The sequence below is a fragment of the Dermacentor andersoni genome, chromosome 1 (genome assembly GCF_023375885.2).
Source record: "Dermacentor andersoni chromosome 1, qqDerAnde1_hic_scaffold, whole genome shotgun sequence".
Lineage (NCBI taxonomy): Eukaryota > Metazoa > Arthropoda > Arachnida > Ixodida > Ixodidae > Dermacentor > Dermacentor andersoni.
In genome coordinates this window covers 70,357,859-70,429,947 of record NC_092814.1, presented here as the reverse complement: position 1 = coordinate 70,429,947, position 72,089 = coordinate 70,357,859, and the positions used below count along the sequence as shown (strand labels likewise).

Genomic DNA, 72,089 nt, shown 5'->3' with positions numbered 1-72,089 from the left:
TCTTACATCGTCTATAACGTGGCTTTCATCGTGTTACTGTCGTCACACAAACGGTTGCTCGCGACCTGCACAAGCTACTCAATGTACAGGAACAAGGTGGCCCACCTGGTATCGTTTTGCGAAACTCCAAACAATGCTGTATACCTAGGTACCAACAAAATGCTTTCGTACAACTAGGATCTGCAAAATTTTTCATTTTATGTGACAGAGTTCACAATTAAATGTTACACTAAAAAGCTTTGGGGACAAAATATCAACATATGAACTCTATCGTTACTTGGTCTGATTATCCCACATTATTTATTTATATATTTATTTCAAACGGCGCGACCAGAAGGATTCGTGCAGAACGCCGCATTGAGGGCATCGTTTTCATCCATGCAATCTGAAGAGGTAGGAGTCAATGCTCCATGGACTGTTCACTCCATTCTATCCAAGTGGTGGTACATGCATCTCCACCTGCTTACTAAACTAAAACGCATTGAAGAAATAACCTGTGGCACATTTTTATATATCGACGAATCACAATGTACAAGTGGCTAAAAAAATTATATTCAGAGTCTGTGTATTTATTCCAGACATGCATACATAGGTATACATGGCTGAGGAGAAAGGGAGAAAAAAGCCGCTAGGTCGCAGCTTGACGGTGCTCCCTCCCCCATGTATACGTCGGTACAGCGGTACGCGGAGAAACAGACAGCACAGGGCAAAGGTATTTACAAGACTCAAAAGCGAAGAACACATGGTGCAGCATAAAATTCACCATACATCAAATAATATAACATCTTATTGTAGACATTTAATAAAATAAGAGAGAAATAGTGGCAGGGCAGTGCACACAGAAACATAACGGAAGTTGTTTCGAAGAAATTTTAAGAAATTGCACAGATCGGGGTGTAAGTCAAACTTGTTTAGTAAAGGCGGAAAAGTATATTTTAGAGTTCGAGAACCGTAGTTCGTACGTGGCTGAGACACAGACCAGTATTCATGGTTCCGTGTGTGGTATACTGGTGAATGTTGGTGTAAAGGTTAGCAACTTCGGATAAATATAATATGCCGTGTTCAATCTGTGATTTGTATAGCTGTAAAAGATGGTAATGGGACACGTTGGGTAAGCGCATGATGCGATAGGCGGTAAACAGTGGTTGCGAATGTATTCTGTAAGGCACGGCAACAATTGCTCTAAGCGCATTCTTCTGCTTAACTGAGAGCTTCATGATGTTTGTCTGTGTTTGCACTGCCCCGCACCAAAATGCAGTGTTTGAATTGCGATACAAATAACGTGTGCTACGACGTAAACTTTGCTTTTACAGGCAATAAATGCTACAATTTTCTAATGATTCCAACTATACGAGCAAGTTTACCTTGTAGGTGCTCGGTGTGAGCATCCCATAACATGAATTGATTGAAATGTAATCCCAGCGTTTTGACTACGTAATTTATGCGGCAACTCCTCCTTAGGTAAAAGTAGTGCTGACAGAAGGAGCTTGATTTCTAGCTCTGCAAAATGTGGCTTTAGTCCTCTTGGAGCTTATGAGGAGATAATGTTTCATAGACCTAGAGCGAAACTTATCTGAGGTGTTAGTCGCTTGTTTGACCAAATCATTCGCATTGGTGCCTGATAAAAATAAGCTCGTGTCGTCTGCATATATACTCTGTTGAATATCAGTATCTATTTACGTTAAATCAATAATATAAATAACGAATGGTCGACAATAAGCACATATTGAATACGATTGCGCAAGACTTTAGATATTCGCTCTAAACATTTGCAAAGAATGGGTAACATGGAGATGGGCCTATATTTACTGAGAACTTTCTTAGCCCCACCTCCTTAATGAAGAATGAACACTTTCGCCTTTCTTCATCTCTGACAAAAAAAGAAATGTCATTAAAGAGAGAGAAATTATAAAATATACAACTACCTCGCACATCATAACTTGGAAGTTCTTTTATGGTTGATTCTGTGAAACGCTTTCGAGAAATGTGTAAATATTCCTAAAGTAACTATATTCTTTTCTATATGAGTATGAATAAGTTGTCTTTGTTTGAGCAATGCAAATTCAGTAGAAGATTTTTCTCTAAAACTAAACTGTTTACCGATTATTAAACCATATTTCTTAAAATAGATTAGAAAGATCGATGCACATAGATAATTCGCTCTAATCCTTTGCAAAGAATGGGTAACATGGAGATGGGCCTATATTTACTGAGAACTTTCTTAGCCAAACCTCCTTTATGAAGAATGAACACTTTCGCCTTTCTTCATCTCTGGCAAAAAAAAATGTCCGTAAAGAGAGAGAAATTACAAATATGTGTTATGATTGGGAAAATAACATCTATGACAAGCACTGGAGGCGGCATTCTCAATCCAAAAGCGTTTGCACATTTGCTGACTTTCATACGCCTAAAAGCGGCTACTACCTCATCGCAATTACACTCAATAAGACCCATGTTATCAAGTGGCTGATCTTTAAATCGAAGCTTTCTATGTCTCACTGATTTGTCCGTGAGCGCTGAAAACGCACTGCAGGAATGCCAACTTAACACTATTGCGTAGAACGCTACAGTTTACATTCGTAGTAGCGCGCCAGCGTCGACTAGTCGGCTGAAGCGACGAGCTCAGCCAAAGTAGCACATGCACACAAAGTTCACTGGAAGCGCAAGTTGGGTCTGCTAAGCATGACACCACCACTGTCGCGATTAACTGAGCTTCCCTGCTTATCGGAGACAGCAAATGCGCGTGAACACGGGCTCGTCTTAGGATGTGGAGAAAAAAAACATCAAAGCCCCTTTCTTAAACAAAGATGGCTGAACGCGTGCACGCTACCCAGGCGAACTGTATATGTCTGCATTGCATCACGCCCGTCACGCCTCTAACCGTCTACCACAGTGATCACAAGGCAATACTGTACAAGTGTAGTGTCGTCCGTGAAAGTGTGTGTGTGCGTGTAATCAACGGCTACATTATCTAAAATAAAGGATATGCAACTTAACGAAATGTGCCTTCATTCAGCTTCAACGTTCAAAAAGTATCATCCTAAGCAAGCAATGAAATCACATATGCTTAGCATCGGGTCGCTCAGCATTTCTTGGGTTCATTGCGTGGTCGATGGCTTTGGAGTTTGGATTCAGTTTGCATTGAGGGAAAGCCTCGCGTTCAACAATCTTTATTTAAGAAAGGGGCTTCATTTCATTTTTTTTACGTAGTCAAGAACGCTAGGGTCATGCTCACTTTTAGCAGGGGAGATGAAATGGTCGTTAAAACTGTCAGTTAAGTCCCTTCCAGTATCCGCGACACCGTCAGTTGTAAGAGAAACAGGTAAACAAGATCGTTCAGAACTTAAGAGCATGTTTAATCTACTCCAGGGCATCTTTTGATCACTAATGCTTTCAAGTAAGCATAAGCGATATTCGTCCTTAGATTTCCTCTAATGTGACATTTTAGTTTTTTTGTGGAATTTTTGGAGAACTACGAAATCAAGTGAGTCACGACTCATCAAAAAAGTCACAGCCACTTAACGAAAGATGGTTGAACGCGAAGCTTTCCCACAATGCAAACTGAATCAAAGTCCAAAGCCAACGACCACGCAACGGACCCAAGAAATGCTGAGCGACCCGATGCTAAGCGATGCTAAGCAAACTTTGTAGTAATGCATTCATCCCTAGCACAAGCAAAGATTGGAACCACCTTCCCGCCACCGTTGCAGCCATCCTGGATACAGACACCTTCAAAACCAGCATTCATGAAACGCCACGTTGAATCTGTCTTTGTATATTGCACAAATGTTTTGTTATGTTCACCCACTCCTTTCTGTGATGCCTTCGGGCTCTGAAAGTATCTTAAATAAATAAATAAATAAATAAATAAATAAATAAATAAATAAATATGTGATTTGATTGCTTGTTTAGGATGATACTTTTTAAAAGTTGAAGTTGAATGAAGGCACATTTCGTTAAGTTGCATATCCTTCATTTTAGATAATGTAGCCGTTGATTACACGCACACACACACACACACACTTTCACGGACAATTCTACACTTGCACAGTATTACCTTGTGATCGCTGTGGCAGACGGTTAGAGGCGTGACACGCGTAATGCAATGAAGATATATACAGTTCGTCTAGGTAGCGCGGTGTTCAACCATCTTTCCTTAAGAAAGGGGCTTTGATATTTTTTGTCCAGATCCTAAGACGAGCCCGTTTTCACGCGCACTTGCTGTCTCCGATAAGCAGGGAAGCTCAATTAATCGCGACGGTGGTTGTGTCATGCCTAGCAGACGCAGCTTGAGCTTCCAGTGAACTTTGTGCGCGTGCGCTACTCTTGCTGAGCTCATCGCTTCGCGTCGTTATCAGGCACTGACCAGCCGACTAGTCGACGTTGGCGCGGTACTGCGAATGTAACTACGCAGATGTGTAAGTTCGCTTTCCTGCAGTGCGCTTTCGGCGCTGGCGGATGAATCAGTGAGACATAGAAAGCTTCCCTTTAAAACTTCTGGTATAGCTTATTCTTTCAAAGCGTAGCTTTCTATGTCTCACTGATTCATCCGTGAGCGCCGAAAACCGCCAGGAAGGCCAACTTACACATCTGCGTAGAACACTGCAGTTTACATTCACAGTTGTCCGATAAGAATGGGAACAATGTCATGCTCTCGACCAATAGGAAAGCGCCACGCTACCCAGACGAACTGTATATCTGAATCGCACTACGCGCGACACGCAATGCATTCCCGGCCGTCCCCATGGATAGTTCGCGGTGCAGCGCACGGCAGAGGAGGCTGCCATATGTCGCGCGCGGCAAGATTCACGAAAAGCGGCAGCAAAGCACGGCCGATCCCGTGTATCGGCAACGGCATGCAGAGTCCATGCGTATCCGTCGACAATCCGATCCGAGCGTGCTCAATGGCTATGGCGTTAGACTGATGAGCACGAGGTCGCGGGATCCCGGCCACGGCGGCCGCATTTCGATGGGGGCGAAACGCGAAAACACTCCTGTACTTATATTTAGGTGCACGTTAAAGAACCCCAGGTGGTCGAAATTTCCAGAGTCCTCCACTACGGCGTGCCTCATAATCAGAAAGTGATTTTGGCACGTAAAACCCCATAATTTAATTTAATCCGAGCGTGCGCATCAACGAGAGGGAAGCCAGACGTCGTCGCCGCACTGATCCCGATGTTCGCAACCGGGAGAACGCGGCCAAACGCCAGCGACTCGACGCGGAACCTCCTGATGAGACGGTGCCAAGCGCGGCACCAGAACCACCAGCAGCACGAAGGAGGGACCCGAAGGAGGTCTTTGCGGGAGCCACGAGTTGCTTCAAGCGCGAGTTCCTGGGCCACGAATTCGGGACGCCGTGCGACGTTTGCGATCGAGTCTGGTTCGACAGACAATCGGGTGTCCTCGCTGTCGCGCGTTCGCTCGGACGATCAGCGCGGCAAGGCGTTCGACGTGATTCGCTAGTACCATGCGGGCCTCGGTGATCCAGCTGGGGTTGTAGTGTGCGGCACGTGCAAGGGTGTCCTTGCACGTCTTTTTAAAGACTTTTTTAAGAAACCGCTGTTCTATGCATTGAAGCACAAAAATAACTGGAACGCCAATGCATTTCGTCGGACACTGAAAATTAATACCTCGGAACTGGTGCTGTCCAGAGAATTTGTTTCAAGTGGATACGCCGTGCGAACTCAGCGGCTATAATTCGTAGGTTGAAGTATTGTCACGTATACTTGTTTATCTTTTTCGGGTGACCACTTTTCACTGTCTAACAAATGTTATCGCTCAGCGCGGGACGCGCCCGCGTGTATAGGTTCTCGGATCTTATCGATGTTTCTACCCGTTGTCTGTTGTCACCCAAGCTTATGTAATCTGATTGCATGCGCGACTCGAATTGTGTAGAATTTTCTGGAAGACACGCGGGCACCAGCGATTACTCTGGAACCTTCGATGACGTACGTAAAGAAGCCGACGAGCTTGACCGGTAGATCAGATTTCCGACGATCGCGGACTGCGTTCGCCACTATCGTTGTCCTCTCGCACGCGCCCGCTTATGAGACAGCTTTGATAGGTTCAGCATTTACCGCCCCCAATATCTTGTTTGTTGGACCGGCCTTAGTCGAAATGAGGAATGTAAAATTCTGCCTGTATGTTTAATAAGCGCTGTGTTGTAGTAAATTCAACCAAACGGTCCTGCTGACTCATGTTGCGATGGAAGGTCACGTATAGACATAAAGACGCCCCCCCCTGTCATCTGCACTACTTCGTTCTATATTTACGAGACTCGCGGGCTTCTTCTAGCTATGATCCATCTTGATCCGATAATTGCAATAAAAATCCCCGGCTGGTTACTCTTAATAGCTTGTTGCCACTCCGGCTGCTTTGAATTCTGCCCCCAAGGCTCTAAGAACCAGCACTCTTGCCCTGCTGCCAGAAGCCAGTGGTCATCCATTCTCTTATACGAAATAATTTTGCCCTAGAAGCTCCTGCATCTTGAATCGCTTTCTACTTGCAGATTTGCTGCTACGAAGCACTTCTTTAGTCTATGGTATGAATGAATCGTAAAAATAAGCTTTGCATAAAATGTGCGTATGTGAACATTTGAAATGCATTTAAATCTACGTGTTTGCACCGCCTATATCGAAAACGTGCAACTGCTGTGAACGACGGTTAGCACTGACATAACTGCAGGCACGATAGTTATCTTGGCGACGATAGTTCTCTTGGCTGTCTATAGGCCACCAAACGCTAACCCAGAGTACCTGGTTCCCTTACTCGATTACGTGCACCGGCACATATCAGGTGACAAAATTATTTTGGCTGGGGACGTTAATATTTCGGAATCGGACTGGAGCTCTCGAACCCCGAGATCACTTCATAATAATGTTCTCTCGGACATTATATTTGCATTTAACTTGAATTTACTTGTCCACACACCTACTCGCATTCAAGGGTCGTCCAGCTCGATACTCGATTTGGTTTTCGTTAGTGATTATTTTTCATCAACCGCAATACACATTGAAATACTAGAAGGTTTGTCAGACCATAAGCTTGTGCTGTGCACTCGGCCTTTCCCAGTTCCTATGGCTGTCAAAAAAGATAGTTCGCCGATATTAGCATTTGGAAAGGCAAATGACGCAGCCATTATAACATATCTTGTTCATGAATACGCCAATTTTCTTGAACTGTGTATGGATGATTCGTCAACCATTGATCAGGTATGGGCATGTTTTAAGGTTAATGTCAGGCATTGCATTGACAATTTCATTCCCACTGTAACAAAATGCACAAAGAAAAAGAATCCGTGGATAACGCGCACTACTATTCACCTCAAGCGTAAAATCAAAAGACTGAGAAAATCAAACAAAATACGCCCGGTTCCAAACTACCTTACTCGCCTTCACTATCTAACTAGCCTATTAAAAAGTAAAATTAAGACTGCTAAACTGACCTATTGTAATAACAGACTTAATGGTTTCATTAAATCAGCACCCAGCAAATTCTGGAGATACCCAAGTTCCCAACGCACAAACAGCAAGACAAAATCCACCGAAGGAATTGACGCTGACACCTTTAACACTCACTTTCAGTCAGTGTTCACACATGACAACGACTGCTCTGACCTTGCCCTCGAATTCGAATGTAAGACCATGCTGACAGGTAGTCCATTATTGTACGAAGCGGGAGTGCTTATGATGTTGTTAAACATGGATGATAAGAAATATGATGGACCAGATGGAATCCCAAACAAATTTCTCAAGCGGTATGCCGAGCCTATAAGTAAATACCTCTGCCTGATATACCAAAAATCAATCGATGAGTGTAGCCTTCCTGCTGAGTGGAAACTAGCGAAAATAATTCCGGTGCATAAATCTGGCAATGTTTTATCGGCAGCTAATTATAGACCAATATCACTGACATGTACATGCTGCAAATTACTGGAGCATATCATTTTGAAATTTCTGACAAATTTTGTCGAAGTCAATAACATTCTCCGCAGAAGCCAACATGGATTTCGTATTGGTTTGTCTACCGCTACGCAACTAGTAGAAATTATGCTTGATTTCGCGCAAAGCCTCGACAATCAGTCGCAAATCGATGCCCTTTTCCTGGATCTATCGAAGGCTTTTGACCGAGTTTCTCATACTAAACTCCCCTTTAAAATTAAAACAATATTTGGCGATGGATCACTGGTACGATGGATTTATAATTACCTCTCTGATCGTTATCAATTTGTGCAATACGACCATCATGTCTCCAAGTTAGTACCTGATCTTTCAGGAGTACCTCAAGGTACAGTTTTAGCCCCGCTGTTGTTTCCACTTTTTATTAACGACATATCAAATGAAACTGATGTAAAAACGCCACTATTCACGGATGATTGCATTCTATACCAAGAAATAAAAGACTCTAATGACCAGGAAAAACTTAACAATGCTCTAGGAAAAATTGCGGAGTGGTGTAATAAATGGCAGATGGTAATTAATTTCGAAAAAACGGTCTCGATGTCCATTACAAGGAAAAAGTGTAAATTAGGTTATGTATAGTCTTGCAATAACATGAATATCAGTAGTGTAACTGAATATCGATACTTGGGTGTAGTCATCACTTCTGACTTAAACTGGACTACGCATGTTCAAAGCATAGCTAGCAAAGCAATGAACAAGTTATTTTTTCTTAAAAGGGCCCTTCGTCATTCTACATCTGATACAAAACTTCTAGCTTACGTCACCTTTATCCGTCCGGTCTTAGAATACGCTAACATAGCTTGGTTCCTCCACACTAAAAACAACGTTAGAACACTCGAAATGGTTCAAAGGAAAGCCGTGCGCTTTATCTTCAACTGCTATGGACGCATGCATTCAGCCACGGATCTTTTACGCATGGCTCGGCTTCACACGTTGTCCAGCCGTGCTAAATTACACCGTCTAACGTTTTTGTATTTACTGCTTAATAATGCATTAAAGATGTCTCCCACAGATTTTGTTCTTATAAACACTACAAGACTAACATGTCAAGAGCATGCACCCAGCCTTTAAGAACATTTCTGTCACAGTGGGGGAAAGGGGAATATAAAGAGGAAGAAAGGGAGAGAGTAAGCACTGATTTTCTCCTTTCCCCCACCCCCAGTGTAGGGTAGCAAACCGGATGCTGTTCTGGTTGACCTCCCTGCCTTTCCTACCCTTGTTTTCTCTCTCTCTCTCTCTCTCTGTCACAGTAATACTTCCCGATATTCTTTTTTTCCACAAGTTGTCCGAGATTGGAATCGCTTGCATCCAGTAGTCACGGCCCAGCGCCCCATAGACAAATTTATTACCCTCGCTAAGAGCTCTGTGCTTACGTTCCTCTCAGCATAACCTTGTTCATAATATTATATTACAGTGTTCCTCTCAGTGTATTTATTGTATCCAAGTGCCATCATCAGTTTTCTTTATTATTGTCATGTGTATTGCATGTTTTGCCTTATTTTTCACTCTTAAAAAATATATATTAGCACTGAGCCTGTATTTGTATGTTTTGCCCTCTCCTCTAAAAATCCCAAGAAGGGATTGACAGTATTCCGAAATAAATAAATAAATATCACTCATCGGCTTGTTTCGGCAGCCAAGATGCGCTCGCATAAGTGTCCACCTTACGTGTGTAAAGTTTTATTTAATCACTCTTTAAAACATTTGTTGTCTTCCGGTCTCGGCGAGAAAACTTCATTGTATGCTGAAAAATATTGCACAGCTTTTTATTGCACCGTATTGCGCGTTTGCACGCAAACTTTTGAGCTGTATATAAGCCACGGGCGCAGCCAGTATTTTATTTCGCGAGAGGAGGGTCCTAATCCCCTATATCTACGTTCGTGCGTGTGTTTGTATATTTGCGTGCATACATGTACAAACTAAAAATTTCGGGTGTTGGAACCCTACCCCCCTACGGCTACGCCAATAGTTCGAGCGTAGCCTGCATTAAAAAAAATACCATCTTGCTCAGCGCTTGCGAACAATTGCCGCATGTAGCTCGCGACCATCAAAGAAAAAAGAAAATGGAACACCGCTCGGCATTAGCCTCCTGCGCGGGCGAGGAGTGGCTTCACTGCATAGCTGGAACACAATGGCGGACTTATGGGTAACTCTGCTCCCTGCGGGAGGATATACAGGGACACTAGGAGATTCTCTCTTACCTGCCTTCTACGTACTTGCTTTTGAACCACTTCTACAGGGGTTGTCCTGTGAAAGTAGAATTGGCAGGTTCCTACTCCCACCAGGTTTCCCTCCTGGCACTGTTCGCCTATGCAGACGACTTCTCTATTGTCGTCCCGGACGAGGCATGAGCGTGCACCGTCTTGGTTGTCATGGACGGTTACTGCAGTGCGATGAATAGGTCAAAAAGTGCAGCCATGTACTTGGATTCCACTCTGTCCAGGCCGCGGCCCCTTCATGGTGTACCCGTGAAAACGCGTCTGCGAATTCCAGGTTTCAATTTCGATCCAGACGGTTTGTCTTCTGAAAACTGGCAGCAAGATAAGGAGAAGCTTGAAACCAGAATTCAGGAATTCAACGCGTTGTCGTGTCCATTGACAGCTCGAGTGACAAAGCTACGGTCACTTCTGTTTTCCATTCTCACTTATGTAGGTTGTTTGTCTCCTGTTCCAACACGAACCAAGCTAATCTTGGAGACGGTTCTGTTTCGCTTTCGTTGGAAAGGGGCAACCGGCTGTGTAGCTAGGCGGGTGATCAAGTTGCCCAGGGATAAGGGAGGACTCGGAATTCCCGACCTGGGCGTCATGGCTACTGCTTTACATGTCAGGTGAACCCAAGTCGCGCTTAACTCGAATATTCTCCTGACTCGAAGCTTAACTTCCTTTTTTTCTTAGCACTCGACTTCATTTGTTTTCGCAAAGCACATTTTCTCCCTGTGCACCTCGCTCAGGTTCCCCTTCCACCATTTACGCGGCGGCTTCCAATTCTCTGGTACGCCTCCGCAAGGTTCACCCCGGCATCGGTGTAGTTTAAACTCCAAGAATTAGTCGATATCCTCACCACAGGTCTCCCCCCGCTTGGCCAAAGGTACAATTTGTCCTTCCATAGGCCAAGCTGGAAGCTCATTACGGCCAGCTTTCTTGACGCCAGGCGAGCTACGTTCATGTAGCGCCTGGCGCGGGGCTGTATGCCTGTGAGTTGCAGACGATTCACAGCCATCCCAACAGGTGGGGTGTGCCCTTTTTGTGGTAGACGTGAGGATACGGTTCATATTTTTTCAGTTTTTGCTTTCCACTGCTCTCCTTCAACGGATAGCAAGTCTTTTTAGCCTCCCAGGTGTTCCTTTTCAGGCTGTTCGTTTTTTGCACCCTCATGCCTAAGCAGGCGGTCAACCAGTTCGTGCTACTTCTTGTCAAGTGCTCATACCAAGTTTGACTAGCACGCTGTGATGCAGTTCCCGGGGGGCGGGCGCTGGGCCTTCACGAAGTGCTTGCAAAAGCACGGAAAGAGGTCTGGTTCCATCTCACCCGGGAGCGTAGTAGTAGGTACAGCGGTGCGTGGAGTTTCTCGCGGCGCTAGACGTTTCTGCACAGGCGCGAGTAATTGCGGGTGCGAGAGAGCAAATCTGGGGGCCTTTGCTCCTTGAATATGTGAGCCTGCCTAGGCACAACGGAGGAGGTTTCTTAACGCGAGCGTGTTGTATGCGTTTGTCCACTAGGCATGCCGGCGTGGCGGAGTGCGGTCCAGTTTGTTTACGCTCCGCCGCTGGCTGCCCGCGCGGTGAGGCAGTGGGCACGGACTCCCCATTTGGTGATCGCTGTGTCTGAAGAGGCAAGGTTCTGACTGGTGTTGTATAACTCGCGGGTAGCTTTCTTCGTCGCGACGATACATTGCATTTTTTACAAACACTGCTCCAGGAGGGCACATGTAACCGGCAAACGGAGGCATTAGGAGAGCACCTGAGGCAGGCGCGCAGGATCTTCGCGGTATTAAGGCAGGCGGCACAGGATCTTCAGGGCACCGAAGCGGTAGAAGGGGGATCAAAGCTGGAAGCAGGGCGGCCCGTGGGTTGGGGCGGCGGAGGCCGAAGCGTGCACTGGAGCCCCCCACCCTGTCCCCCAAAGCCCCCCGCCCAGTCAACCCGGGTAGAGGGGGAGTGTCGTGATTAATGTACCGAATGACGCTCGCTTGTTGAGTGCATGAAAGCTCTGGGACGCGGCACCTACGGGTGCCATGTCCTCTTCCCATCTGACAACGGCGACGACGCCGTATTTTCTGCGACACGGGGCCCTTAACGCTGTCGCGTTAAAAGCGAACCGTGTTTACCGTCGTTAGTAGGCACTTCCGAAAAAAGAATTTTTATTTGAAGAATAACTTGTATTGTTAGTATTGATCACATATGCCAGCTGCTGCTATTAAACGGCGCCTCAGCAGTTTCGGGTATTCCGAACATCGCTGACTTCCTAGCGTATGGGCATGAAGCGTCCTCGGTAAGCAAGGGGCCCATTCGCCCATTTCTTTCTTCTCATTAGCTCTGGTATAAGCGCTCTCCCAACTTGTAGAAAGGTCGAAGACACGTAGGCGCTGCCAAGGTCGTCTGCTTTACGCGCGGCTCAGAACCATATTGTTCTGGCGGCCCGTCTTACCACTCTTAGTATTTACTCTGGAGCGAAAGTTTCGGTATATATGCAAACGAGGGCCAGAGGCAGGCAGACACAACAATAAGCGGACGAGGCATCTCCGCTTATATGCGACTCGGGGCTTCTCGGTAAGCGCTGAAACCTTTTTCTTCCTTTTTTCACAAACGTTTTTTAAGTGCTGTTCAAATGCGCCGTAAATATATCGTGTACCTAGGCGCGTTCATGGCCGCATGCGTACGTGAGATTCCGGAACCACGATGTCAGGACCCAGGCACGTACCCAGGATTTTTTTTTCGGGGGGGGCCCGCCACCTCCATCATCATCATCATCATCATCATCATCATCATCATCATCATCATCATCATCATCATCAGCCTGTTTTATGTGCACTGCAGGACAAAGGCCTCTCCCTGCGATCTCCAATTACCCCTGTCCTGCGGCCGACTGATTCCACCTAGCGCCCGCGAATTTCCTCATTTCATCGCTCGACCTAGTGTTTTGTCGTCCTCGATTGCGTTTCCCTTTTCTTGGAACCCATTCTGTAACCCTAATTGTCCAAAGGTTATCTAACCGGCGCATTACATGACCTGCCCAGCTACATTTTTTCCTCTTGATTTCAATTTGAATATCGTCTATACCCGTTCGCTCTCTGATCCAAAGCGCTATCTTTCTCTCTGTTAACGTTGTGTCTAGCAATCTTCGTTCGATCGCTCCTTGCGCTGTCCTTAACTTGCTCTCAAGTCTCTGCCCCATATGTCAGCACTGGCAAAATGCACTGATTGCACACCTTACTTTTCAATAATAATGGTAAGTTTCCAGTCAGGAGCTGGCAATGTCTGCCGTATGCGATCCAACCTATTTTTATTCTTCTGTGAATTTCCTTCTCATGATCAGGGTTCCCTGTGATTGATTGACCTAGGTAAACGTACTCCTTCACAGTCTCTAGTGACCGACTGGCGATCCTGATCTCTTGTTCCTTTGCCCGGCTATTTATCATTATCTTCATCTTCTGCATATTAATATTCAACCCCACTCTTACACTCTCTCTGTTAAGGTCTCCAATCATTTGTTGTAACTCGTCTGCATTGTTGTTGAATAGAACAATGTCATCGGCAAACCGAAGGTTGCTGAGATATTTGCCGTCGATCTTTATTCCTAAGCCTTCCCAGTTTAATAGCTTGAATTCTTCTAAGCACGCAGTGAATAGCTTTGGAGAAATTGTCTCCCTGTCTGACCTCTTCCTCTATAGGTGTCTCCCCTGCTTTTCTTGTATAGAATTAAGGTAGCTGTAGACCCTCTGTAGGTATTCTTCCGCGAAGGACGAGTCAGTAAGACGAGAAACTGTTTACAGATTATGTTTACAACAACGGTTGCAGCGCTGACCGGTTAGATTCACAGCGCGAGCCCAGTTCGTTCTTCCTCCTCTTTTCTGGCGTGATGGCGCCTACGCGCATCGTTCAAACAAACAAATACCACACGCATGTAGCAATACTTTCCAAGCTTTTTACGTAAGCGTTCTGTACTCCTTGATTACGTAGTGCCTCTATGACTGCTGGTATCTCTACTGAATCAAATGCATTTTCGTAATCTATATAAGCCACATAGAGAGGCTTATTGTACTCTGCAGATTTCGTGATAACCTGATTGATGACATGGATGTGATCCATTGTAAAGTATCTCTTCCTGAAGCCACCCTGTTCCCTTGGTTGATAAAATCCAGCGTTGCCCTTATTCTATTGGATATTATTTCGGTAAATATTTTATATAATACTGGGAGCAAGCTAATGGTCCTATAATTTTTCAATTCTTTAACGTCTCCATTTTTGTGGATTAATATGTCTGCATTCTTCCAGTTTTCTGGGACCCTTGCAGTCAATAGACACTTCGTATAAAGAGCCGCCAGTTTTCCAAGCATTATGTCTCCTCCATCTTTGATTAAATCGACTGTTATTTCACCTTTTCCTCCTGCTCTTCATCGTTTCATGTCTTGCAGAGCCCTTCTGACCTCATGGCTAGTTATAGGAGAGTTTCTGGATCCTGTTCATTACTGTTTCTAAGTGAGGTATCGTGACTCCTCTGGGTACTGTATACAGGTCAGCTTAGAATTTTTCCGCTGCTTTTACTATATCTTCGAGATTGCTGATGATATTATCCTTCTTATCTTTTAGTGCATACATCATGGTTTATCCTATGCCAGGTTTCTATTTTACTGATTTCAGGCTGCGTTCATTTTTTACCGCTTCTTCAGTCTTTCTCATGTTATAGTCTCGAATATCAGTTATTTTCGCCTTGTTGATCAGTTTTGACAGTTCCGCGAATTGCGTAATGCTGTGCGGCCGCCAGTCCCATACAACCGCGCAGAGCGCAGGACTCTGCGATTCTAGACGTACTGCGCTCACCGCGATAGGTTAGAAAAACACCCACATAAGCACAGCAGAGAAGTGGCTACGTGAGGCGGTTCGACCGATAACTGTGGAAGCGTCATTCAAAACAAGTAATTGTTTTGCACTTCTGGCGGCATTTTCCCTACTTACTTTTTAAATAAAAAGATGTTGATGCATAAATATTCTCATAAACAACGGTTAACTTTTTTTATTATTCGCTTTTGCTTGCAGTTTAGTTGTTGCCTTGGCTCTCTCCCTTAGTAGATCGCTTAATTTCTCAACTCCTTGCGATTTTTTGTTTCCAGTTGCCAATTTTGCACGAAAAGTGCTATACAATTAGGGAAAAACTGACGAGGTAACGGGCGACAGTCATCTTGCTTATGGGTTTAAGGGTTATTGCAGGGTTTCATGATGGACGCTCTTACACATTATTTCATTTCCCACCTTATCTAACCCATATCACGTGTATATGTTTCCGGGCATCTGCCAGCGTCGCGGCGAGCCGTAACTCGAGGAAATAATGAAGCAAAGGAAAAGTTAAACGCAATTGGCGTTTTCTCCGGCCGCAACTCGTTCCATGAGAGTACAGACCAGCTGAGTAACAGCCGCATCCCTCTCCTGGTCCCAGGATCAGCCTAAACAAAGAAGGTTGAACTAACAAAAGCAACAGCTATGCGCGTGACGGTTGAATAGATAGATAGTGACAACTGAACGCATCTCGAGTTAATCGCACGGGTGCGGAATCTATGAGAAAAATGTCCTTCACATTACAAGAGATGCCGATAACTACCGCCATCTAAAAGGAGTGAAAAAGGCAGCATAATGCTGACCGATGAACAGCTGCCAAATATCAACATTCACCTGGCGGCGCTTTAGGAATGTGTGAGGAGTGGTGGCGTGGGTGGGGAGGGGGGGGGGGGGGGGTATGCCTCTTGATTTCGGGGGGGGCCCGGGCCCCCCGGGCCACCCCCTGGGTACGTGCCTGTCAGGACCGCTGAGAATTGACACAATATTGTACAACCTATTACGATTCTGCAAATCCCCGATGGCGGATAAATCAACGGATCTATTAGGCATGTAAGGCCCCTTGGGCTGGACTTTTCCGCGACAAGGTAACCTCGACGCCTATGGGATTATCTGACTGAGCTATGTCGGATGCTCGGTTGCCATAGTCAGAAGTTCGAATCCTCGTATGAAATGTTTTTCCCTTTTTTGTTTAATCTGAGGGTGGTGAGCTCGAATTTCACTTCCTCCAGTGCACTACATCTCCAGGCTTGGAGTGGCGCCTGACACCCGCAAAAGATGCCGAGAGCGAGTGGGGCTATACTAATCCAAGTACAACCAAATTAGGACGGTCCACTAAGCTTCAACTAAGACACTGCCACACCAGAAAAAGAATTGGCCTCCCTGGTGCAGTATTCGGCCACTACCTCCCTCATGATTCCTACAACTCACCCATGGCCCTCAGTCCCCAGCAGCTGCGGAGTACCTGACCAAGGCGGCGGTCGGACCTATGACGCAGCAGAGGGTGATAAGAATCTATGGACCGGACAGACCGCCGATGGAAACTGACCCTGGCAACCTTTAACACCCGAACTCTGTTGAGTGAGGCTAGCTTAGCGACTCTTCAAGGAACTATCAGGCATTGTTTGGGATATCGTCGGCCTTAGTGAGATTAGAAGAACTGGTGAGACTTACACAGTGCTAACGGTCCTGTCCTCTGCTATAGAGGCCTCTCGGATAAGAACCAATACGGGGTAGGATTCCTAATCCATAAGGACATAGCGGGCAACACTGCATGACGAATTCTACAGCATTAATGAGAGGGTAGCAATAATCGTAATCAAACTTAATGAGGGGGGACAGATTGATAATAAGAGGGATATAAATAGTGGGGAAGAAGCAGGCTTGTGAACAAGCAATTCGCAACTACGGCGTCGATTCTAGGAACGCTAGAGGAGAGATGCTGCTAGAATTCACACAAAGGAATAAGCTGCGAATAATGAACACGTTTTTCGGGAAGCGTAGCAACAGAAAGTGGACATGGAAAAGCCCTAATGGTGAAACAAGAAATCGAATTGATTTCATACCTTCTGCCGATCCCAGCATAGTGCAGGATGTAGAAGTGTTAGGTAGGTTAAAGTGCAGTGATCAGATGTTAGTGAGGGCCAGGATTCACCTGAATTTGAACAGAAAAAGAGTAAAATTTGTTAAGAAGAAACAGGCCATCCTAGAGGCCGTAAGGATAAAAGCAGACAAATTCAGGCTGGTACTTGCAAACAAATATGCAGCCTTAGAACAGAGAGATGAAAATGACATAGAGGTAATGAATGAAACCGTAACTACACTGGCTTCAGATGCAGCAACTGAAGTGAGAGGCAAGGTACCAAGGCAACCAGTAGGCAAGCTCTCCTAAGTAGCAAAGGACCTAATAAAGAAACGACAAAGAATGAAAGTGTCCAACTCAAGAGATAAGATAGAACTTGCGGAACTGTCAAAACTAATCAACAAAGCGAAGACAAGGGATATTCGAAATTATAACGTGAGAAAGACTGAAGAAGCCGTAAAAAATGGACGCAGCCTGAAATCAGTGAGAAGGAAACTTGGCATAGGACAAACCAAGATGTATGCACTGAAAGATAAGTAGGGTAACATCATCAGCAATCTCGAAGGTATAGTACCAGCAGCGTAAGAATTCTATACTTACCTGTACAGTACCCAGAGGAGTCAGAATGCCTCCATTCGAAGCAGTAATGAACAGGATACAGAAACTCCTCCTATAACTAGCGATGAGGTCAGAAGGGCCTTTCAAGACATGAAATGGGGAAGAGCAGCAGGAGAAGATGGAATAACAGGCGATTTAATCAAAGATGGAGGAGACATAATGCTTGGAAAACTGGCGGCTCTCTATATGAATTGTCTATTGACTGCAAGGGTCTCAGAAAGCTGGAAGAATGCAAACATTATACTAATCCACAAAAAGGGAGACATTAAAGAATTGAAAAATTACAGGGCCATTAGCTCACTACCCGTATTATATAACATATTTACCAAAATAATCTCCAATAGAATAAGGGCAACACCGGACTTTAGTGAACAAAGGGAACAGGCTGGCTTCAGGAAGGGTTACTCTACAGTGGATCCCATCCATGTTATTAATCAGCCTATCGAGAAATCCGCAGAATACAATAAGCCTCTCTATATGGCTTTCATAGATTATGAAAAGGCATTTGATTCAGTAGAGATACCAGCAGTCACAGAGGCATTACGTAATCAAGGAGTACATAACGCCTATGTAAATACCTTGGAAAATATCTACAGAGATTACGCAGCTACCTTAATTCTGCACAAGAAAAGTTGGAAGATACCTATAAGGAAAGGTGTCAGACAAGGAGACACAAGCTCTCCAATGCTATTCACTGCGTGCTTGGAAGAAGTAGTCAAGCTATTATCAACTGAGAAGGCTTATGAATACGGATCGACGGCGAATATCTCGGGAACCATCGATTTGCAGATGACATTGTTCTGTTCAGCAATACTGGAGACGAGTTACAACAAATGATTGAGGACCTTAACAGAGAGAGTGTAAGAGTGGGGTTGAAGATTAATATGCAGAAGACATCTAAAGATAATGTTGAATAGCCGGGCAAGGGAACACGAGTTCAGGATTGCCAGTCAGCCTCTGGAGTCTGTGAAGGAGTATGCTTACCTAGGTCAATTAATCACAGGGAACCCTGATCATGAGAAAGAAATTCATAGAAAAATAAAAATGGGTTGGATCGCATATGGCAGACATTGTCAGCTCCTGACTGGAAGCTTACCATTATCATTGGAAAGGAAGATGTACATGCAATCAGTGCATTTAACCGGTGCTGACATATGGGACAGAAACTTGGCGACTGACAAAGAAGCTTGAGAACAAGTTAAAGACCGCGCAAAGAGCGATGCAACGAAGAATGCTAGGGATAACGTTAAGAGACAGAAAGAGAGCGGTTTGGATCAAAGAGCAAACGGGTATAGCCGCTATTCTAACTGACATTAATAGAAAAAAATTGAGCTGGGCAGGTCATGTAATTCCCAGGTTAGGTAACCGGTGGGCCACTAGGGTTACAGAATGGGTGCCAAGAGAAGAGAAACGCAGTCGAGGACGGCAGAAGGGGCGATGAAATTAGGAAATGCGCGGGCGCTATAGTTCGAATCGGTGGGCGCAGGACAGGGGTAATTGGAGATCGCAGGGAGGCCTTTGTCCTGCAGTGGACATAAATTAGACTGCTGCTGATGATGATGATGAACATAGCTTTAGATTAGGGGGACGCAAGCGTTGAGGCCCACTAGCACATGCGCAGTACCATGGCCCCAAGCTCTAGTAGACTCTGACGCTTGCGTCCCCCTAATCTAAAGCTCTCTCATTTGCGGGGTGATCACGCGGTGATGATGACGTCTGCCATGTGCCCTGATACATGCCACCAAAAATAGCTGGACATTCAAGCAAAACTCCAACGCTCCTCTCGGAGGAGCGATCAGCTCGCCAGCGAGATGCATCGCGCCCACGGTGCTTTTACGTTACACCACATGCACGGCACTTGTAGCGCATAGATGGCCAGCAGTAGCGTGAACGCGGAGATCCTTGCGAAGCGCAGAGCGCGCAGAATCGCCTATCAAAATGCGCCGCAGCGCAAGGAGGGGAAGAAATGAAAAAAAAAAGAAACATAGAGGCATGCTGGGGTTGGGGTTGTGACAAAAAAAGAAGGATGTGGACGGCCCTTGGGAGAACGAACGAGAGGAATGGTCGCTTGTGGGCGCTGGCTGATGCAACGGAAGAGAGCCTCGGCTGCGGGGAAGGCAGCTCGCCTTCTCGCGCACCGGTGCTTTGGACATTTTAATTCGCTCTAAGTGTGCTGCGGTGGCGTAGAGGTAGAGCATCCGCCTCGCGTGCAAGAGGACCGTGGTTCAAATCCCGGTGCCGCGCAATTTTCCACCGGATTAAAAAAAAAATGCGCGTGTTGATAAAATTGCATAAACAGGCCTGGAGTGCGGCCTGATCCCGGTGACCAGAACCGGTAACGCACTCTCTCACCACAGCAGGATTGGCCACCCTGGTGCAGTACTTGGCCACAACCTCCTATATAAATAAAACAATCAAACCCCGGACCTCAGTCCCCAGCAGCTGCGAAGCAACTGACCACGGCGGCGGTCAGACCTGTAACGCAGCAGAGGGTGCTAAGAATTCCTTCGTCCGGACAGGCCGCCATTGGAACCTGAACCTGGCAAAGTTTAACGCTAGAACGTTATCTAGTGAGGCGAGTCTATCAGTGCTATTGGAGGAATTAGAGGACAGTAAATGAGATATAATAGGGCTCAGTGAAGTTAGGAGGGCAAAAGAAGCATATACAGTGCTAAAAAGCGGGCACGTCCTGTGCTACCGGGGCTTAGCGGAGAGACGAGAACTAATTAGTCGGATTGTTGATTAATAAGGATATAGCTGGTAACATACAGGAACTCTATAGCATTAACGTGAGGGTGGCAGGTCTTGTTGTGAAACTTAATAAGAGGTACAAATTGAAGGTCGTACAGGTATACGCCCCTACATCCAGTCATGATGAACAGGAAGTAGAAAGCTTCTATGAAGACGTGAAATCGGCGATGGGTAAAGTCAAAACAAAATACACTATACTGATGGGCGACTTCAATGCCAGGGTAGGCGAGAAGCAGGCTGGAGACAAGTCAATGTGGCATAGGCTCTAGAAGTAGCAGGGGAGAGTTATTAGTAGAGTTTCCATAAAAGAATGATATGCGGATAATGAATACCTTCTTCCGCAAGCGGGATAGCCGAAAATGGACGTGGAGGAGCCCCAATGGCAAAACTAGATGTGAAATAGACTTTTACTCTGCGCTAACCCTGGCATGATACAAGATGTGGACGTGCTCGGCAACGTGCGCTGCAGTGAGCATAGGATGGTAGGAACTCGAATTAGCCTAGACTTGAGGAGGGAACGGAAGAAACTGGTACATAAGAAGCCGATCAATGAGTTAGCGGTAAGAAGGAAAATAGAGGAATTCTGGATCAAGCTACAGAACAGGTATTCGGCTTTAACTGAGGAAGAGCACTTTAGTGTTGAAGCAATGAACGACAATCTTATGGGCATCATTAAGGAGTAAGTGTGCTAAAGAAGTCGGTGGTAGCTCAGTTAGACAGGATACCAGTAAGCTATTGAAGGAGACGAAAGATCTGATCAAGAAACGCCAGTGTATGAAAGCCTCTAACCCTTGTAAAGGTTGGGGTCGGGCATGAAATAGATGGTAGCTGCCCCACGCCGTCGTCCAACTTATCCACGCTGAGGACGTTGTTGAAAGGAGGGACTTGTTCTCACCGAGAACGAGGAATATGGGTTTATTTAGAGTATTTACATGAGAACGTTATAGTTCATCAGTCTAACATGACTGAAAGAGGAATGCACCCTTAGGAGCCGCCAACGGCTCCTTAAATACACTCTGTCCTCCCTTGATCCCTGGGTGAGGAAAAACGGCAGTTCACCGCCGACCAATTCGGAGCGTCCAAAGTCATCGTAGCCGATCCGCCTTTGAGGGGAAGGGTTTTCGCACTCACTTCTTCACAGGTTGCACTGACCACACCAAGGTGAGAGCGTTCTCGCAGACACGGTGCTTGGCCCAAGCAAGCGCCTCTTCATCCCAGTGTTCACTCCGCAGACAATGGCCGGCACGTCTGTCCATGACTTCTAAGCCCCGTGAGACGGCCGCAAGACATATTCTCCCAGCATTTCCACCGCTTCTAACAAGCCGTGGCGGCCACGGCGAATTCACGAACAATAGGTCCGCCGACCGCGTTTAGTCATTGCGGCGCCGAGGGGGTGTTGATGCAGCACATCGTCGCCCCTACAAAACGAGTCACCGCAGCAGGTGGGGAAGGGTTCCACAGTCGCTTCTGGGAAGCTCGCCACCCGCGCAGCAGCAGCTGGCTGGGAAAATTTTGTAGGTCGGTACCCTTGCAAGCCGTTCGTAACACCCTACAGCTAGAATAGAACTGGCAGAACTTTCTAAGTTAATCAACAAGCGAAAGACAGCTGACATAAGGAAGTATATGGATAGAATTGAACATGCTCTCAGGAACGGAGGAAGCCTAAAAGCAGTGAAGAAGAAACTAGGAATAGGCAAGAATAAAATGTATGCGTTAAGAGACAAAGCCGGCAATATCATTACTAATATGGCTGAGATAGTTCAAGTGGCTGAGGAGTTCTATAGAGATTTATACAGTACCAGTGGCACCCACGACGGTAATGGAAGAGAGAATAGTCTAGAGGAATTTGAAATCCCACAAGTAATGCCGGAAGAAGTAAAGAAAGCCTTGGGAGCTATGCAAAAGGGGAAGGCAGCTGGGGAGGATCAGGTAACAGCAGATTTGTTGAAGGATGGTGGGCAGATTGTTCTAGAAAAACTGGCCACCCTGTATACGCAAAGCCTCATGACTTCGAGCGTACCGGAATTTTGGAAGAACGCTGTCATAAACCTAATCTATAAGAAAGGAGACGCCAAAGACTTGAAAAATTATAGACCGATCAGCTTACTGTCCGTTGCCTACGAAGTATTTACTAAGGTAATCACAAATAGAATCAGGAACACCTTAGACTTCTGTCAACCAAAGGACCAGGCAGGATTCCGTAAAGGCTACTCAATAATAGACCATATTCACACTATCAATCGGGTGATAGAGAAATGTGCGGAATATAACCAACCCTTATATATAGCTTTCATTGATTACAAGAAAGCATTTGACTCAGTCGAAACCAAAGCAGTCATGGAGTCATTATGGAATCAGGGTGTAGACGAGCTGTATGTAAATATACTGAAAGATATATATAGCGGCTCCACAGCTACCGTAGTCCTCCATAAAAAAAAGCAACAAAACCCCAATAAAGAAAGGCGTCAGGCAGGGAGACACGATCTCTCCAATGCTATTCACAGCGTGTTTACAGGAGGTATTCAGAGACCTGGATTGGGAAGAAATGGGGATAAGAGTTCATGGAGAATACCTTAGTAACTTGCGAATGCTGATGATATTGCCTTGCTTAGTGACTCAGGGAACCAATTGCAATGCATGCTCACTGACCTGGAGAGGCAAAGCAGAAGGGTGGGTCTAAAAATTAATCTGCAGAAAACTAAAGTAACGTTTAACAGTCTCGGAAAAGAACAGCAGTTTACAATAGGTAGCGAGGCACTATAGTGCACGAGGGTTACTATTATTATTATTATGTTTTTTTCGAGGTCTGCTCGGTCGTGAAATCAAAACCACAGTGAAAATCCGATGAGGCTGTGCACAGATGTGTTATTTTGATTATAGTATGCCAGTCGATTGCGTGAGGTCACAGCTGTGAATTCTGAGCGCGCAGTATAGGTGTGTAGGTGTTCTGTGGCGCAGTGAGCACGTAAACATGCCGTGAACAATACAGTCTCCTGCTAAGTATGAAGTACTTCATACTTAGCAGGAGACTGTAGTACTCACGTGAATACTGTCATTCAATATCTACATGCTGAGGGGTGCAATGCAGCGAAAATTTATCGAAGAATGAGTAATGTGTACGGTACAGCTTTCATGAGTGACAGTAAAGTGCGACAAGGGTGCAAGAGCTTTCAAGCAGGATGCACATACGGTCATGATGCAGACAGGCAGGGAAGGAAGCGACTGTCAACCGATGATCTTGTTCAGCGATTGGATTAGGCGATTCGAGAAAATCGCTGGTGCACCATTTCTGTGTCGAGTGATTCGTTTCCTGAAATTTCGCGGTGAGCTCATCGTGAGTGAGAGACTCCAGTACCGCAAACTCCGTGTGAGGTGGTTTCCCAAGATGCAGACCAACCATCACAAAACATAGCGAACGGGCACAGCCGTAACGTTTCTCCAGCGTTACTATCACGAAGATATTTTGAAGAAAATCGTCACGGGGGACGAGACATGGGTCCGTTTCGAAACTGAGAAAAGAGCAATCCAAACAATGGATGCATTCTGATTTCCCAAAAGCAACAAGTTCAAGCAAACCTTCTTCAGGAGAAAGTGTATGGCTACTGTGTTCAGGGACAGCAATGATGTTATCTTGGTGTAATTCATGGAACGTGGCACGACCATCACTGCAGCCTCGTACAGTGCGACTCTTTAACGTCTACGAAAGGCAATTCAGAACAAGCCAAGAGGAATGCTGTCATCAGGCATTGACCTTCTTCATGACACTGCACAGCTGCACAGTGCAGCTGCAACAAAGAAGCTCCTGCAACGTTTTCAATGGGAAGTGTTTTATCCCACACGGTACAGCCCGGACTTGGCTCCCTCTGATTACCATCTCTGCAAACAGAATTGGCTGAAAGCACAGCCAGCTGCCTTCTACGACGAGGGTATAGGAAAGTTGATATCACGCTACGACAAATGTCTCAAATCGAAGCGGCGACTATGTACAGAAGTAGCTGGCAAGTGTATGTAAATGTTGCGAATAAAACAGTTGCCATGTACACTACTGGTTACAACTAGAATTCCAGTGACAACAAGCCACATAGATGCTTCGATAAAGTCCCGATAAATGACACCAACTATGAAAGGGCATCCCTTGTGAGAAACAATGGCATCCACCGCGAGACACATTTGCCGGCATTTTTCTGTTCATCAGTGTTTCCAGTTACATTACGCATTTCCTTGAACAGAAATGTTGTGGGTTTATTTTGTCCAGTGTTTCAGGGTGTGATCACAGAGGCTGTCTTGCAGATCTTTGAGAACAAATATCTGCTTGGTCTGCCACTAGGAACTTCAGCATTTGAGTCGCACTGGCTTGCATGTTATATTAACGTGGCTATGTACACGATGCAATATGCAATAGGGCCTGCACTTCCACTACTAATGAGGTCTCAGTGTCAGCTAATTGCTCAATTTCCCATGCTGAAAGACATTTAGCATAAATGCTGGCACATGCATATTCTTATGTAATCCACACATTTTTTTCTTGGCTGGCGGTAACACTTGAGTCTAGCTGACGTGAAAATGGGGTAGTTACAGAGGGCCCACTATATTTAAGAGCCACAAAGAAAAAGTGAGGTTTCAGCCTGTGTAGCTCCCAGTGCACTATGGGGTTGTCACATGGCCTTCATTGAGAATTTCATAACAGAGCAATGCAATTAGTTGACACCAGGACCTCGCACTGCTCAACATATAAGGCAAGAAATATTGTAAAGCTGCTTCTTGAACACAAAGTACGAACAGCCACAAAAGTCAGTTTCTTGATCTGTATTACTGCTATTGAAAACTTCTGCATATAGGCATCTGTACACATATGGGCGACGACTGCATTTGCTTAAAACCTGTGGCTTTAAACAAACAGTTCATACAAGGAGGGTTTAAGAGGTTTTACTGTCCTCCTTGCCTAATAGAGTGGCTTTCCATGACAAAAACAGAAAACATAGAGGCACAAAAATATATATAGTTTCTTTATTGCATGTTCATTTTTTCAGCATGTAAATACAAATTTTCTCAGAGTAGGTAACAACCGCACTTGAATGCTGTATGCATGACTATGCATCACAGAGGATTCCAGTGCAAAATGCATTGCTGCAAGACCTGTTTCAACAGAGTATGTCTTCTTAATAAATCTCCTAATGCAGGCTGTTCACTCCTGCAGGCTGTTCACAAACACACAAACAGTCCTGTGGTGTGGTTGTATGACAAATGCAATAATGTATGAGCATGTGAAAGCACATCACAAACCACAAACTTCATGATAATTAAGGCACAGCACCATCACCTATATCCATTTTGACCTGGAAGACAATCTCTACCATAAACGATGCCATGGCAGTACAGAAGGAATGATAATTATTAAGCACTCGGTCAGATCCATACATTGTATATTGTTTGGGCAACTTTTTCTTTTCTTTATAAAATATATATTTTTGTTCATGGTGGAAAAAGGAGAGGAAAAAAAAGAAAACTTTGGTGGCAAATTTGTTCTTGCTTCAGAGAAACAAGAGTAAAATTTTGCCAAAAGCCTAGTCAAAACATGGCGCAAGTCTAGGCGTTCAAGCCTTTGGTCACAATTCTGCATACCTGCAACCAAGCCTGATGCAAGGAAAAGCTGAGTATACAATGGGAAGGGCCTGTAAATCACAGTCTCTGCTTTCCATAGTCAGCCTCACACCAAATCACTCTCGCTGCACATTTTCAATAACACCATCCGAGCCACAGGTCACAGCCTTGTCAAAAATGCAATAAAGCAGCTCACATTTCATGAATTTTCTGCTTTGAAAAAGCAAAACAAAACAGTAGTATTGTATGCCTTTTAGGCAACCTAAGAGAGTCAGTGAATTGTGCACTTGAAAGGGAAGAGTTGTCATCCACTGGGGAGCAGCATGAAACTGGGAATCCTGTCATGGTTAAATCTTTCCGTACATAAATGTTCCTTCAACGAGAAGATTTCCACAGAATTGATGTGGCCATAAACGGAGCTTGACAAACACCTAAGAGATAATTCCTCTAGCATTCCTGTGAATTTTTTTCCCCTTTTAATCTAGGTATGGTACAGTGTTAGTAGTGTGTTCAGGGAGGGCCAGTGGCTGACACTTCTCCTGTGGATGTAGCCTTTCAGCATGGGCTGGATGGAAGCCGCCTTGTCTGCGCCGACACGCTCTGCAATGACCACTTGTTGCATTGGTTGCACTTGTGAATGTTTGCATATTTATTCATTAATTTTATTCAAGGTCCTCACAGGCTCAGAAGTGGAGTATTGCACAAGGGGAGTTAGGAAAGGTTAAACATAACGAAACTGAGCGGCAGCGAACTCATTACATAAGATTTAGCAGTACGAGATCAAATATTATACAATGGTTAGTGCTATAAGTCACAATTGTTGCTTATACATTGTTAGGTTGCAGAAAATTAACTTAGCAATTCTTATAGTTACATGACACACAAAAAATGTATCAAGGAAAACCTACTCCTTCCTTTCCAGACACCACTATATCACAATACAATACAGATGTCACAATACGAAAAATTACATAGTGAGACTGCTTACTTCATATCTAGGAGTCACAGGATCAAAAATGTATTAGATATAAAAAAAATATTTCCAAAATGGTTAATAACTTAATTATGCAATTCATTAGAAAAATAACATATATCAGCAATTCTTGTAATTAGTGAACTAACCATTAATCAATGAATTAGCAAAACTTTCACTGCTTAATAAATATTTAGCTAGTTAAGCAACTAAAATTAACTCAATAAGTAAGTAATTCATTAAGCGCAGACAGCTCTTTATATTGCAGTGACAACCACTGTCTATAATTCAAGCGGGAAACACACAGGGAAAGCAAGCCTTTATTTTAAATGAATGCATCATTTAAACTACATAAAGAAAAAAAAAAGAAATGGACGACAAATTGTACAAATGATGGTGGAGGTGTTGCTGTCGTGTGGGCTGGCATCCAAGTGCCGTACCTTTCCACGCTTACTGCCTCGTGTCAATGCATGGCAGGCACCGCTCCTGAACACACTAGCCTTTTCTAGTATAATGTAGTTATGGCTCTACATCCCCTTTAAGCCTTTCAGCACCACTGACGTAACAGTTCGTTTCTGTGTTTCTGTTCTACCACATTCCTTTTGACATTCCTTTTGTCGGATAGGAATGTGAGGAGAACACCAGGAGAGCATTTGCCACTACTGTTAACCAAAAATAAACTGTTCAGTTAGTTTTATGATCTCCAAGAAAAAATCTGATACTGAAAGGGTTAAGGATCACCAGCTGCACACTCCACAGACATTAGTTTTTTTAAAGACAAAGAGTACTATAGTGCAAGCACACAGAATAACACGTGCTTTCACTGGTTGCCACAGTTATCATGCAAGAAAAAAAAAATGCAGAACTGATGCACAAAAATGCAAAAACTGGATCTTCCATTGATATAGACACAGTGACAACAATGTCGCTGCACAAATAAATATCCATGCTAAATAAAGCTTTTCAAAACAAATTGTGAGCATTTAAGAAGTGTAAATTAAATCCTCCTGAAATGTTAGGCCTATTTCACATCATATTACAACGACATGGTGCTACGACTGGTTTTATTGTACAAGATTATGCTTCTTTATCTGAATATTTGTGATGAACACTTTGTTGGCACATCCTGAATCGAAATGACTGACCCTAAACACCACAGCACTCATCAAAAATATCATAATGGATTTGTGAAGAAACAGCTAACACCACGTAATTGACAGAAAAGTAACTGCTGGTGACCAGGAGTCAGAGGTTCAATACAAAACAGACAAATGTCAGTTGAACATTAAAGCTCAAAGAGCCCTTGAAACAAGCAAGAAAATAAAAATAAAATGGAGCGGTGCTATACACTGAAACACAGTGACATACTAGTGGCAGAAAATTCACAAGACATTGACAGATTCTGGCTTGACATGAGCCAAACTGCAACAAGCATTTTCTTATTTGTCCCGAATACCCAGAGAACTTTTTTTTTTGCATACACTTCTGGCTCTTTGCACTCAAATTGCATGCTAAGAACTATATAGAATTTCTCATTATAACAAAAGACCAAATTACCAAAGGACTATTGCAGATAGTGTGAGAACAAAGGCTGTATTTGTTTAAATGTTTCTAATCTTTGCACATATACCAATTCTTGGCTAACACTTCTATTTTTACAGAGAAGAAATTAAGTAAAGGAGTGGCGGAACATAAGATGGAAAGAAAAGGCAACCCTCACTTTCATGAGAATCCTGAACTTATCAAATGATAACACATTTAAGGATAACGTTCATTAAGAAAAAGTATTGTGAACACCTTCAGGCCGTGTAATGCATCTCCTAATTCTAAGTGTGACAATATACAGAGACAACAAAACGAAATGCAAACAACGCAGCAATAACAACTTGCATGTCTTTTAGGCCTCCCCCCCCGCCTTTAACTGTCAGTATCAAAAAGTTCCAGTTGTACAATTCAAAGTTGCAAAGAGTTACAAAGATCAACATATAATGCACAATTATGAAAAAGAAATGAGGGTATATCCATACTCAATTTGTGCTTTGAACAGCTGAGCCCCTCTGTAGGTTGTCTATTTCTTCTATTGGACCCTGTGTCTTCTTTCTTTAAGGTCTCTAAAGTACAGATGCATGCAGGGCTATTAGCAAGTGCCCGTTCTCCACAGTGCACCCATTCTTCTTACATATAGACAAAATGTGCACCACTAAAAAAAGGGCTCACAAGAGCCACAGAAACCCTGACACTTGCTTATCACTGCCATGTGCAACTATGCTATAATAAAAAAAAATAATAATTACAGTGCAGCCCATGAGCAATGGACATCACTGAAAATTGGTGTCAAGCACCAACATTATGCAGTAAAATCTGGGTACCATAGGATGACACATCTGTCCCGAGGCCTCCCCCAACCCGACTGACAAACATAAAACATTAAGACTGGTCCCACCGATTGTTGCCCACAATCTACTTCACAAGTAAGCAACCATTTTAGGAACACTTCTCGAGAATTTGTGACGAGTGACAAGGGCAGCCGACTTCACCCTTGGTGGCATTAATCAAAGGCCTACCACGATGACGAGACCATTAGGCAGCTTTCAAGTGTGGAGTTGCAAACAACTAGGCAACATACCGATTATAGAAAAGGGGAAAAGTAGCACCGTGAATGATGTTTATCAGTGAGCTCAATACATTGCATTTTAGGTCCAGTCAGACATTCTAAAAGCTTTTCACACTACAAATTCTGCAAATTAGAAGGGAATACAGGGCCCAGGTACAGAAAGTGACATACAGGGCAAGATAACTTGCCAAATACAGCACAACATCCCTTGCCAGATTTCAGGCCTCAATTAAACAAGGTTAAATACACTTGTCCTTTCTTATCTGGCCCAGTGCTGGGAAACAAACACTTATTCATACAGACTGCTCTTGTGTAGGTCGAGTAGCTTATTGACCAGTGATGACTGCAAGTTGTTAGTGGTGTGAAAGCAATTTTGATAGCTTTGACCAAAAATGAGGCAGCAGCAAACATGCAAGTTACAAGCGGGCAGAAAAAAAGTAGTTCTTTTGTACTTTGGTAGACTGATACATTTCACTGGAATAGATTAAATAAGCTTTTATACACCTCCCCAACAAAAGCTTGAAGGCAAGCTAAGATTTGAGACTGGGCTACATGAGACATCTCCTTGTATAGCTGAAACCAGCTGAATGAAGCAGGTACATGACACTTCCTCTCACAACTGCCACCATGCAAAAAATTCCTGCCTTGGGTGCCTTGGAAGGTCTAAACACTGCAAGAGTACTGTTCATTTTTGTTTTGTGTTTCCTATCGCACATCTGCTTTATTAAACAAGCTAGCAAGAAATCTATCCCTATGTGGCAGTTTGAAGTAAGCTGTCAGCTTGAATGTCAAGTACAAAAACTATTGGCATTTTTTGACTGAAACACATTATAAAACACTTCAATTAGCGCATGAGGACAGGAAATGGTGTCTGAATAGAGCAGTCTAGGCTGGAATCATAAGTAAGGTATACATGGACAATTTTGATGTGACATTTATAATGAGGAGCAATAATGATACCAATTACGGGAATGGAAACAAGCCACCCTTATCACTTTCCTTTACAATGTCATCTTCAAGCAGAAATTCCTAACAGTTTCAGCACAATTTGAGGAACTACTGTGCCCTTGAATGAGTCAATTGCAATTTCAGCACATGCCAATTCAACTGCCACATGAGCCCATATGAGGTGATGACTACCCATGAGCTCACTCTTAAATCTATGAAATGTAATGGGCTGCCGTTGTGACAAGCAGGATAAGTAGGGTAACGTTAATAGCCATAATAAAAAGACTACAGTAAACAAACTCTCCACAAATGCATTGGTGCAGTTGTGCCACGGCACATCACAATATGTTCAGTTCTTGACCCCATACTTTTCGTGGAAAAAAGAAAGGAGGAGGAGGGGGGGGGTAATCGAGATCCAAATAAAATGGTTTTCATGTTGATTTCCTGATGCAGGTAGACATGCTGGAATTGTTTTTTGGGCTGAGATGGTATTCTGAAAAAGCATTCAGTAAATACAATTACACTCTCTGTTATTGCCTTGTCACAATCACAAGAAAGTATGCTGACAATAATCACTTTCTTTTTTTGCATTTTTCAACAAGCAGTGGCAGCTGTTGAAACTTCAAATTTTTATTTTGTTTGTTACTTTCTAGTGCAGTGACCAATCTTCAAAAAGAAAACTCTCGCCAGAAAAATTTACTTCGCAACGCAAATAGCACCAGTTAAGTCAGTTCTGTTAAGCCATTGTTGACCACAGCTGTTTATAGCTGCATCAAGGCTTGATCGTAGCCAATACCTTAACTTTCAGCTCCGACTATACATGGTTACAGAGGCCTGTCATCTTTGTGAATGTACAAGCATGTTGTTTTGGTTATTACGCGGCACTGATATTGAGTACACATTTAATTTGTGTTCCCAGTGGCTCACCAATGATCCTTTGGCTCTCAACAACATATCTACAAAATATACTGAATGTTCCCAACAGTTTGGAATAAGATGAAAGATCTTGCATACCACCTGTGGTGTGTCATATAGTAAATAATGTCTTGTTTATTAGTGCGTTAACAATTCCTGTGTGAACCATCCCAGACGTAATATATGGAATGCACAAAGGTTTCCATGCTAGCTCAAAGTGCTTAACTAATCAACTTGCTTTTCACAATCGTATGGCAAAGAAGATCTTAACTACAAGAAATGTTTGTGCGTACATTTTGTCCTTGCCATAGTTCCATCACAAGCCAGGAGAAATGCAGAGCAAAAGGAACCAAAAGATGTGCTATGAAAGATTATAACAGACCACAAAACAGGTTTTCTGTGTACATACATATAGTGTTCAACATGTAAACTATGCATCTCAATTTTAGAGAAAGAAGGCTTTTCCATAGGTCATCTTACAGGCACCAAAACTGCTAACATCAATATTCACCAGAACCATAGTAATTTTCCTTACATGATCTAATGCATATACATTGAAACCATATGTACAGCACATATCATTAGCATACTGAAATTTTGTTTTTTTGATTCCAGTGCATGGATCTCTGTAAACCCACACACAGTTCCTCTGATTTACGCTTTTTCCAGTGTTTCCTCCACATTTTACAACCAAATTGTCAAAAATGTCTTGAACCATGACCTAATTCAACAGAAGAGCTATTACACCACAATTTTACATACCACAGAAGACGTTACAATTAGTACTTCTGTACATGTACATGTTTACCTGAAACTAAAGTCTCCTAGTTTCCAACCAATCAAACAGTAGACAGAATCCATGTTAATACTGCTAAGCTCAATCTCTAATTTCAAATATAACTGCTGTAGATAAACTCATTCCACCAAACCATTAGTATAGGTGGTTGATTGAATAGCAGCACTTATTTGGCTTAGTGGCCAGAACCAATATTATGGCTTTGCGTTGATCGGTGTTATCGTTGTTGGATGCCTGCTAACACTTTAACCAGGTTTTAAAATGAGCAGCCTTATGTAGCCATCTGCTGTCAAGCAAAGTCAACTTGTGCAGAAATGTCATACGTCCCTGATGAACCACCATAAACTGATATGCTTATCTGCTATCACTTACTATGATGACCAGGCACATTTTGGTGTTTCTTAAACAATAATTTCAGTGAGTTAATCTTCAGTCAACTACCGAACACGTACACACATACATTCTAACACACACAAACACAAATGAAGTAATACAACTGTTCAGAGTATAGTTACAGACAATAAGAATGTAATTTCTTTGGGAAGAATTTGCACATAATGCACAATTTTAAGAGAGACTAAAACACAAGATTTAGAAAAAGAAACGATAGGGGGATCTTTGCACGGATTGAGCTAGGACAATAAATAATATTTTGCATTATGCTTATGTGTCGAATAAATTTCAATAACATGAACTGGTGCTGGAAAATTACAACATCGAAATATGCACACAAACAAAAGAAAAATCAACATTTTCGTTTGTTACTAGTATAATAAATGCAAAGGGGTTAAAATAAATGCTTACACAAGGCCAACAGTTGGCATTTCGCAACACTCATACTGGTTCTAAATGTAAACAGGACCACATATAAATTTACCAACAATATCTTTATAAAAAATTAAGTTCATAAGCATAGACAGCAACCCAAAATATGTGAAAACAATCTCTTCAAGGAGGAAGACTAAAAGGGAAGCTGCTATGGTGCAAAATGGCAACAAGATAATCACATGGTAAGTGGCCTTGCAGGCAACTTCTCCACACTTCATAATAATCTAAGCAGACAGCACACACGTTGCCACACTTTTGAAAGACAACTTTCCAAATGCTGCACGATCACTATAGTTGTCTCTTAAGCTATATCAGCAGAGAAAGTCTTATTTGACCATGTCGCCAACTGTTCTGTGCAAGTTCCTGAGGATGAGCAGTGGAAACACAAACAGGCAGCCACCAATGCAGTAGCAGACCACAGGACCTGCCCACCAGTAGACTGAAAGAAAGAAAGCACAAGAATGCTTTTTTAAAAGAGCAGTGAACATCCTGACATCCATTGTGGCAGACACAAAACCCAGGGCAATTACAAAGGCACTAAGAAAACAAGGCCCAACATGCGTAAAACAGTGGCCAAACACGAGAATCTTCAGCCTCGAAGCAATGTTTTTGCACAAAGACTTTGATGTCTTTGTGCAAAAGTGGTCAGAGTGGTCTCACAACTTCGTAATTATGAATCCGATATAACTAGCTCAACCGATTTAATCTTAGGAATACTTTCATGAGAGCAAATTAGACTGGTTTTATTAAAGTTACTCATTAAAAATGTCAAGATCTTAGAGCATGCAATACACTCAAGTGATGTAGATTTGTTTTTTGCTTTAATTGCTTCTGTTATGCATATGTATTAAATAAGCGCAAGTATTCTTTATGGCATGTCTTATGCCTACAGAACACTATGTAAATACAGTGAACTCTCACTTGAGTGAACTTCAAGGGATTGAAGGAAATAGTTCACTTAACTGAAAGTTCACTAAACTGAATATTCACTAGACCAACATAAGACATGGCATACAGAGTCAAAAGTTTGAAGTGCAATTCATGGAGCAAAAGAAATGGCATCCATAGTGTTAGAAATGTGTGAAATGGAATTTGTACATATCAACAAGTACAAGGTTCATAACAGTTATAATGCTGCCTTTCTCACTCAGAAAAAAAAAATCTGTAATCTTCTTCTGCACTTGTACTTTTAAAGCACAGGAAGTAACAAACTGTCCAAAGAGTCAATGTTCTTGTACACTTCTTCTGGCACAGCTTGCTGTTGAGACACAAAGTCTTTCAACTTTCCAATGTACCCTACAACCTCAGCTAGAGTTATAGGGCTTGAAACTGGCTCGGCAGTTGCCTCTTCTTCGTCGCACTCTTCTTCTTCTTCTTCAGGACGAACACTGGAAACAATCTCCAGATTCGTCTGTCCAGCACAGGTAATCAGTGCACTGTCACACTGTGAATAATCTTCAAACGAAGTATCTGATCGTAACTGATAAGTTACGATCAGATAACTGAGTAAGTAACTGATCGTAAAAATAAGCCTCGGTCCTCTGAGCGAGTTCGTTAAACTGAAATATTGACATCTGAAATTCGTTCAAGTGAAACATTTTTGCATAGAATCTATAAGAAAACTGCCGGGGATTTTTAAATAGTTCGTTATTCTGAAATATTCGATAAACCGACGTTCGTACAACTGAGAGTTTACTGTACAAGCAAATCTTAGTTGCTTAGGAAAGGGCAAGCTTTACTTACAAGGGAAAGAAAAGGTCCTCAATAATGATAAGACCATAAAATATGAACAAATAAAGCTTGCAGCACCGCTACAAAAGAATAGACAGAAAAAAGAAAGAAAAGACAAAGATTTAATCTGTAAGCTCCGAGTCATTTCCTTCACTCGACTTAACGTCCAGCAGACATTTTTGACACCTTACAACATGCATTTTGTAAGCTGGTGGCAGAATGGAACCTACTTATGACTGGCCATTTGCCACCATTCGTCTATAGGTCTCACCAAGGTGGTCCTGTAGCATAAAGTTGACCAAGCAGCAGTTTCCATGTCAACACATATTGCTGCTTGGTCAACCATGTCAACACAGAGGCGCTTTTGTATCAATCATGCAAGTGGACCTCCTACACCCATTGCTGTCGGCTCAGTGATGAGAAAATGCCGAGGGTACTATGAGGACTAGCCAACTTCAAAATAATGCCGTAGGATATGCGCTTCAAAAACAACTGTCGATGATCGCATAATGTGCCTTTTTGAGAATGCTTTATTTCTCATCGCATAAATTGGCTAAATTGGCATAAATTGGCAGCAAAAAAGAAGATATGCTACTATTCGTAGCGTCCGTACTATGAGGTGCGTGATGCAGTTGAGCCTTCTTGCATGCAGTGCAGTGGCAGCCTGACGTGGGCTCCGAGTTGACCTTGCGTCGTACTGCGGCTCTAGTTCATGCTACAGATTTGACAGTGGTCATTGCCGTCATAAAAGATAAAATTAAGACACAGGCTTATACTACTGGCCACTGTGTTGTGTGAAAAACAAGCTGTAGCCGTCATTCATCGGCAGCAGTGACGCGCTCGGGCTGGGCGGTTCACACGGCAACGCTGGCCCCCAACCAGCTCACTGCCTTTCCTCCAGCAGTTACTCTTGCAGAATAATCTAAGAATAATTTATAGTAGTATTACTTATATTTTTTCCTGCTGTGAGCCCAAGGAAAAACTGACCAATTTTTCCTTTGATGCTACGATAAGAATGCCTGTGTATCAGAGGCACCATGTAGCCGCACTAACTTGTCACTCACCTGTGGCTGACAGCAATGGCCCCAAAGCACGAGCCAGAGCACCCAGAGATCGAAAGATACCCAGGATCGTTCCCTTTTGAGTCGGTGCACCATATTTGGAGACTAGCGTTGTCAGGCACGGTACTACAGTCCCCGAGGCTGCATCAACAGACAAAACAGACAGAACACTTATTTAATGACAGAGAGATAGGCCCATGTTCTATGCTGGTGAAAGGTCAAAAAGAAACTGAAATTGAAGTGAATAACAACAGTTAAAGTGAACAGATGACATGTGTACTTATGAGCCTAACCCTCCAACACCATCATGCTTCAAATACAGTAGAAGCTTCACAAACAGCAATCGCTTGAACGGAATTGTCGGTTATATGGAACAGCCTCTAAATTGCTTGATTTTATATCTATATAATGGAAAAAGGACTCTCATTAATTGGAACCAAAACTTTTGCAATTCTCAGTAAACAGAATTACAGAAGCAAGCTTTATAGTATTCTTTCTTCAAAAAAATAATTAAATTTTTTTTCTTTCGACACCTGTCTTCTACACAGATAGCCATCCTTAAAATACGGTGGCAAAGCCTCAAGCAAGAAGAAATTTGATAAGATATTTAATGCGTAGCCTGTACAGTCCAGGTAACTTTTGTGGCACTGCCGCCGACTCCATAGATGGCCCAAATAAGAACAGAAAAATTGGGCGCCTTGCTCTATTTAACAATTTGTGCTCCATCAACACGACCTCATACTAATTTAGCCACTGACTCTTGCAGTAAGAGCTATGTATCTGGTTTGCTAAGTTGCCGGTGCCTCCTCTAAACCAAAACTAGCAAAGCCTAGTGAATCCAGAAGCTGCCAATCACGGGACAAACTAGCTGTTATATACACTTCTTGATGCCTAATATTTGTAACATTGTTAAGATGGCGTATTGCACACCATGCTGCACTCCTGCAAATCTCTCACTTAACAGAGCTTCGTCTCATCGGAACATATTCATCTGGTCCCTTGAGCTTTTGTTTAGTGAGTAGTGTATAAATTTTGGGTCACGTAATGGGCCTAACCCTCCATCATTCACTTTTCAAGTACAGTGAAACCTCGTTAAACCGCAGTTGGCCGGAGCTCGGAAAAAGTATGTACTAAACGGTAGTACTGCTTAACCGAAATAGCATAAGATCGCCCACTTACCTGTCAAAAACGGAACTTAGAGAGAGTGCGATGAAAGGGGAAAAAAACATGCAGTATTTATTTACTTCACACGACAAACGTGTTATTTTGTTTGGTGCCGCGGCAGCCTAGCAGCAATGACAGCGGCCTCAAACTTGCTGAAGCTGTGAGCCAGCTTTTCAGCCAGCCCCCTCTTTTCGACAAACACTCGCACGGCAGATTCCTCGCTGGCGTTGCATATTCTCCGTGCACAGGCGTGGTAGCGTTGCAGAAATTGCGGGGCACCTTTTCATTGCGGGGTGCTGTCCTCCTTGCGACGATTGCATTCATGAGGCTGACGTAATGCGCAGCTTCTGGCACTGTCGGGCCTGAATCGTCCGTGCTGTCGCTTTCCGTGTCATCCTTATCACTGTCGCTAAGCGACGCTTCGGCAAAAACAGAGGCAACGATGGCGAAAAGTCGGACTTCGTAGCCGACATCTCTTCGCGGTCGCAGCAGCGCTGCCAATTAACTTCTTCGCATCCCAAATGCCACACACCATGGTCAACAATAGACCCATGTCGCGTGCCAGCGCAGACTTTTCGGGTCACGTTTGATAGCACGAACGATGTCTAATTTTTCTTCGGTGCTAAGCACCCGGCGTCTTTTTTATCAGAGTTTCAGCATGATGCAAGCTCCCGCTTGCACGACGCCACAACGCTCTCTGGCACGGCGCCGAAATTATGTTGATGTGGCTTCATGCGCAAACGCACAGGGCGCTTGGAGGACGTTGTGGTGATCTCTGAGGCTAGTTGTTCTGCCGGGCTGCCCAATGGAGACGATGCACCGCCGTGTTTACGCGACGAAAAGTGGAAACACTACGTGTTAACCGATATGTACTCAATAAGCTGGCACGGTTTATGCAGATACAAAACACATTATGTTCAATGGCCGCTGAGTCGGGGATTAGACTTTACTACTTTTAAAGCGAAACTACTGTTTAAGCGGGTACGGCTTAACGAGGTTTTACTGTATAAATTTTGGGTCACCTAGCGCTATAGCTGTGTTTCATAGTTTGCGGCACTACGCGATTTCTGCTAGCACTGTAAACTGCAGGCAGCAACAGCAGCAGTGCTGCACACATTTCAGATCTTATGTAGAATGGTGTGTGTGCAAGCACGCAGCTACATGACCCATTTAGTCTCGTAGGCTTCACAGTGATGTGGGAAAACAGAAGAATGAGACAGGCCAGGGCTGCTAAGTGCCAAATTTCATGCTTGAAAACATGATTTTATCACTTCCTAAACAAAAACAAGGACCCTTAGAGCAATGTCTAAAAAGTCAATTTGAACAAATTCGGTTATTAAGCACCATAAGAGAAATTACTACCAATAGGACAGTAGATCACACCACGACTGGTTTCATATGGACAGTGCACACCACTACTGGTTTTGCCCGAACCCTGGCACAAGTACAAGATCTAACATCTCACACACTCTTCCTGTGTTTCTGTAGCACCACACAGGGTGCTTGCAGACCTATCTCTCCTTTACATTACGAACACTGAGCAAATATTTTTCAGAACGTTGCAAGCAAGAAAGCAGGATGTGCCCTTTTCCATGTGCTTTCAAGCAGTTGCGGACTCTTGCTTAGAACAATGAGAGTGCATCATGGCCATACACAAGGAGCTTTTGTTGGAAATGCCTACACTGTCTGAAAGTACAGGGTCCCAGTTCTAATGATGTTGGCCAATAATTAAGAACAGCAGCAGCAATACGAGAAGTTCTAGATGTTTTTTTTTTTTTTTTTTCGTGAATGTTCACAATTACCAAGCTCATTCAAAATCAAAACTGGTTGCACTTACAGAAGGCGTACAACATGAGTCCGCAGTATAAGACATATGGACTCCAGGACACACCAATGATGATGAATGATGGTATGATCATCATAATCCCCTGCAGGAAACAAAGACAATGGTGGAATTTTTACAACACTTATTTTTTCATCTATCCTTGGTGCCATATTGCACCAAGGTGCCCATATTAGTCTTATACTGCGCTGTAGCTACAAGTGATAATAGCCTCACAATATGGTATTCATGATTGTTTCAGGTATAACAAGAGAACTTATGTATTCTCTTTTTCATATTACAGAGAACCTTGTTTCATTGTTTTCCTTATTCAAATTAAAATTACATCATGTAGTACACAACAAGAAAATATTTCTTAGAAAGCACTGCAGCACTGCATAATAGTACATGGAGATAAATCTATGTTCTCAGAGACCCCATTTCAATGGCTGGTACCATCACGTATAAACAAATTATTATACACATCATGAAGGAATTAAAAACCAAAATACAACGAGAAAGACTTGAAACTTTTTAGATCCCCAGAGCACTGGAGCACTGTGCATGAAACACGGGCCTGACAACACAACCTGCAGTGAGCACCACTCAAACAGAGAATAGCAGCCCATATACAGCCCATATATGTATAAGCGCTGAAAACTTTTTCCTTTTTCTTACTTTTCTCCCACAAGTTTTAAGGGCTTTTCAAATATGCCAAAAATATATTGTGTACCTAGGTGTGTTCAAGGCCGCAGGTGTCCATGAGATTCGAGAACCACGATGTTAGGACCACTGAGAATTGACACTATATCGTGCAACCTACGACGATCAGCAAAACCCGCAGAGGGCGGATAAATGAACAGATCTCTTAGGCATGTAGGGCCTTCTGGGCTGTACTTTTCAATGATAAGGTAGCCTCGCCGCCTATGGGATTATCTGACTGAGCAATGTCGGATGCTCGGTTGCAATAGTTGGAAATTCGAATCCTTCTATTCTTTTTTTTTTTTAGTCTGCCGATGGTGAGCTTGAATGAATTTCACCTCCTCCAGTGCACTACATCTGCAGGCTTGTAGCGATGCCTGGCACCGGCAAAAGATGCAGAGAGTGAGTGGGGCTATACTAATCCAGGTACAGTCGCCGACCGATTTTCCGGACTCCAAAAATTCGGACATGCTCGATTATTCGGTCTGCTTCGTGGCACCGCCATTCTCCCCATAGACCATAATGTATAACAACTGGCGAAAGTTCAGACACCTTGCAACCTCTCGTCTGATTTTTCAGACACTCCTTGAGCACCGATCAAGAGCACCATCGAACGCCATTTTTGTTTTGAACGGAGCCTCCTTGCTGCCCCACGAAGTGGCGCTACTGCAAATCCCCGCTCATCATCATCGTTTCTGCCTGGTTCGATAGAATGGCTCTACAGCAGTTCCTGTTTCAGCTTAGCAAGCCATGTCAAGACAATCCAGCAGCTGATTTGTTTCTTCGCGCATGACGCTGCGACTAGGCCACGTTTTTCGTTTGTGCGACTGGTGTCGGCATGGTGGTGTTTGCTTTGTGTGCTGTGTCGAGGTTCTGGTGATCCAACGCGGCATACGGAAACACCGCGTCAAGTTTCTAATGGCGCCGACAGTGCCCGTGCAGAGTGCGCTGGGGAATGCCGGCAGGCGGGTGCCGGGAGGCCCAAGATTTGTCGCCTTCCTATGTGCTCCTTACTGACGCGGAAAATGTTCTGCCGAGACCTGCGCAGTGGTTGCATTGTGATTCCGAACACCGTCTCATTTGACAGTTTCACAGGTACACTGCTGTACTGAGATGCGCAGAACTCGACGACGGCGAGATCATTCGTCAGGTTTCTGCTGCACCGCCGGACGATGACTCTTGAGTCAGAAGATGACGCACCATGTGATACGCTGCCGTCGCATGCGGAGCGTGTACAAGCAGTGACTGTGCTTTCAGCCGCCGTATGACTCTCTCCGAGATTCAGGCTTATCTGATTGCGCGTAAACGGAACAGCGTGCATCGACGCATTCACGATTTCTTCAAGCCTACTGCCGAGCCCAAATAAGTGCGTGGAAATGAAGGGTTTCATTTTTTTTTTCTTAATCTGCTTTTTCGAACACCTGTTTATTCGGACATTTCCGCAGTCCCCGTGAGGTCCGAATAAACGGTCATCGACTGTACAACCAAATTAGGAAGGCCCACTAAGCTCCAACAAAGACACTCCCTCACCAGAAAAGAAATTGGCTTCCCAGGTGCAGTATTCAGCCACTCCCTCCCTCATGATTCCTACAATTAACCCATGGCCCTCAGTCCCCAGCAGCTGCGGAGCGCCTGACCAAGGCGGCGGTCAGATCTGTAACGCAGCATAGGGTGCTAAGAATCTCTGGGTCTGGACAGGCCGCCAATGGAAATGGACCCTTGCAACCTTTAACACCCAAATTCTATTGAGTGAGGCTAGCTTAGCAGGACTCTCTCTTGAGGAACTATCAGACATTGTTTGGGATATCATTGGCCTTAGTGAAATTAGAAGTACTGGTGAAGCTTATACAGTGCTGACTAACGGCCATGTTCTCTGCTATAAAGGTCTCCCAGATAAGAGGCAATACAGGGTAGGAATCCTAGTCCATAAGGACACAGCGGGCAATATTGATGAATTCTACAGCATTAATGAGAGGGTTTCAGTAGTCATAATCAAGCTTAATAAGAGGTATAGGTTAAAGGTAGTACAAGCCTACGCTCCAACATCCACTCACGAAGATGAAGTAGATCAGTTTTATGAAGATGTTGAATTAGCTATGAGAAAAGTGCAAACTCAGTATACTGTAGCAATGGGCGACTGCAATGCAAAAGTGGGAGAAAACAGGCTGGTGAACAAGCAGTTGGCAACTATGGTGTCGATGGTAGGAACGCTAGAGGAGAGATGCTGGTAGAATTCACACAAAGGAATAAGCTGCCAATAATGAACACGTTTTTCGGGAAGCGTAGCAGCAGAAAGTGGACCTGGAAAAGCCCTAGTGGTGAAACAAGAAATGAAATTGATTTCATACCTTTTGCCAATCCCAACATAGTGCAGGATGTAGAAGTGTTAGGTAGGGTAAAGTGCAGTGATCAGAGGTTAGTGAGGGCTAGGATTCAACTCGATTTGAAATGAGAAAGAGTAAAATTAGTCAAGAAGAAACAGGTCAACCTAGAGGCAGTAAGGGTAAAAGCAGACAAATTCACGCTGGTACTTGCAAACAAATACAGTTGAACCTCGATACAACGAACCTCAATTTAACGAAATTCTCGAAATAACGCATTTTATTTTTCCCAATCTCTGCCCCATTGAAAACCATGTATTTTTTTCGCAATTTAACGAGGTCACTTTATACTGTACTTCCGATTTAACGAAGTGCTCGCGCATCGCACGCACGTACCAGGAGCCTCCTTGACAGGCAGATGAAAACTTTAACCGGGCATACAGCGATTTGTATGCGCCCTTTAATGCTCAAATTTTCCCGGCGCGCTTCAATACGTGGAGCAGAACGTGCCGCTGCACCATCTATCGTGTACGTATGAAACCCGCAGCGGACGCGCTCCTGTAGAGCTAGCCGGAGTGCTTCAGAAGTTCCGGAACGCGTCATGCTATGACGTCACAGGCCTGTTGGAACGGGAAAGCGCCAACCGGAAGTAAGTTCACAAACAGCGGTCGTTGGGCACGTTTTCTCAGTTGGTTACTGTATTTACACGATTGTAAGTCGACCACTTTTTTTAAATTGAAAGTTTGAAGTTGGGGGGTCGACTTACAATCGAAATCAAAACATGGCCCCGCCAAAAAAGCGAGACCAACGGGAGCTACAACGTAGTTATAATTTTATGTTTGCTCTATGGCCCTACCCGTATCTTTTCACTATCCCGTGTGTTTGTTCGCTTTTCGGAAGGGTTTTTCAACATTTTTTAGAGTTTTACAGTGCATGCAACACTCATGGGGGGATGTCGATAGTTGATGGAAGCGCCGCTGTTCCCATTTGCGGCGGCACCCTCAGAACGGCGGCGCTTGCGGGGAGTATCGGCAGTTCATGGAAGAGCAGACAGCGCTCGCGGGTTTCTTTCTCTGTTGAAAGGCATTGGCATTGGTTTGACGCGTTCCACTTGACTGCCGGCTACGTGCTACTTCTATGCTTCCCCAGTGGTAACGAGTGCTCCAGGCCCACTAATCGTTCGGCACTCGTTCACAGCAACGCTCAAGAGGGCTGCCATCCTTTACGCCGAAGAAACAAATCACAAACGGGTGGTGTGAGAGTGGCGACTGCAGCGAAGCAAAATTTTCACCTGTGACGGCAAGTGAGAAATTTCCCACGTGCCGAAGTCTGGACGCTTTCCGGAACTGTAGGCTAAGCTTGCGACGTACGTCGCTGAAATGTGTGATCGGCCCTGCCAGTGAAGTGCGACATGGTCATGAAACAAGCCCGGACCTTCGGCTTAATTTTAAGGCCCTGCTCCGCCGTGAGTACAATGACGGTGACGAAAGTATGGCGTACACAACAGATGTCGTTGACTCGTGGCAGCTGCTCTGCGATCAGGGAGGTGCTCCAAGCGACGTGACACTCGAGGACTTTGTCTTCAGCGATGCTTGCGCTGTGACAACTGAAGAGCTGGACGATGACACAATAATCCAGAGTGTCACAGATACAGAAATGCAGGACGACGACTCGGACGAACTCCAGGCGGCAAGCAGCATAGCTACACCGAAGCAAGTCATGGATGCGCTGGGTCTCTTACGCACGTATGCGGGCGCACACTCGCAAGAGCAAGCCTTAGCAGCCCTGCGAACCTACGAGCGCCTTATAACCCCGACGCTTATTAAAAAGCGGCAGATGAACTGACGGAGTTCTTCGCTTCCACCAGAGTTGCATAGAATTGCTCTGCGGGAAGTTCAATAAAATATTCCAGCGTTCATGAATCAACGTCGTCATTGCTTTACTGAGCGAGGTAAGATGGCTGCGAGCGTTAAGCGCTCTAATGGTAAGTGATGGCCTCATGGATCCACCAAGTTAATACTACTTCCAATCTTCTTCGAAAGAATATTCAAGTTGATAGCTCTGGTATGTGCATAAATTCTTTTTCTTTGCGCCACGGGTTGCCATGTCTTCGTGAAAGGAAATTTTATTTTTTTCTTTAGTGATGACAAATCATGATGATGATGGCACTGATGGCCACATCTAGTGGCAGCTATGAGCACTAGGCACTGCGCTTGCTGCAGACCTGCTCTTCACCGTATGCGTAATGGAGAAAAATGCGTTCGTACCCACTGGCTATCAGGCATCACGCCATCACGGTTGTGTTATTAGTTCCGGGGTTTATTGGTTATCTTTGTAATTTTGCTATGTATAAGGTGTCATGCGCCAGGAGTGTTCCAAGAACCTTCATCTTTATTTAGACTGCTGAAACATGCGAACCTCGACTTAACGAAACTCGCGATTTAACGAAATTTTCGGCTGCAAATTGGACTTGTTATATCGAGGTTTGACTGTATACAGCCTTAGAACAGAGAGATGAAGACGACACAGAGGTAATGAATGAAACCGTAACTAGGCTGGCTTCAGATGCAGCAACTGAAGGCAAGGCACCAAGGCAACCAGTAGGCAAGCTCTCCTAAGTAACAAAAGTCCTAATAAAGAAACGAGAAAGAATGAAAGTGTCCAACTCAAGAGATAAGATAGAACTTGCGCAACTGTCAAAACTAATCAACAAAGCGAAAACAAGGTATATTCAAAATTATAATGTGAGAAAGACTGAAAAGCCGTAAAAAATAGACGCAGCCTGAAATCAGTGAGAAGGAAACGTGGCATAGGACCAACCAAGATGTATGCACTGAAAGATAAGCAGGGTAACATCATCAGTAATCTCGAAGGTATAGTAACAGCAGTGGAAGAATTCTATACTGACCTGCACAGTATCCAGAGGAGTCAGAATGCCTCCATTCGAAGCAGTAATGAAAAGGGTACAGAAACTCCTCCTATAACTAGCGATGAGGTCAGAAGGGCCTTTCAAGACATGAAATTGGGAAGAGCAGCAGGAGAAGATGGAATAACAGTCGATTTAATCAAAGATGGAGGAGACAATGCTTGGAAAACTGGCGGCTCTCTATATGAAGTGTCTATTGACTGCAAGGGTCCCAGAAAGCTGGAAGAATGCAAACATTATAATAATCCACAAAAAGGGAGATGGGTTGGATTGCATATGGCAGACATTATCAGCTCCTGACTGGAAGCTTACCCTTATCACTGAAAAGGAAGGTGTACAATGAGTGCACTTTACTGGGGCTGACATGTGGGGCAGAGACTTGGAGACAGACAAAGAAGCTTGAGAACAAGTTAAAGGGCCCCTCTGGCCATTTTGAGTTGACAAGCGCAGAGCATACATTGCGTGATAACGATCGTGTCTGCAAAGTATTACATCGCTACGCGCCACAGAAACATCTGAAATTTCAAACCGAACGGCATTTTTCCTTCTCCTCGTGGCCGCCGCGCTCCAAGCCGAAGGATGACGTACTCGCGTCCCTGCGCCTACGTACTCAAGTTCGCAGTGTGACGTCGCTCGTGGTGACACGTGACTTCGATAATTATTCAAGACAACATCTGTTATTTGTGCGATCTGTTGCTTGAATTGACGAATTGAAATTTAGAGAAATAATAAAACACACAAATGGAATGTCTGCGCGTTTTTTGTTTTACTTCGCACCGAAGCAAGAGATATGTACTTCCACTTTGTCTGCTTGTTCCCATGGTCATGCTGTCACACGCGCAGGTACCGAAACTATGCCCTTTTCTACCGTGTTCCAGGGCGTGATCATGCTCTGCGATCCGCTTGTTCTGCCTCAGTATTCGTGTAGTACTGAGTTATACCGCTAGTCACGTTACCTTGCGCACAGCGCGCAATATCGTGCGCTGCACGAACGAGACAACAGCTCGCGCGCGACGGCGTCAGCAAAAGTGCGTAGTGCTGAGAAAAAAAAAAAAGCGAGGCGAAAAAAAAAAATGAAGGTGGGGCCTGTGACGTATGTATGCGTCACGTGATCCTCGGCGTCTGGTATGGGTGAACGCAGGGAAGGAATTTCGCTTGCGAAGGCTAGAGGGGCCGAGCGGAGATAGCGTCTTGCTTGGCAGTGGAGCCCGCCTGCTGAAATCATGGGTTCGCGGCACTAAAATATTTTTCTCTCCGCTATTAATGAGCCGATTTGAAAATTTTTTGTGGCAGAACACTCCCTAGTGGACACATAACAAGTTCCAGTGTATAACCAAAATTTGCTATGGGGCCTGGTGAGGGGACCTTTAGGGACCATGCAAAGAGTGATGGAACGAAGAATGCTAGGCATAACGTTAAGAGACAGAAAAAGAGTGGTTTGGATCAGAGAGCACATGGGTATAGCCGATATTCTAATTGACATTAAGAGAAATAAATAGAGCTGGGGCGCGATCAGAGATCATTGTTCGATACGCATTCAATTCGGTTGCTGCAATGTCACAAAGTGGCAGTATGCAAAATTTTTGAGAAAGGGGCGGAGAGAGCAGCCAATCGGCAAGCGGTGAACTCACGGGAAGTTTACTTCCCTCGTTTGTCGTCAGCTTGCAGACAGTATACAACAAAACGAAATGTTTCTCGTCTTCGAACGAATAAAATCTTTATCTAAAAAATTTATTTTTTTCTTCTCAAGCTTAAACACATTTTCAAATAGTAATATGTGTGACTACTACAATATATAACTATTAGTTTCTTAGCGTCATCCCTAGGTGGTGCCGCGCACAGCGAGGAAAAAGAGAAATGACGGGAACAGTGGTGCACTTTTCAAGAGGCAACAACAACATTCTAGTGGCTCGCTGCCATCCGATGATGGGGTCAAATTCGTCGCACAACTAACGCACCATTTGTTTCGAGAAAGGAAAGCGACGCCGGAATTCGCTTTCTGCCATTTATTCAAATGCTTTTCGCACCTCCACTGCTCTCGTTGCTCCTCAGGCAACGCCAGTGCAACTACCAAAGTTCCCCCCCATCGCAAGCGCCACTTTCTCGAATTAAACTATGGATTTGATCTGAACGTGCGATTCCACGGCCGAAGCTGCCGTTTGGATCCACTCCAATCCACCAGATGCGCCATGCGAAGCCGGTCTCATACGAGCGTAGGATCGCTCCAAACTTCCCAACTCCCATTGCGTTCGGGGACTAGCAGATGACGTGCTCAGTTGCAATATGATTGACAGGAGCGTGTCGTCATCTTGACGTCCCCAAAAACGGCGACGTCGCCACGGAGTAGGCCAATCGCGTGCGCCGGTAACCGAACGAACGCGCTGAACAACTATCTCCGATCACACCCCTGGGCAGGTCATGTAATGCACAGCTTAGATAACCGGTGGACCATTAGGGTTACAGAATGGGTACCAAGAGAAGGGAAGCGCAGTCGAGGACGGCAGAAGACTAGGTGTGGCAATGAAATTAGGAAATTCGTGGGCGCTAGTTGGAATCAGTTGGCGCAGGACAGGGGTAATCGGAGATAGCGGGGAGAGGCCTTCGTCCTGCAGTAGACATAAAATCGGCTAATGATGATGATATAGATGACGAATGCTTTAACTAGTACTTCAATACACTGCTATATTATTAATCCTTTGCAGCACAGTCCACCACGTTAGCTACAAAACCTAGAACACAACTGTTATTGCTAATGGGAAATGTAATAATAAATTTAATTTTTAACTTACAACAAGGCACACTCTTATTTCCTTCCCTGGTGGAACTCTGTGGACGTAGCCGCCTTGAATTGCAGCCATCACAAGGCCGACCACAAAGTACATCTTGCCTTGTTGCATGCTACAACACAAAGTGGAGGGAAAGTGCTTATTATGCCATAAGGGTAAAAACAAGCAAAGCAGTTTTTTCAATCAAATCTTTTAACCACCTGAAAGCTTGCAAACAAGGTACCAAAAAAAAGGGGGGGGGGGGGGTCATTAACATGTGCTTCTAGGCTAGGCATAAATGTGTAGAAATACTCCCACCAAATTAAACACATTTTGTTTTAATGCTCAGACACATTCAAGACAAGGTAACTGACACAGAGAGGTAATGTCAATGTAAATTGTCTATCCATGAGACACCTTTCCAAGGAGCAGGGGGGGGGGGGGGTTAATTACCACACATTTATTTTAAGCTTGAAATGAGTGCAGGCCATTTGAGGGGTGCACACATACTTTATTAGCATTGGTTCTTTCAGACACAACACCAAAGCAGCAGTAAGCTTGGAATAGCAGGCACTGACAAGCAACATATTGTTTTGCAACTTTGCAGTTGCCAATTTCGCCTGCTTCAGGAACTCGTTTGCCTGAACTGCCTGAAGCAAGTACCCCTCTTTCGTTCTTTCACCATCAAGACTTCAGATGGAAAGTTCAGACCCATGTGTGAAACTTTCTCGTGAACAGAATTAATTTTTTGTTAAATTCAATGCAACGTTCATAAAATTGTAAAACTGTCCCAAGTTCGTGGACTTTCCGACAAATTCAGGAGGGTTGGCAGGTATGCTGTAGAGGCACCAATACCCAGAAAGCAGGTCACTACCAACAACTGCAGCTATGGTGGGCTACACTTTTTTGGAACAGTTGCTACCTTAATGTTCCAAGAGTCTGAAATTCATGATGGGCCTTATGAAGTTCATGAATCCTTGTGGGCGTTGCACAATGGCATGCAAAGGAATAATACTGAACGCTTAGCCAACTTGGTAGCCGGGGAAAAGGCCAATTATGTGGGTGGGCTACATGGGCTACACAGGAAAGCCCCTTATGTTTCCAATTCCAGTTGCTGCTTTTTTGTTTTATGTAGATACAGGCACACAACTCTGAAGGCACATGCTAGACATACTAGAATTACTTATTCAAAATATATACGTATGAAAAGGCACTCTCCTTAATGCTCAAAACCTAATGCATAGGCAAATAAGTCTACCGAACAATGTAGTAAATGCATTAGACTAAGTAAAACTAACACGAGTTTGCTTCACTTGCTGACTTATTACTTACCGTGTGTACTGAAACCTGCTGTGAGTTAGGAAGGACAACGAATACTCCAGGCCAGAATAGAACAGCAGGTATGAAAAATAAGCCAGGCCACACTGACGGAGAACCTGATGATCTGCAATATTCAATAAACTGGCCTTATTCATGAGATTTTACATCAAATTTTCATATGATACAGAACAAATTTCAAATACACACAACCTACAAATTAAAGGGGATACTTTCACGCAAGTTATTTAAGTGTCTTAAGTTATTCAAGTAGTTAAGTGTGAAGCTGTTATTAATGTCATAAACTGTACACCACAGGCTCTGACCAGAGCCTGTGATGTGCCTCTAACAAACAAAGAAACAAACAGACAAACAAACAAACAAACAAACAAACAAACAAATAAATAAACTTATTTGGTAAAGCAGTGCCTAATTAACTAAAGATATCAGGAGTTACGGTGAACACTAAATTTCTTATAGAAGTCTAGGAGCTATGCACCAACTTTTGAGGTTGAGCTGATGCGAAGTGCCCACAGATATTTACTGGCCAGAATATGTGAGGGATGTGCCTTAATCTCTGTTCTACACTTTATGAATGTTTGTAGCAAATTGAGAGGTTGAGTATGGTAAAAAACAAGATTATAATTCTTGTGTTTTACATGCCAGAACCACAATCTGATTATGGGGCACACCATAGTGGGGATGTATTCTATGAAATTACACCACGTAACTCAACTGTTATTAAGTACAGCATAATTATTGCTTAAAATTGCAGTTGGTATATTATTAGACACTTGTGCATTATTCTATGTTTCAGAAATCAAAAACGCACGCGTGGCTACAGCAACACGTTGAACTCTGTATCACGTGTAAAGGTGTCCTATCGTTTTCGATCTCATTGGTTTCGTTCTGGCTGATTAAGTACCAAAGCAGTTGGACAGGAAACCCCGAAAACAGGTAGCTATTATCGCAGAAATCATTGAATAGTTCGGAAAACATGAATCGCAGGAACATCGACTTGATAAACAAAATTATACTTTGTTACAGCACGGCCACACTTGTCTGCCTCCCACTAATGCCGGTGTATAATCGCTATAGTGTTCACCTATCACTGTTTTCAGCATGCTTCTGGTGAATGACTACACTGCAGATAAAAAAATTTTGATAAAAAATTTTCCACGGTGTTTTCCGAGTTAGTACTTCATGATTAAACACTCTGACCGGCAAGCTTTCCATTTCACTAAAAAAATGGGTACCATGAAAATTGGTTATCAGTCCCTTAAAGGCTAATTAAAACAAAAAGAAAGTCCTTGAAAAATTAAACTTGCATTCAAAATCATTCCAGAAAAAACTAATTTTCAAGGCATCCAATTATGGGAAAGATTTGCCCAGAGCTTCAGAATGCAGGAGAGTATTGAAAGTTCGGCTTTCCACAGTTACTGCAAAGGAAACTGCCTACAAACCATTAACGTCAATTCTGAACAAATACTTATCAAATTTTGCATCATACTCATCAGTTTTCATAATATGCTTAATGGACATATATAGCAGCAGACAAGCCACCATCATCACTTTCACTGAGTTAAACTTTCGACAATATTCGCAAACATATTTGTGTGTTTGAACCAAGCTATTAAGGCATATTACTGCAACAAATTAACCATTATGGTAATTTTTTTTCCCTAGAAAACAAACATATATGTACATATATAAATGAACAAGAAGGAATCTGAGGGGTCCGATTTTTATTGGTTAGCACGCACGCACGCACGCACGCGCACACACACACACACACACACACACACACACACACACACACACACACACACACACACACACACACACACACAAAATAGTCCTTTAAGGGGTTAAAGCTATGAAAAGGTAGCACAACGGCATGTGTGATGTTATTCAAGTTCTAGAACTGCCCTTACCTTTCAGAGGAAGCTTTTGAACTGGCTGAAATGTGAACAACGATGCTGGGTTGACATAGGAAAGTGCTCCGGAGAGACTAGAAGCAACCGAATGTGCCTGAAATAATACAAATTAAAACAAAGGTTTGCCTGTACATACGACAATGTTTGGATTAAACGAATGTCGCATTATTGAGGGTATCAAGAAAACAATAAACAAATGCTTACTATGTTAACATACTTTTATTTACTGAACGAATCAGCAAATCGCATTTCTCTTTTGCACATAAAAAGTGCAAAATCTGCAATTCTTGTCACTTCATGACTGATTAGCACTCGCAGCGACGAAGGCCTCGCAACTTCCTTTGTAGCTCAGCTGTGGCATGCGTCTTCATCCGGTACACGCTTCTTACTACTGTATGCACATCCTGATTATTTCTTCGCCAGTGAGCTGGTTGAAACATATCATCCGTCTATTGCGATGCAGCCAGTGCTCTTAATCCTCAACGGCTTCCACCGTGTTTGTGACATTGCATGCAACCATTGCACTAAGCCAAAACAAAACTATTGTTTTGCCGCAACTGCTGCAGACAAAATTGTGGTCACTATTTATGCGATCATGGACGATGATCACGCAGTTCTGAAGCCACGCAGCTGACACGCACACCGAGTCAAAATGAAACTGCTGTTTGCCACAACTACTGTAGATGAAAACCATCATAGTACACTATAAAACTGTTGTCACCATCGAAGCAATCAAGGATGGCGACTATGCAGTTATGAAGGCAGGTGGCCAAACCAGTGTTATGATATGCAAAGCAGTAAATGCTAGAATAAAGGCTGTAAAGGCACAAATAGGGCACAAAGCGTTCCAGCGTTACTGCTGTTCATGTACGACTTTTGCTGATGGCTACGGTGATGTGGACCCCGCTGCTTCATTTTGGTTGGAAGCTGCTGTTGCTCTTTCGTGGCTTGTTGTCCAAATTAACTTGTGTGCAGCCAAATACGTCTGAATTAACAAGAGTTTGATTCCACTGAATCATGTATACACCTGCCGGGGCTAGAGAATGAGTTCGAAGTATCTGATTTTCCTAATTAACTAGGGTCGAATTAACAAGGTTTTACTGTAGTAACAACACAGATGCTGTCTAGGGAGGCCTTAAAGGTGCATTAAATAGTAATGCTACTACTAACCCACTTTAGATTGATCGGGTATTTTTTCAACACGCTATTTTCATTCAACTAGCAGAAGAAGGTAATTATTACTTGCAGAGAAACAAGATCCCAAACTTCCCTTTACTCAATTTCACATTGAAACCACAATGCTCATACGTCACTGTGAGGCTAAAAATTTCAAAGCATTTCCTCCGTCTTCTATGCATCTTTTTGGCTTACCATGCCTCCACTCCTTAAAGGGCTGACATTCTTCATATTGCAGGAGCATGCAGCTTAACAACACATTACTGTTTGGGGATGGTTTAGGGGCAAACCACCACTCACACTAATGCTAATGACAGTCTTTTCAACCATCTAGTCAAGAAGTGCTGGAAAGTGGCTGCAGAGGGGATTATAAGTAGCAATGCCTCCTATGTCTGTACCTGTTCTGCATCTACATCTCAAATGTAGTTTACAAATACAGCTTAACTAGTTTCCACATCTAATATTCACATATTCACAAGTGAAGTATACTTTAGATGTGGATGCTGCACTGTTTATGTAACTGTAAGGAAAGCACTATCGAAAGAAGCTATTGTGAACATTAAAGAAATCTCCATGCTAGCAAGCATACTCACACGTTTCTCCCGAGGCAATGACTCTGTAAACATAAAGCTCAAGAACAATATGTCCAGGAGGGCAAGCAGAAGGGCAAAGATTGCAGGGCCAACGTAGAACTCAGTAGAGCCTTTACTTGCCACAGCAAATTGGGCACCAATGAGGGGTCCCACAATAAATCCAATAGAAAAGGCAACACCAATGAGTGCCTGTGAACAAATGTGGCGAAGGTAAGTGCATGCTCACGGAACTACAAGAAATCCAGAACTAGAATCAGACCACCCCACTCACTGTGGTAAAAATTCAGACCGTTACACGACAATGTGCATATGATGCATGCCTTTCGATACATTTGAACCTCAATTAAGCGGTCATACTTTTTGCCAAAATTTCTTTTACGAGGAGGTTTCCATTATGTAGTTGTGCAAATTATCTTTCATGTCCCAATAACAGTTATGTTGGATAACATGCGACATCAACAAGCATATTCAGATTCAAATTGTTTGGCTATGTCAGGGATGGGATGAAAGCACCACCACCATGGGCGTGCATGTAAGTCTTTAGGGTGTAGTATATATATATAATTTTGAAAGACATCTTTAACATATTACAAACCTGCCTACCATACATACTGTATTTAAAGTAAAAAAAAATACTAAGATTTGCCGAAACATGCTTAATATACTGCATAGACTCGTGTAAGGGCCGCACCCATGTAAGGGCAGCGTCCCCAACTCGCAGCCCAAAATCTGGGGAAAAAATTTCGAGCAGAGAAGCAATTGTGTTCAGTGCCCCGATGCCGCGCGCATGCATCGGTGAATATTCACGCGCTGTGTACTTCCATGTGCCACTACTAGATGGCGACAGCCATTTACAGTGAAAAAATTGTGGAATTGTGAAAAAGAATTGTGAAAAAAAAAAGTACGTCCCTTACATGAGTCTATACGGTAGTTTTATGATTTAAGTGTTGACTGTTCATTAAAAAAATGCTATTCCTGCTGCTCTCATATCAACAAACTTTCAACAAAGCTGCGGCCGCTGGTGATGCAGAACCTTCCGACACTCCCCATGACATCAGTTAAAGAGTTGGCAGCCTAAGTTTGAATACAACAGTGTGTACATTTGTGTAATTATTTTTTCCCCAGCTACTCCTTCTAGAGAAGCAGATGGAGCTCCTAGCTTGAATTCAAGAAAATACAGTATTGTTACTGTGCCGATCTCTGCCACTGCTTCCTCTGGCAAGTTTCATCACCTTATGTTATTGAACACTGCACAAAATGGAGGTACTGCTTACCATTCCTTTGCCTCGAAGCTTGGAATTGCAGACATCTGTAATAACAGCTGTGCTTAGGCTTATGTTACCCTTGCTGATGCCACCAATGATGCGTGAGAGTACAAACAGTGCGAAGCTGTTGGACACAGCCCACACGGCATAAGAAAGTGCTACTCCACACTGAAAAAAGACAAAGAAGAAAAAAAGGAGTATACACGTGAATTGATCATAGTACTTACATACATATAATTCTTACTGCAATGTAGCAATGGCATAGCAGTGCTGGCATCGTTATCAACCACTTGTGGTTTAAGCAAGAAGCTTTCTAAGACGCAGACCTTTGCACTAACTGTATCATGCTGGGTAGGATGCAGCAAATGGTGCAAGAAAGCAAGCAGAGTATGCTTTCCAGAATTTCATGCCACCCAAATATAAAGGAAAAATGCTATAAGCAATTAGCCAAAGTGAACACATTTTCTAGCGTACTGCTGCCCAGAAAAACCTTTGCCACTCTTCTGAACTTGTTAGGTCAAAAGAGATATTTTATTCTAATGGCAACTGTTAGCAGCACAAAGCACTGTTGTTCTATCTGTACTCAACTCTTTTACATGGTTTCATGATGCAAGAGTAGTCATCAGTCTAGATGTATTAGGCAGTGATCACATGCACTTTTATAATTTTTTAGAGCTAGTGAACAGCAATTGCCCTTGCAAAATTTTTTTACATTCTAAATCTAGTCTGTTCAGTTTGGTTAGGGCACTAGCCAGAACAGACCAACCTTTGTTTAAAAACAAACAAACTGCCTTTGAAATGTAACACTGTGACAATACTAAGTACAACCAACAGAATTAGAATTTCAAGTCGTTTTAGTTGACAACAGTGTGGCTCCAGCTTACTACCATGAAATAGTATTTTAGATGTCGCAATCACCATCTAAACATGACCGCAGGTTTTACCTAAAGGGATACTGAACAAATCTTTTGCTGCCAAGATTTTTAGCCCAAATGAAAGCTTGGATGCTGAAAGTGGTTGACACAACCGCGTTTTAAGGCAGAAACTAGCAGAAAATAATGAATTTAATGCATTTTTCACAAAACACTGCATCTAGCAGCCACGCCGTGAATTAGAGAAAGTCACATTTCTGTGATGTTGTCTGTGCCGGATACCGGCATGCCAGCCGTTGCCCGCATGGACGGCGCCGGACGCCAGCAAACAATGTCTCAACTGCGCAGTTGCTCGTGGTCACATACTTGTTTATGGAGCTTGTGCCCAAGTCTTCAATATCGCTGTTTGTGTTGTGTGCTATGTGCTGCTTTGTAATGTGATCAGTGAAGCACCTGACACAACGCAGTGGAATGCCTCTACACTGCTGCGTGCAAGGGTCCGAGAAAAATATCACCGGGTGAGACAGGACGTGCCATACCTTTCCGGCAGAGCTGAAGCATCGAAGGATATGGATTCACACTGCGCACCCATCGTAGCCAACGTGGGAACTGTCAAAGCATGACTTTCTGTGCTCCGAACACTTCAAGGACGGTGACTATCAGATGAGCCCTGCTTTGCTGCAGAGCTGCAGCATGTCAGCGAAAGGGTGCTATGGCATCATAGTAGCAGGGTCCTTTAATACTTTCCATCTGGTCAGATAGATAGTGATCCAAAGAAAGAAATGGCGCTTGACTCTGCAGCCCCTGAGGGAACATGGCCATCTGGTCATGAAACTTCAGCATAACGCTATGGGAGAGCTTTACATAGTGTCCGCAGTGAACGCACCACAGCGCTGGTGCAAGTACAAGGACTGGAGCAGACGACAAACGAACTCCACAGGTGTTCTATGCGTACGCTCGCTACAGCGCAATGGTCGGCTGCCAGTACCGCCGTGTGAATATTGTTGACACAACATGCAAATTGCCACCCTGTTTCTGTAAAGTGTTCAGAAACTTAAGCGCGAACAATTTCGAAACAACTTTAACACTTTGTTACAACACCTGCTGCTGCTGCTGCAAGCCGGCACACATGACGTCTCGGCGGTCGGCGCCTAGACCATGCGTACTGGCATACAGCCACTCCCAATCCTCTAAAAATACGGCCATCCGCCGACAAATATGTGAAATAAGCACTGCCTATCAGAACAGTAGCGTCTTCCGACTTATATTTCGATGCTTCCCTCATTTCTTCAGATTTTTGTTCAGTATCCCTTTAATGATCCTGTGGACAACTACAATAAAGCACCTGATGACACAAGCACTATACTCACGGACAAATTTCTGTGGCTATGAAGGGAAACCTACAGAGACAAAGCATGCACAGGTGAGAGCGCCTCCGAAAAGATTCCCGCATTTTAATCCACATTAATTTAGGCCGGCAAAGAGAAAACATAAATATCTTATTAGCAACAGTTAAATAAGACAGAACACACCACTGTGTGTAAAGGTTTACTTATTTTGCAGTTTTTCCCTTTCGTGTCTGGGCAAACTTGAAACCATTGCACGTGGAAGCTGTGTCGATTCAGTGCCTGTTCCAAGCCACCAAAAGCACAGTCAAACGCTGCCGGACTACTTGGCTAGGTAACACATGTGAAGTAGCCAAGTACCTGTACCTTTCCCTTAATAGCCACAGAAAGTTGTCCGAGAGTATAGCAAGTGCTCAACTTGAACATATATTCTCAACACTAAATCTACTTAACCGTTTCCAATGCACCTTTGCTACTATACATATGACAGTTTTAAAAGGTTACTGAAAAAGAAAACGCTGACTAAGACATTTTTGGAGGATGGATGTTAAATATTCAAGGTTATGCCATGGTACATACCGTTGTTAGTGTGAGCATCCATTTTCGTCCATAGACATCCGACAATGAGCCAATTAAAGGTGCAGCTAGAAACTGAAGAAATGAGTACAAAGCCCCGATGCAACCTGCAGTCAAGAATAGAAGTTTAGCAAATGTTTTAAACTGAACATTTAAAAGAGAACTATAAAATAAAGCCTGTGCACACATAACAAAAGAAAGTATGCACAAATGCTTTAATTTATGGAGGATTCACTTAAAAAGGACAAGTTTTTTTTTCAGGATTCAGCCTACAACAAGAAAGCTTAAGCAAATGTCTGAGATTTACTTGGCCTTTGGGAAGCTGCAAATCCCTCTTCTATGGCTTCTGTACTTATTGTTTCATGTAACTTGTGACAAAAACATGCAAAAATAATTTCACCTACAGGATATGATGAAACAGCTTATTTTGCTCTTCAATGAGTGTAACATGTAGCAGATAAACTATAAATGGGCATGGATGACGGCGATGGCAACAAAAACAACAACAACAATAATAATAACCTAATACTTATATTTCCCAGCAACTCATTGGGAAGTTTTCTTAATTTCTTTAATATAGGTGACAAATACAACGTATATGACGCAAGACAGAGGAAAAAACTACCTGCATATTTTTTTCTTTTGTGCTGGAATACAAAGCAAAAGGACAATTCACATAATGTATAACACGATAGCATTAAGCACCTGTGTCGCAGAAAACATGGTGTTGGCGTCCGCCATCGAGGGCATTGCCCGTTGGAAAAAATCATCCCGAACCAACCCAACACAGGCCCTCCGTATGGCACATAGGCGTTACTGGAATAATTGAATTGTTCAAAGTAAAATGCGTCAGAAAATTTGTAAAGTCCGACTTACACCCAACCTACCGACACGATAGCGTTGGACTGTGACTTGAATATATGAGAAAACATAATTTTTGTTACGTGGGAACTCAAACACAAATCCCTTTATCCTTTTCTGCGGGGACATGAGCCACTGATGAGTCACTGCTTGTAGACTCTGCCTTACGGGGATATGAGCCATTGCCCTGCTCTGTACTGCTGCCGGGATCAGCCACCATTGTTTTCTATCGGGCCTCGTGTCGCAGGATATCCATTGTCAGTGTCGGCGTCAACAAGGCCCGATAACGCTACCACATTCCACTCTTAGAGGCGAAGCTTAAGCGTCCTCCAAGTTTTTTTTCATGCTAATATACATTATGAGGATGGGGCAAAGTGCCCACAATTTGCTTCATAAAGACAATTCCACAAGAGCCCTTCAATGAAAGCAAGCAGAAAGCATGTTGCAGATTAATTTTAGACATTTGTACACTACCTCCAAAAAATACTTTGTTGAGACTGCTTGGTGCTCCTATGAAACTCTGAAGATGCTTGATGCACCCTTCTAGCCATGGATACAAGCCATCCTGTTAAAGACAAGCACAATAATAAGTACAGCACTGCGGCTAATGCCACAACACACCTCACAAAGAATGTTAACATAGACAAGGTGTTGGCTTGTCACTTCCTTCCCTTTCTTTTGTAGTGTGTTAAGTAAATAAACAAATAATCACCCACAATGAGAGGGTAGCTGAGGATCGTCTTAATATAAGTTAATGAATAAACATCAGAAGTAACTTACCAATGAACTACATGCTTGGAAAAGAAGCACTGAAGCTAACTTTAAAAGCCAAGCTCTATTATTTCCATTAGGAAAGATTGTGCAAAGAGAAACAAAAGAGAGTGGGAGAAGAAATCGTTCAGCATCGCGTCAAAAATTCATACTTCGCTTGTTCTTTTTTATGCACAAAAGCAATTAAAGAAAACATTAGAGTAAATATATGCGGTAATCTGAAACAATACTGTAACAGAGGTATAACTGCGGTCAATGTACAAATTCTCCGTTTACGTTTAATACACGCACGCACGCACAATGTACAGTATACGCCGACCAGATGACACTTACCTTGTCATGGTGGCTGTAGTAATCTAATATAGATGGCAAGAGTGGCAGGATCACGGTAAATCCCAAGAGATCAATGACAAGGTAGATAAATATTATGTACACAGTGCGTGGAACTCGTTCACCTTGAGCTGTTGAAATTGTCATCCCTGAAACAGCAAACCGAGAAGCTATTAACGTCCACAATCGCATATACACGCATGTAACATGCATGTGTTTGAGGAGCATCCACAAGTGTTTCAAATAAACGTCGCTGCGCTGACAATCAGTTATGAAATATGGAACTCAGTTCCGCGTCGCCAGATGACAACTACGAAACTTGTTCTGGGGCCCAAAGTTGCTTCAAATTTACCTGACACACACACAAAAATGGACAAGTTCAGAACAGACGGCAACAGGGTAGTGGACACAATGCTTGAGCACTATGCAGTAGCTTGGTTAGAGCGTTCTATACGAGCGTGCTCCTTTTCAAAATGATGACGCTAGGAAAAGGTAGACAAGATACCTCACGCTGATCAAGTCGGCGAAAACAAGCACAAGCAAAAATATGCGAGGTTAGTAGTTGGTTGCGCCCGTTTTACACCAGAGGCAACGTGTGGGGCAACTGCATATGCATAGGGTACAGACAACTTACACAACCCACATAACCTCTGAGACAACCGCAACTTCCGCGACATTTTCCGCTTCGCTGCTTGGCGCGTTTTCGCGCTGCAATTATTTTGTCATTGTTTCAACGGACGGAAAGTGACATTAATGAAAATAAAATACTAATTACAGAATAGTATATTTTACAGAAAAATCGCCTGCTTTTGTGAAACTTGCGTCAACATTCGACAGGTACTGTGGCAGGAACCGCAGCGAAACCTATGAGTGTCATGTCGTTCAATAATAATAAACGCTACCGTTTTACGAGCTTCATTTTAGCATGCAATCATGGCCGCATGTTGCACGCAGCGTCGTTCACGAAGGCTTTTGTGACGCTGCCGTTCATAGTTCTTGCGTTAGAAGCATGAAGTTTGTTTTGTTCCTCACTGGCAATGAAAAATTGAGTGACGTATTTATGACCATACGTTTATTAATGCCAAAACATTATATTCCCCTTGAAGAAGGTAATCCGGCGTGCGTCCGGCGTTAACACCCGATGGTACCGAAACCCACTTGATCAAGTGATGACGTCCCGTTCCCGGCGCTGGACCTGCTGCGACTCGCACTGCGAAATCCCACGGTGAACAGCCACAGCGTCGGACGGACGCCGTAGCCCACATGTGCACCAAAAGATTGACTTTGCCAAATTCGCAAATTGAGTTGACCCAGCTTCAAAACCGACTTGCCCGCTCCTAAAATGTACTTGGCCCACACCAAAATTTGGGTAGCCCATACCCAAAAAATTGACCTTGCCCAATTCGAAATTTGAGTTGACCCATGTTGAGAAGCGACCTGGCCCACTCCCAAAATTGACTTGGCTCACCCCCAAAATTTGGGTTGCCTATCCCCAAAATTGACTTTGCCCAATTCGAAAATTGAGTTGACCCACGTTCAAAACCGAGCTGGCCCATTCCCAAAAGTGACTTGGCCCACTCTCAAAACTGACTTCGCCCAATTCGAGCACCTGACCAAGTGAAAAAGTATCGCGCGGAAGAGTCGTACTCCTTTCGCATTCAATGCACGTAAGGAGACTTAAGTGCGTCAAACTTTTTTCAGCAAGCTGGTCGGAGGGTCAGACCTTTCGATGTGACGCTAATCGATCTTGTGCCACATTGAAAAGTCTGTTTTGCGTGAAGTTCTGCCCAGTCAGCTGTGCACATCGAGCCTGCATCTGACCCAACTTTTTCATCATGGTTGTCAGCCTGCATACGTCGGGTCTACTTAGGCAGTCACGGATCACCTCCAGGACGGATATCTGTCGTGGGACTGATCCGGAACAATGCCAAATAAGCTTCAAACTATTCGCTCGTACGCCAAGAACATTTCGGGCGCTTAAAAGCGCCGAAGCTCCTGTCTCCCGTCCATGGTCCCAGCGACAAACATGAAAACGATGTACGTACGCGAAGCTGTCTGTGTGCGTGTGCTCAGGGCTAACACTCCCTTTCTCGGACACACACAGTATTTCTGCGTGTTGGATTGGGCTAATCGGTAATTTTTCATGGTACTAAGGACAAGCTTATAATTAACCGACGAGCTGGACATATGGACGAGTATCATGGAAATATAGGCTCAAATACTCCACCAGAAAGCAACATTCGACGCAACGCTCGACAAGAGCGCCGTCGTGCTGGTATGCACTATTACGCACGAGGCCTTGGCATCGGTTTACGCTCAATCCGCACGGTCTTCCACCGTACGCCTCCCGCACTCGTGCGGACGTGCGCAAAACTACACACGTGGCGCACAGTGCATAAGTTCCGGTTGATACTGGGTTCGTAAAAGGCAATGTAAACCGAAAGTTGTGCACCTGTACGCGACATATGCAGTTTGGGCATGTCCGCACGCGTGCGGAAGGCGTACCACAGAACACCTATACAAACTTAGAGAAGGGAAACTGTACCTTCCACAGTGCTACGGAAATAAGCGTAGCGGTGGCGTCGTGAACTAAAGTATGTGACCACGGGTGGCGCTGTACAACAGGAAACGGAAACGGGGTTTTGCACACGCTTCACCAGGTTTGCACACGCTTTACCAGGTGTTCTGTGGCTTTACTGGGTTTCTGGCTGCTGCGCCTCGATCGTGCTCCCGCCAGTTTAGTTGCTGTGTAGCAAACGTAGCGCCTACATATTTATGTAGGCGCTACGCTTGCCACACAGCAACCAAACTGGCGGGAGCACGATCGAGGTGCAGCAGAATACATGTAGCGCTGAGTCATATCGAGTTAAGGCACACTCTGAACTGACTTTTAAGGGCATTCCGAGCGGTTTTTCGTTTATTACGCCGCCGTTACGGCGAGTTGTGCCGCCGCTCTCCAGCTGTTGCATTTCGTGTAGGGCTACTGACAGAATGCGGTTTCCAGGTGGCACGATGGCCTCGACTGGAATAAACACACACGACACCAAAGATTGAGTAAGCCTGAAAATATTTTATTTGCATTTTACAAGTACAACAAAAAGCACACGTCTACGCATCCACACAAACGCGGTTACATAGTCAAGAACATAGTCAAGAGATGGCTCATTAATAAGGGTAGCACAAACGCACAAGAAAGAAGACCTAAGCTACAAAACGTACGGTCGGCTGCTAAGTATATTAATTTCCCTGTCACCGCGTGTCACTTTTATACAGCATCTTTACAGCACTACCAGGCCGGGTAGTTTGGCGGAAAGAACGCAACAGCTTATACGGCCGTCAGCTGCCTCTTCCTTACGGGTGTCATAATTATCCTAATCTCCGCATCAACGTCGTGCAAGTTCGCATACAGGTATCTGTATCTGAACCACATGTGCCAGCTTAATACACGTGTAGTGAAATTATGATAACCACTGCGTCTTATCAAACGTATTGGTTTTGCAAATGCGCATTACAGCTGACGGAACGACATACTGTAAGTGAAGCACAAGAGAACAAGGACAAAAGGAGGATACAACACTTGAAGAAATGAAGAATTAGTAGGCATACAGCAAACAAGCGATGACGGAGAACACACAATGATGCATCGGGTGTTCTGCGACACCGGTTTGCGTACTTACGGTGTTATGGAGATCAACGGCATAAAAACGTACCTTCAAGCGTACTCCCTCAACCTCCGCCGCATTCATTATGATAGTCAACGCCTAAACAAAATGAGGCACTATTCTTTGCCAAGAGTAGACCTTCTTACAGCAAGTCTATGTAATGACTCGCAGACGAAACCAGCATGCTTTCGAAAATGTTTTACCGCCGTAGTATTCGAACGCCAACGGCCAGGAAACACATCGATACCAATAGGCTGTCGGCTGTCGGTGGTTAATCGAGCACAAAAACCTTGACGCTATGACTAAAAAGCAGCTTCAACAATCAAATTAAAAGAAAATCAACTGCCTATTTGCCTGAGGTAAAAAAGCATCCTTAGACACCTCGATTGTTCATGTCAATGGTTTGTGTAAATTAAAAAATTCAGCATGTTCAGCGCCCCTAGCAGAGAAAGCACAAATTAAACTATTCGACCAAATTACAGTAGCTCCACTTGCGCGCTTATGCTGAAACGCGCCTCGATTGATTTTTCGCCCTCTGTGGCCATTTGTTGAACTTGAGAGTGTGCGGGGCCTGGGCGTACTGTGGAAGACCGTGCGGAGTAAGCGTAAGTCAGATGATCGAGTGCGCGTGCTCCCGCTAGCTGCTGCCGACTTTGTCTCGCCTTTGGGTGAGAGTTTTGCCGAGTGTATATTAAATGCTATGCCGCCATCATCATCATCATCGTCATCAGCCTATTTTATGTCCTCTCTTAAGGCCTCTCCCTGCGATCCCCAATTACCCCTGTCCTGCGCCAACCGATTCCAACTAGCGCCTGCGAAGTTCGTAATTTCATCACCCCACCTAGTCTTCTGCCGTCCTCGATCGCGCTTGCCTTCTCTTGGCACCCATTCTGTAACCCTAATGGTGCACCGGTTATCTAACCTACGCATTAAATGGCCCGCCCAGCTCCATTTCTTTCTCTTAATGTCAATTAGAATATCGGCTATCCCTGTTTGCTCTCTGATCAACACCGCTCTCTTCCTGTCTCTTAACGTAACCCCTAACATTCTTCGTTCCATCGCTCTCTGCGCGGTCCTTAACTTGTTCTCGAGCTTCTTTTCTCCAAGTTTCTGCCCCGGCCATATGTCAGCGCCGGTAGAATGCATTCATTGCGCACCTTTCTTTTTAATGATATTGGTAAGCTTATAATCAGGATCTGACAATGTCTGCCGAATGCGCTCCAACCCATTCTTATTCTTCTGTAAATTTTCTTCTCATGATCAGGGTCGCCTGTGAGTAATTGACCTAGGTAAACGTACTTCTTCACAGACTCTAGAGGCTGACTGGCGATCCTGAACTCTTGTTCCCTTGCCCGGCTATTCATCATTATCGTTGTCTTCTGGATATTAATCGCCGCCGGCCGTTACGTTTTAGCTCAAAGCGCCTCTAATAGGACCCTGTGGCTATCAGCTCACGATTATGTTTTGCGACGTTATAACGGCACTTCATACGAAAAGTTATGTACTCATGTGGTGTGATAACCCGTGGATGGCCGACCGCGCCGCGGAGGGTTAGACCGACCAGCCACATAGACTGTGCACATATGTAAACCCATTCTGCGCGAACATTAACTCGAATTCTTTGAGCTAACCTCCGTATTCTCAAACGATGCTCCACTCGAAGGTCTTTATCGCACTTTAGCACTTTATTTTCTTTATGGCATCACCGCCTCCAGACTGAAAAAGACGCTGAGAAAGTATTCGTTCCGAAAGCCGTCGAAGGATGCGGTCAAGTAGTGGTGAAGCCAAATAAGAAAAGATAAACCGGTCTACTCCGACAATGCATGCCCCTCGTGAGGAGTCACGGCGACACTCGCACACGTGCTCTGAGAGTGTAGAAACGCTCCGTCCGACCCTACCTCGGACATGTGGGAGAAGACCCTACGAAGCCCGCTACTACAAGACCAGCAATGTGGCGTCAAGCAGGCTCGCGCAGCGGCCGCCAGGTACTCCCTGTCGGTCTCTGCGCGGGAGACGCCCACTGCGCGCTGACGTGTGTCCTGCAGGACCTTTATTAAAGTTTGCCCAATCCAATCCAAACCGGTGAAAAAATAAAAAGGCCGGCACTGCTACTACAGCAGGGCTTACTACTTCTGATAGGGATGATCATTGTGAAATGAAAAAGAAAAGAAAATGAAGGGAAAAGTGCAATCGAGTACACGTCTACGGGAGTCAGGAAAAAAGAAAAACAGCAGGTGTAGTATAGCTTTAGTGGCTCTGGATACGTCACTGGAGCTGGTGCGAAAGGGGCGACTCCTAATTCGCATTAGTTCTCGCCTCCCGGCCATGGCCCTCCCGACTTCACCAGACGGACGCCTCTTTCTTTATGATCTTGTACGTGAGGTAGCCGCTGTCACGCCTAACTCTTCGCGGCGCGACCGGCTATCTATCACGCCGTGTGCGCACAGAAATTGACGGATGAAGTGTCATTATAACGCGGCAAAATAGAATAATGCAAAGACAGCCACACGGTCGCATTGGAGGCACTTTGTGCTCAGTTTCGCTGACAACCACTGGTGGTTCCGCCACTGCATGGTTAAAGCACTCTCTTGACCTGAATGATCAATGTCGAAGAGGAAGGCGTCGATAAGCGATATGTGTCGGTGCAATGTGAAGAAAGCGACAAAAAAGATAAGCCGGACGGACTCCATGACCCCATCTGAGGTGTACCAGAAGCCATCGCATCTATATAGCAACAAACACGAAGCGTTCTGTACGCTTTTCTTCATATATTGATTAGGAAATCGGGTGCTCTATTCGTAGGATTTTAGGTGGCAATTGAATGTCGGGATACACACACTGAGAGAGAGATAGAAAACGGGGTGGGAAAAGCAGGGAGTTAAATGGAGAAGGTCCTGGTTTGTTACCCTGCACTGGGGTAAGGTTAAGGGAAAATGAAAGGCGGAAAGAATATCGGAGAAAAAGCAAAGACAAGAAAAATAAATAGAGGAGGTTGGGAACGTCCGTGAGAACTAGAGTCTGTCTAATAGGCCACTCGAACGCAAAAAATTCAAGATTTGCCGGTGACTATGACACCTATTTGCGGCCAAATGTAGCGCTTTATACCCCCAAACCTCAGTTATTTACTTCTAAAATGCGTATAATATTGAAGAGTGTAGCGTCCTTTGTATTCTTAGCTTGTCCTGCCTCTCTAGCGCTGTTTTTCTCCCCTCAGAAAACACTGAACTGTGCACGGACTCCAGCTGGCGCGGCCACTTTTTCATAAAGGAGTGCGCATGCATGCCCTGACCCCCTACCATCATCATCATCATCGTCGTCGTCGTCGTCGTCGTCGTCGTCGTCGTCATCATCATCATCTTTTATGTCCACTGTAACGACGAAGGCCTCTCCCTGCGATCTCCAATTACCCCACACTGTCCTGCGCCAACCGATTCAAACTATCGCCTGCGAATTGCCTCATTTCATCGCCCCATCTAGTCTTCTGCCGTCCTCGACTGCGCTTCCTTTCTCTTGGCACCGATTCTGTAACCCTAAGGGTCTATACCGGTTATCTAAGCTACGCATTACATGACCTGCCCAGCTCCGTTTTCTTGGCGGGGGATCGCTAAAACAGAGGTACATCGGTCTGACCAGCGGAAAAACACGTAAATTATTTGTGTTTTACCGCGTAAATTCTCTGACGTGAAGCTTTCTTCTACTGAGCTTGAAAGGAAAAAAAGAAGACAACGAAGAAAAGAAAGACGTATATTAAAAACCAAAAGAAAAGGCAATGGCATTCGAATAATAATCGTACTTACACGAATGCGAGTAAATAACACGACAACAAATACAACCAAAAGACTGACTTTTGTAGACACAAGAAAGGAAACGATATACCTCGATTGTGACGCGAATGAAAGATGTGTATGCACCGATCGCAGACGTGAGCCTTAAGTAGAACGTCGGGACGAGCCACCCGCTGCAGCAACGCGTTCCCGTGTGAGCGCGCACAACACGGTAACTGATCACGTAGGTCATGAAACAGCTGCCTACGTCTTGGCGCTCTCATGCTCGTTTCGTTAACTTGGTAGGCTCCCCGCACACTGCTTCGCATAATATCGATTTCCAGGGTGGGGTTCTGCCGGCTTTCTTATTGTGATTTTTTAGATGAAAATAAATAGAGAAGTTGGCGTAGGCCGTTTGCTGGTGACGGCTACCTCTTTTCAGTTGGCTAATAATACACGATAAAAGAAATTGATAAATTATTGCATTAGGTAATACTTAAAACAGAAGAACATATATCGACAAGAAAAGCTATCGTTGAAACAAAGTCAGCCAATGCCTGGGATACACAAGCCTCTTTTAGGCGTTCGAATGAGACACAATTACACACGACGTGGTGGAGTCAATATTCCTCGCAAATGACAGCATCCTCAAAGAAGCGTCGAAGCGCTTTCATTGCTTTGTGATACAATACTTTTGATCGCCATGGGCCTAACACTTTGGCAACGGAAAAAATTCACTCTGAATCAAGTAAATGAGCTTCTTGTTCGAGGCGCTCTCTATGTGTAATGTACCTGAGACATTCGAGGAAAAGTACAGATTTGTGGAGTAGTAAGTGTGTGTACAAATATGTACTGGTGATGATGATGATTACTATTCGCATCGTCTTCGAAACGGGGCTGCGAAAGATAGTCACCTAGCCTGCTTGAACCAGTCAGGTATTATATACATCCATAGCAGCCTAGCATTTTCCCTGTCTCCAGCGGCGCTTCAAGGCATTTGGCCGCCCCAGTCAAAGTAAAATTATTGCGCCCCTCTCCACTATGGTACCAAAAGCTTGTGTGTCACACTGAAAATCTAAACGTCATTTGTGAGACATATAGTAACTGTAATAGAAAGAAGGATACAAGCGAGAAACAACTGGGTGACCTGATGACAGCAGTCGTGGTTGGGCATACTTCATAAGAAAGATGGAAAGCTGGGCAAGTTGGAATTGATGCGTTCTTTGAATCGCCCAAGATTCGAAGAACGCATCAATTCCAACTCGCCCAGCTTTCCACCTTACTGCTACAGCGCTCGTCCCGAGTCCGTCCCTTTTGTGTTGCCGCCGTTTTTCCGCGCTGATTCGAAGAATTCGTAAGAAAGCTACACTTTCAAAAACGAACCACGATCGGCGCATTTGCAGCGTAACCTTCCGGGCGCTTCAATGAACTCACATAGACCTGCTGTAATGAAGCTGTGGATGGAGCCCAACCTAAGCGCACCGAATGAGTTGTCTTGTCGATAAATACGAGGGACATTCTGCAGAGAAATAAGCGGCGGCCATGGGGAAAAAATTGTTAATGACATCACGCTTTATTAAAAAAAAAACATGCCTTAGTAATAGACCTAGAGATCAGATCAGTGAATGTAAACATTTAGACGTGAAACTCAACAGCAGAAGCTTGGTGGACGCTCTACTGGAGAACCTGCGAAAGAAGGACGCATGCGTGCCTGCAACACTTTGTGTTCCCATACGGATCAGTTATAGCGCGTAAAGACGCTTCACGTCTCCTTAGCGCATTCTTAAGATAGACTTGTTTGATGGGCACCTGGTGTAATACTGCAGTGATATTGTTGGAGATGCTCGGGCGGGGCAATTGCCGGCTTTGATCGCAAGGCTAAATTCACCTGTTGCTACGACACACCACAACCACTATCACATCTCATATTAACGTGAAAGGCACTTGCTTGTGTTTCACGAGGATTGTAGGGGGCGTAAATCATCCGAGGAAATCAGGGATCACAATTCAGTGCACTTGAGGAATAAAATGCGCTTGCCTGTTATAAGATGGCATTTAGAAAGAACACAGAAATCGGGCCATTGAGTGACGAAGGCTCGATCGAATGAGCGGACTCATTTAGGAAGTTCAGGAAGTGCCGAAAATATACGCAACAGAAAGGACCGCTTAGTAGCGGTTAAGTGAGTGAAGACAGATTTGAGCATCTGCAATAACTATTACTTTAAATTGCTTAGGATCCCACTTTCTGATGGCCAACATGATTGCCAGGAATTCAGTGAGAAAGTCTGAGGTGTAATTAGGCAGACGGAGAGCAAAATACCAGTTGTCCAGAGAAGATGCCAACTCGGGACTTCTATACAAATTGATCTGCATCCGTTGATATAACAGAGGGACAAGAAAATTGAGGCCGGTGATATGTAAGAACGCGTGCACGTCGAGATATTGTTTGGTTTGGAAACATTTCATAAACAGTCAAGTCAACCTGAGTCACCTTTTAGCTATAGGATAAATTAAACACGCCACATTAACTTGAAGTTCTGAAACCAGCAACAGGAAAAAATAATCTCGGACCATTGATAATGCTGCCATTGTGCTGTGAAAAAAGAATCTAGAGAAGTGGTGAAAACGGTTTGCGAACGGGAGAGAGTTGAATCGTAGAATGCAGCTTTCTGCGCACAAGACGAGGACAGAGAAGAGGCTAGGACACACGAGCGCAGACTTACAACAGCGTTTTATTTTGAAGATAGTGACCACATATATAGCAAATTCCGTGACCCATCACATGTGCGCTGCCCGCAGAAAGTTCCTATCTCTACGCAGGAAGGATAGCTCCTTACTGGAAAGGGCGACAGACGGTTTTGACACACAGGTGTCACAGGTCAGCTAGTTACGTCTTTTGCTGTCAATTGAGCAAGCACTATATGCCCGTGTAGACGTGACCGTTTTGTGGCGTTTGCTGATTAAGCATGCAATTTCCACAGTGTGCATCCAAAACCCCCCCTCTCATTTCTGTCACACTGTAGCGATGCTCCCGAAGTTTGCCATTAAGACATAGTCTGCTCTGACCAGCATAACTGGGCCCACAGTTCAAAGGCAGATTAACTATCCCTTCCGCACAGTCAACGAACTTTGACTGAGGCCTCTTTTTGCATGCAAGCTCTTTGGGGGCACATGGATTGGTCAATCTGCCAGGACTCAAGATCACAGAAATAAGATTGTGCATTTTGGTACGTGGGTACTGATGTCCCGTGATTAGGCGAAAACGGCAATGTTATCGGCATAAAAATACAGTTGAACATTCTGAAGAAGTTGTACATGGTATAAAGAGGGGAGAAAGAACTCATTCTTGTGTCACGTCTATAGTCGGCTCATGCGCGTGAGAGGTGACCCCATGCTAAAGTTTCGCTTCCCTTTTCTCTTTATCTTTTCACTGGACAATGTGGAGAGCAGGGGCGCATTAATTCCACGATTACCAATTTGGAATGGATTACCATTCCGCTGGGGTCTGATCCCGCAAGCAAGCCAAATCGACCGTCGGCGAGACGAGAGGCGGCTGTTTTTTTTTTTTTTTTTCCCAGCAGCATAAAGAGAGAAAGCCTTTTATTGAAAAGCAGTGTTTAGCCGGCGTGTATATATCGCAGTTTGTTCAAGATGTAGCAACCTTTTTATACATCCTATGAAAGGTATGGCAACGCCTTTTTTGTATATGTTGTATACCCGCACCTTAAAGGCCCCATATGTGGTGTCCTTAAGGAAATAAGGTTAAGGGAAGTTTATCACAATTACTGGCAACCGTTAGACCAGCCCAGTAGTTTCCACTTGTAGACTTCTTGGCTATCCCCTTCAAGTTCACCATATCTGAATTTCACATAGAGTGCGAAACCCGATTAAAAAGAACTGTCGGATCAAATTATATAGTTCAAAAGCGTTACGTTGTGGTCGAGTTGGTTGTACATGGTTCCTATTAAACTTTTGCGCGCACAAAGACAGGACATCGAACGAAGAAGGGACACACAACATGCGCATGTTGTGTGTCCCTTCTTCATTCGACATCCTGTCTTTGTGCGCGCAAAAGTTTAATGAGAACCAAGTTATATAGGGTGTTATTTTTTTTAACAGAAATAAAAAAGTCACCTATGGCAGTTATCCCAATTCTATTTATTGAGCTGGGTTACTCTATTAGGCACACATTAGGCACGAGAAATCAAAATGCACAATCAACTATCTGAAAAAAAAAAGTTTTGTAAAACTGGAAAATAAAATAATAAATAGCTTGTATATCGAATTCATGCAACTGCATATCTACCTTATATAGCATGCGCGTACTATTTCTGAAAGCGGCTGCTTTTATTACTCCTGGCCGTACGTCTTCCTCATAATTCAAACTGACCGAAAAAAAAAGAGAAATGCAAAGTTTACCGCTTTCGCTATAGTGCTTGAGCGAGGGAGAACGCATTTATTGACGTTCCCTCCTCACAGGGGCGCAAGTGCAAATGGGCGGACCCATATCACTAACCAAAAGAAAGGCGACGTGTGCTTTTTCTTTTCTCTTTCTTTTTCATGTTTTGTAATATACAAAATTCTGGTCGCAACACTTCGTTATAATTACTTTAACAGAGAACGATTTGCTGAATGACTCGTTTATTTTTCACTGTACGCTCAACGCCAGCTGCAAGAGACTGAAGAAAGCCTTGTTTGTTGAACTCTTTTTGTTGAGACTAACTTGCATATTATAAACAATAACTAAAGGTTTCTTTACGCGGCTCTATTTTGTCTAAGTACGGGATATATTGAGCGAACATCCACGTATCTTGCGATTGAAGTGGGTTTTACAGTATATATTAGAAGTGCCACTGGCCAACTCTCTGCATCAGCTCATGAATGTTCCAGGATCGGTAAGCTCTTTACTTCAAGGTGTTGAATATAAAGTGTCGTTCATTCTGGCATGGTGCACAGTCAGTGAGAAAATTGATACTCTAACATTGCAATCTCGCTACGGGGGCGCAAAAGCACAGCCTTCCTTGTAGACCGACTCTGGGGAGGAATTCACTCAGCTGCCGTGTTCGTACGCAATTACTCAGTCAGTAAATTTCCCCCCCGATTTCGATACTCCCCAATGCGAATTACGAGCGCAGCTATTTAGGTGTTTTGAATTCGCTATATATTATGGCAAGGAATTTGATCTCGAAGGACAAGGTGCTCTCGGCGGCGGCGCCGAGCCTCTGCTCGGGCAGCTCGTTCAGCAGCAGCGGCAGACGAAGCGTTTCCACCGATTGCGTCGCTCATTGCTTAGAAAGAAAGCGTGAACACGGGAACGCGTGGCTCGCGCGGAGCCATCCTCCGCTTTCCGCCTCCGGCTGGTTGCGCTGCACCCTCCTCCTCCGCCTTCCTCCTGGCGCCTTTCATCCCCTCGCTTCGCGTTCGCCCTTTCATCTTTCGCTGTGCTCGTTCGCTCGGTTACGCCGACGCCGACGCTCGCCGCAGGAACGGGCGCCTAAGAGCTGCGCTCTAAATTTTCTTACACTAAGATAAAGGTGCAACCCAAGTGGCAGCGCATTAAACTTACGGTGTCGTATGTGAGCGAGGAGGGAGCAAAGCTCGGATGAAACGACAAGAAATGAAAGAAGCGCGATTAACTGATATAGCATGATCACGCATCATGCATCTGTAGTTGAGGCTACGTTCTTACGGCAAGCACACCCCTATTCGACAGCTTCCTTTTCCGGGCGTCTGCTACAGCACCGACAAGCGCAACCGAGCTCGCCCGTTCATCGCAAAAGCGCCGTCTAAAGAATGGCAGTGGAAGTGTCAGACATTTTTCTCGCATTTCTGCGAGACACATGACTGATCGATGGACACATAGTGATATATTTGGCGCAGAAAAAGACGCTCAGGCACAGCAATTGACGGTCACGCCTGCCAGGCTATATAACCCCACTTGTAGCAACGTCATCACCACCACCACCACCATATTATAAAGTGACTAAATGT

The 72,089-nt window shown here is 44.1% G+C and overlaps 1 protein-coding gene across 3 annotated transcripts; it reads right to left on the bottom strand.

Annotated features, from left to right (window-relative positions):
- Positions 1 to 25,452: 25,452 nt before the first annotated feature.
- On the bottom strand, positions 25,453 to 59,287 carry rtet (major facilitator superfamily domain-containing protein rtet). 3 transcript variants are annotated; one of them, XM_050193674.3, is made up of 12 exons: positions 59,178 to 59,287; positions 58,676 to 58,821; positions 58,046 to 58,136; positions 56,714 to 56,817; positions 53,926 to 54,084; positions 52,652 to 52,840; positions 50,880 to 50,976; positions 48,961 to 49,072; positions 47,653 to 47,761; positions 38,930 to 39,020; positions 35,932 to 36,069; positions 25,453 to 33,575 (listed from the first exon to the last, which is right to left on the bottom strand). In XM_050193674.3, the coding sequence occupies exons 2-12, from the start codon at positions 58,817 to 58,819 to the stop codon at positions 33,463 to 33,465; spliced, it is 1,347 nt and encodes a 448-aa protein (XP_050049631.1). In that variant the 5' UTR covers positions 58,820 to 58,821; positions 59,178 to 59,287; the 3' UTR covers positions 25,453 to 33,462. The 3 variants fall into 3 exon arrangements, with proteins under 3 accessions (XP_050049631.1, XP_050049633.1, XP_072142133.1); XM_050193676.3 differs by lacking the exon at positions 59,178 to 59,287 and adding an exon at positions 59,025 to 59,123; XM_072286032.1 differs by lacking the exon at positions 25,453 to 33,575 and having other exon boundaries at positions 35,924 to 36,069.
- Between the last annotated feature and the right edge of the window lie 12,802 nt (positions 59,288 to 72,089).

Coding starts and splice junctions, on each gene's coding strand:
- rtet (XM_050193674.3), bottom strand. CDS start 58,819: ATGACAATTTCAACAGCTCAAGGTGAACGAGTTCCACGCACTGTGTAC. Junction 49,073..50,879: donor TCAAAAGCTTCCTCTGAAAG/GTAAGGGCAGTT, acceptor TGAATATTGCAG/ATCATCAGGTTCTCCGTCAG. Junction 33,576..35,931: donor GCCATTGCTGTCAGCCACAG/GTGAGTGACAAG, acceptor TCTTTCTTTCAG/TCTACTGGTGGGCAGGTCCT.